The following is a 65,230-nucleotide window of genomic DNA, read 5'->3' as shown; positions in this document are numbered from 1 at the left end:
TACTGTCAAAGCACACAGCACATATATACTATGTGAATATAGTTTATTGGCTGATTCTTTGATATTTGATGACATTGAAGTTCATTAGCTTCATATTTTAGCTGATCACTTCATTCCAAACATCAGTGATGATAGGAAGCACTGACAGGTAGCTGACTTCACCAGCTACAAATTGCCCTGAATTTTACTTTTATTTTAGGAAAACTCTGATGGAGATAATAAACCTCTTCAGTTCAGTTCAGTTGCTCAGTCGTGTCCGACTATTTGCGACCCCATGGACTGCAGCACGTGAGGCTTCCCTGTCCATCACCAACTCCCAGGGCTCACTCAAACTCATGTCCATCAAGTCGGTGCTGCCATCTAACCATCTCATCCTTTGTCGTCCACTTCTCCTCCCGCCTTCAATCTTTCTTTTCATCCGGGTCTTTTCAAAGGAGTCAGCTCTTCGCATCAGGTGGCCAAAGAATTGGAGTTTCAGCTCAAGCATCAGTCCTTCCAATGAATATTCAGGACTGATTTCCTTTGGGATGGACTGGTTGGATCTCCTTGCAGTCCAAGGGACTCTCAAGAGTCCCAACACCACAGTTCAAAAGCATCAATTCTTTGCACTCAGCTTTCTTTATAAACCTCTTGCAAAGGTTATTCCGTTCATATATTCGTAAAGGAGAGGAAGCTGCCTGCATCAGTCATCACTTACTGGTTAACGACTCACCTCAATCGGGGTTTTGTTTCTTTTCAAAGGTGTCCCTTTCTCTCTCAACCATACTGTACAGCTCTACCCAGTGGAAATAAGGAGTAAAAGCCACCTGGTTTCAGTGCATCTGCAGAATTCAGCACTCTTTAAATTACATGACAATCTCAGGGAGATAGTCGCACGCACTCACAGATCAGGCAGAAATTGTATATTCCCAGAATAAACTGCTGGAGGGTGGGAGAAGATTTATTGGGCTTCAAGGAAACAAGGGAAAATTACGTTATCAAGTGAAGGTTCGCAACCCACAAAAAGTTGGAAAACGCAGGACATGGCCAGCCTCCTCCTCAGGGAGCAGCAGGGCTGGCCGACCCTCCAGATCTCCATGGTCACAGGACCTTGAGAAGGCTTCACAAGGAGGAAATTCTGGGGGTACTTTTGGGGCCCAGAACTTGGAAAGAGGTTTACCTAAACTCTCCTCCCTGAGGTCTGTGATCACTCCAAAGTAACAGAAGAAAGTTGTCAAGCCAAGGGAACAATTTCAACAGGCACGTCAGTGTTCAGGGTGGACACCATTCATTGCGAAATCACAGGGACAGATGTGTGGTGGGAAATCCAGAGGACCAAGCCCTGGAAAACTGCGGGAGGCTGCTGGTTAGCTCACTAATTTCACAGACGAGGAACCCGGAGTCAGTGACAGAGCCAGGGCTGGTGGCCAGGTTTGGGATGGACAGTCCTGCGTGCCCCCATCTTGCTGGGCCTGAGGCTCTCAGGCTGATTCAGTGAGTGGATAGACAAGGCTGGCCTAAGGGGAAGCGACAGGACCCTTGTCCGCTCCATCTGCGTCCCTTCCCTGGGCTGCTCAGAGGTCCACCTTTCTAAGGAGCGGTCCTGCAGCTCAACACCTGAGCTGTCTGCTCTTCAGCTGAGTGACAGGCAGGCCACCCAATTTAATCAAGAGCTTCCTAGGCAGGGTTCATGGCTTATAAGGGGTCAATGTGCTATCTGTCCAGACACACGCATAATAACAGCTTTAACTGTCTTAGAGACAGGACTCCTTAGTGAAGGAATCTCACCACATCATTATACCACAGAGGAAGTCAATCGATATAGAAATCAACTGACAAGAGATACAGAATAATAAATACTATAGTATGTACATATGGCTTCCCAGGTGGCTTAGTGGCAAAGAATCTGCCTGCCAGGGCAGAAGACACAGAAGAAACTAGGTTCAACCCCTGGGTCATGAAGATCCCCTGGAGAAGGGAGTGGCTACCCACTCCACTATCCTGGCCTGGAGAATTCCATGGACAGAGGAGCCTGACGGGCTACAGTCCACGGGGTTACAAAGAGTCAGACATGACTGACTATGCACACACACACACACACACACACACACACACATTCACTCATATGCTACTTTCTAATAGACCCATATAATGAATCTATTCTGTCCGTGGGAAATATGAGAGACAATAGTCTATAAATATATAAATATCTTATTAATACATTTATATTTCCTAACCATATGATGATTCAAGTACATTTTTATAAATATTTTTTTCACTTAGCAACGAGTTCTAAATATAAATATGAATTTAGACCCGCAATATCATAGTTTTTCCTTACGCTTGCAAAGTATTGCACTTTGATTCAGCCTCGTTCCTGCAGTTGTACAGTTTGGTTAGGATTTCTCAGGCTTGGCACTGCTGGCATTTTGGGCTGGGCTGTTCTCTGCAGTGGGACTGTCTTGGGTGTGGTGGGACATTGAGCAGATCTCTGGTCTCAGGCCACTAGATGCCAGTAGTGGCCCCTTTTAGTTGTGACAATTAAAACTGTCTTCAGACATGGCCCAAAATCTGTTAGAGGCAGAATCACCCCGGACAGAGAACCAGTGATATATGGAATTTTTTTCCCCCCAACTCTCATTACACAAAGTTGCCTGAACTTCCTTATAGCTGTCTTCCCACCTCTATCCAATTCTATCCAGAGGGTAAATTCCTCAATGCTAAATTACTGTCTCAGAGCAGAAACATCCATCTGAGAACTTTAATATCCTTTTGCCAAATTTCTGTCAAAGTATCATTTTTTTTAAAGTTAAAAACACAGCTCTCAGACAAACACACAATGAACCTGTGTCAAAGATTTCTTTGTCTCATTTAGTGAGACAACCAGCAGGGTGGGGAGGCTGGTTCAGAAGGAAGGGAAGAAACAGCGCCCCAAAGCATCGCAAAAACACTAGAGAGGGAGGTTATTCAATCAGTCACACAAGTGAGCTCTAACCTTGGGCTGTAATCCTTCCCAAGGCTACCAGCATCACTCATTGCTTTGTGTGGGTGCAGACTCTTCCAAGCCTGTGAAATACTGTAATCAACAGATTCATGCCTGCTGGGTCAGTTCAGTTGCGTCCTACTCTTTGCGACCCTCGGGACTGTAGCCCTCCAGGCTCCTCTGTCCGTGGATTCTCCAGGCAAGAATACTGGAGTGCATTGCCATTTCCTCCTCCAGGGGATCTTCCCCACCTGGGGATAGAACCTGTGTCTTCTGCGGCATTGCAGGTGGATTCTTTACCACTGAGCCACAGGGGATGCCCCAATCAACAGGTAATGTAGGCAAACCAAAGGTACTTGTTCCTAATGAATCAGGTGGGTCTTATGTGACTACTGGCCATTTCTGATTTCTGATTGTTCTTCTCTTAACATTGCCCTCCTGCAGTTTTGTAAAGTGTGCTCTCATCTCAGTTGACCCAGCTCCCATAACAATACCCAGCATGAATGGGTAGGTTCTCAATCTTTTTTTTTTTCATATTCAATATATATTCATACGCACAAGTGACATTCATACACACACATACATACACACAAAATATATATATTTTACTATATTCAATACTGTATTCAATTGTATAAATATCTTGTTACTTCCCCCCCTCCCTTTATTTCACTGCCTTTGAAGCCAAATAGTTTCACATACTGGCCATTCATGATCTAATTTGTCTGTTCAGGTCCTTTGTCCATTCTCCTTTTAGAGAGGTCAACTTGTTCTCATTCGTTTGCAATCCATCAATTATGTGTTTCTTTTAAATGTTAGAGATATGTTTCTAAATGTTCCCTTGCCTTTTTGTTTAGTTTTTCTTTATTGCAGAAATGTCTGTAGGGGCTTCCCTGGTGGTTCAGTGGTAAAGAATCCACCTGCCAGTGAAGGAGATGCAAGTTCGATCTCTGGTCCAGGAAGACCCCATAGGCCTCAGAGCAACTAATCCTGTGTGACACAGCTACTGAGCCTGTTCTCTAGAGCCAGGAGCTGAAGCTACTGAAGCCCATGAGCCCTGGAGTCTGTGCTCCACTGCAGTGAAAGCCCACGCCCTGCCACGAGAAAGTAGCCTCTGCTCCATGCAATTAGAGAAAAGCCCTGGCAGGAACCAAGACCCCGCACAGACACAAGCAAAGAAATTAAAAAAAAATTTATAAAGAGATATATGTATAAGTGGATTGATCAGTATTTTTCTTATGATTTAACTCTAGGATTATGTTGAAACAGCCTTTCTTAAATGCAGATAAAATACAGTTACCCTTAGTACCCACTGGCTCTGTGTCTGGATTCAACCAACAGTGAATCAAAAATATTTGGGACAAATAGTCCAGAAAGCTCCTGAAAGCAAAACTTGAATTTGCCACACATGCACTGTAACACTTCACAAGCATTTGGTTGTATTTGCCACGATTTTCATAGAATTTACATGCATTAAGTAACACAAGTAACCTACAAATGATTTAAAGTATAGGGGTGTATATACCTGAGAGAGAAAGTATCAGTCACTCAGTCTTGTTTGACTCTTTGCAACCCCATGAACTGTACCCTGCCAGACTCCCCTGTCCATGGAATTCTCTAGGCAAGAATACTGGAGTGGATTGCCTTTCTCTTCTCTGGGGGATCTTCCCCACCCAGGGTCTCCCACACTGCAGGCACATTCTTTACCTTGTGAGCCACCAGGGCATGTGCCCAGGTTATATACAAATGCTGTGCCAATTTAAATACAAACACTGTGCCGATTTCATATAAAAGACTTGAACATCAGTGAAGTTTACTAGCAAGAAAAAATAGTCCAAGAACACAATTATGGTTCATTTGACTCTGTTTCATAAGGACTGTCATAAGTATCATCATAGATATTCTCACAATTATCCTCAGAAGGATTTGCATGGGATGGGGCGGGGGGTGTCCTGGAACCAGTAACCAAAGGGTGTAGCAGGACAGCTGTATTTATCTGTGCTTTCTTTCAAAACATCTAGCAGTTATTATTTTATATTTAAATTTGTATTCTACTTACGATTAATTTTAAAATAGGATAAGAGTTGGAGATATAAGATTTCTTCCCCAAAGAGTTAGCCAGATTTCTTGACTCCAGTTCAGTTCAGTCACTCAATCATGTCCTACTCTTTGTGACCCCATGGACTGCAGCAGGCCAGTCCTCCCTGTCCGTCACCAACTCCTGGAGTTTACTCAAACTCATGTTCATCGAGTTGGTGATGCCATCCAAACATCTCATCCTCTGCTGTCCCCTTCTTGACTCTAGAAACGTAACAATTCATTTTATTAAAATCCTATTGCTCATATGTGAAGCCCCTGTACAGGAGGGCCTGTTTCTGGACTGTCTGTTCTGGCCTCTAGATCTGCCTGTGTCTTGGCCCCAGACCATAAAACATAAATCACTGTTGATATATAATAGACTTCTTTATCTGGCAGGGTAGGTCTCATTTGAAATATCAAAACGTTTATTTGCAAATGATAGAGTGTCTACTTGTATAGGATTTAAGTAAGTAAAAGAGCATTCTTTAGTTTTTTTTCTAAGGACAGTGATTTTTCATTTTCTTATCAAGCTGTTTTCCTATTAAAAAGATATTTTCACTTCTTAGTGAAAGTTCTTCCTGTGCAATATAAGGCAATGAACCCTGTCTTAAATATTCTTACCAAAGCTCCCTTCCCTATGCCTTATTGTCTGAGAATGTTTAGGTTCAAGGTCATGGTGTGATCACTCAGTCATGTCTGGCTCTTTGCAACCTTATGAACTGTAGCCTGGCCAGACTCCTTCACCCATGAAATTCTCCAGGCAAGGATACTGGGCTGGGTTGCTATGCCCTCCTCCAGAAGATCTTCTCCACCCAGGGACTGAACACAGAACTCCTGAATTGCAGGCAGGTTCTTTACTGTCTGAGCCACCAAGCTTTAAGATCATGGGGGGTTGTCCAAAATCTGGCTAAGTGAAGACCCCTGGGCAAAGGAAGGTGTAGACCTCACACATCCATGATCACACACAGCATGACCTGATTGCATGCAACACAGAGTCTGTGCATCTTGGTGCATTACTTCTTTGCCTTTATTAATCTCTGAACACGTTTTTTTTTCACGCTGGGCTCCTCCCCCCTCCCCCCTAATTTATCTGAGTGGCTGGAGGAAAGGGGTTTCTGGAGCAGAAGGGTTGGAAGGTGCCTGGTTAAATAAATCACGTCGAGCACATTCCTTCATAGCCAGCCTTCTCAGGGCCTTTAATCTGCGAACATGCTGTGACTCTCCGAGAGCATGATGGTCAGCAGCGTTGGCACCTTCTCCAAGCAACAGCCATCAGCACGCCTGTGAACACCAGCTTTCTAAGCTCTGCAGCCCAGGCAAAGCTAGTCTCCCAATACCATAATTTTTCAAGCAAAACTGTAAAAGAAAATGAAATGATATCTCCAAGAGTGAAAATGAAAACAAGTGTAATTAACGATGCTCATTGACAAGAAGGCAACAGGATCCGCTCTATCTTGGAGGCAGTTTCCAGTCTTCCGAGCGAGCTCTGTGCATTCTCTGGGCGGCCCCCTGCTCTCCCCCAAGGGGGCTGGAGGACAGGAGCCGTCATCCTTCTCTGCTGAGCTCGTTGACATCCTGCAGCTGTGCGGTGGGGGCCTGCTCGGGAGTCGGCATCTGAACATCACCCAGCAGATTCCGTCAGTTTTCCTTTGCTGTATAAAGTCACCAAAAGCTGCTGGAAAGAAAGTGAAAATGTGTCATTCAGTCGTGTCCTACTCTGCGACCCCATGGACCGTAGCCCGCCAGGCTCATCTGTCCATGGGATTCTCTGGGTGAGAATACCAGAGTGGGTTGCCATTTCCTATTTCAGGGGATCTTCCCGACCCAGGGATTGAACCCGGATCTCCCACATTGCAGGCAGATTCTTTACTGTGTTAGTTCATAATTTTTTAGGTCAGAGGGCCATTTTCTGCACGGGGTCCCACCTGGGGAAATTGGGCTGTTGGCTGGGCTTCCTTCCTTTCCAGAGGCTCAGGGAAGATTATGATTCCAAGTCCCGCAGGCTGTTGGTGGAAGTCATTTCCTTACAGCTATAGGACTGAGGACTCTGGGTCCCAGAAGCCATCCACACTCCCTGCCATCGGAAATCCCCTTCCACCTTCAAAGCCAGCAGCAGAGGGACCCCCTCATGTGAGTCCCCCTGATGCTTCCAATCTCTTTCTTAAGGAAGAACCTTATCCCTTGTATGGGCTCACCTGATTAGGTCAGGCTCACCCTGGATAATCTTCAGATCTTGAAGTCAATTTATTTTGGACCTGAATTCCATCAACAAGCTCCAATCACAGCAGCACCTAGGTTACTGTTTGAGTAACTGGGAGCCTATGTGTGTCCACCACAGGGTTGGGGGGCTGTGGTGGGAACCTGGGGCTGTTTCAGAGCTACCTCCTTGCTCATTGCCTTTTATTGGGGGTACCAAATGTGATCACTAATCTAGAGCCAGACATCTTGGAATGTGAAGTCAAGTGGGCCTTAGAAAGCATCACTACGAACAAAGCTAGTGGAGGCGATGGAATTCCAGTTGAGCTGTTTCAAATCCTGAAAGATGATGCTGTGAAAGTGCTGCACTCAATATGCCAGTAAGTTTGGAAAACTCAGCAGTGGCCACAGGACTGGAAAAGTCAATTTTCATTCCAGTTCCAAAGAAAGGCAATGCCAAAGAATGCTCTAACTACCGCACAATTGCACTCATCTCACACACTAGTACAGTAATGCTCAAAATTCTCCAAAGCCAGGCTTCAGCAATATGTGAATTGTGAACTCCCTGATGTTCAAGCTGGTTTTAGAAAAGGCAGAGGAACCAGAGATCAAATTGCCAACATCCGCTGGATCATGGAAAAAGCAAGAGAGTTCAGAAAAACATCTATTTCTGTTTTATTGACTATGCCAAAGCCTTTGATTGTGTGGATCACAATAAACTGTGGGAAATTCTGAAAGAGATGGGAATCCCAGACCACCTGACCTGCCTCTTGAGAAATCTGTATGCAGGTCAGGAAGCAACAGTTAGAACTGGACATGGAACAACAGACTGGTTCCAAATAGGAAAAGGAGTGTGTCAAGGCTGTATATTGTCACCCTGCTTATTTAACTTCTATGCAGAGTACATCATGAGAAACATTGGACTGGAAGAAACACAAGCTGGAATCAAGATTTCTGGGAGAAATATCAATTACCTCAGATATGCAGATGATACCACCCTTATGGCACAGAAAGTGAAGAGGAACTAAAGAGCCTCTTGATGAAAGTGAAAGAGGAGAGTGAAAAAGTTGGCTTAAAGCTCAACATTCAGAAAACGAAGATCATGGCATCTAGCCCCATCACCTCACGGGAAACAGACGGGGAAACAGTGGAAACAGTGTCAGACTTTATTTTTGGGGGCTCCAAAATCACTGCAGATGGTGACTGAAGCCATGAAATTAAAAGACGCTAACTCCTTGGAAGAAAAGTTATGACCAGCTAGATAGTATATTCAAAAGCAGAGACATTACTTTGCCGACTAAGGTCCATCTAGTCAAGGCTATGGTTTTTCCAGTAGTCATGTATGGATGTGAGAGTTGGACTGTGAAGAAGGCTAAGCGCCGAAGAATTTTTACGTTTGAACTGTGGTGTTGGAGAAGACTCTTGAGAGTTCCTTGGCCTGCAAGGAGATCCAACCAGTCCATTCTGAAGGAGATCAGCCCTGGGATTTCTTTGGAAGGAATGAGGCTGAAGCTGAAACTCCAGTACTTTGGCCACCTCATGCGAAGAGTTGACTCATTGGAAAAGACTCTGATGCTGGGAGGGATAGGGGGCAGGAGGAGAAAGGGACGACCGAGGATGAAACAGCTGGATGGCATCACGGGCTTGATGGACGTGAGTCTGAGTGAACTCTGGGAGATGGTGATGGACAGGGAGGCCTGGTGTGCTGCGATTCATGGGGTCGCAGAGTCAGACACAACTGAGCGACTGAACTGAACTGAACTGGAAGGCTACAGTCCCTGGGGGTCACAAAGAGCCAGACATAACTGAGCATGCACACACCTGGACTGCACTGGCTTTAGACATTTTTGTGCTACTGAGATGTCACGTGTGTGGCTGGGAAGATAAAAATGAGTCAGGAGAGACTTGGGTGCCCGTGTGTGTGCTGAGTTGCGCCCAACTCTTTGTGACCCCATGGATTGTATCCCACCAGGCTCCTCTGTCCAGGGGATTCTCCAAGCAAGAATACTAGAAGGGGTTGTCATGCCCTCTTCTAGGGGATCTTCCCAACCCAGGGATCGAGTCCATGGCCCCAGCATTGGCAGACAGATTCTTTACCACTGAACCACATGGGAAGCCTTTGCTCTTGGCTAGGGGTAGTAGAATGGACAGGAAACCCAGAGAGCCGCCCAAGAGGCTGATGCTGACATCTTGGCAGGGTTCTGCCCTTTTCTGGCAAGGTCGCATTCCCCACAGCTGTTTGGCCCTGTTGTTCTGAGGATGGAAAGAATCTGTGTGGGGACCCAGAGGTTGCCTTTTCTCTGAATGCTTTAATCAGTCTATTTTAAGCTTCACTGTTATTTGTGGTTGACGAACATGCTCAATATATTGGGGCTGATGTAATAATTAACAGTCATGGACTGATGTCCTTTACGGGGTGCTGACGCAATTCATGTTTTGTTTGCCCTCAGTGACGGTTGGAAAGGAAGCACCCAGACCAACCCCCCAACCAGAAACTTGCTAACCAGAGAAGCATCCCATGCTCCACCCTGCTTTTCTCCCCAGGCTACAACCTGATCTCCTTTATTGAGTTTTGGACCTCAAGTTTGTGAAAGTCACTTGGTAAAGTTTTCACAAAATCTAGCAAGTGTAAGCTTTTAGTCAAACCAGGCTCCGTGGGGTTGGTGATCGGCTGGTGAGAGCTCCCCACTTTCAGCCAGTGTTGGGGGGAGAGTGCTGACCCCGGAGGATGCCACATCACTGTCCCCCCTGCCTTCGCCTTCACACCAAGCTCCTCTCTGCAGGATCCGTCAGCTTCCTCGTCAGCTGGTGGAAGCTGCCGTTTCTCACTTCTGCACGAGACAAGCTGGACTCGTGGGGAAGAGGAGACGAGGCCGGCTTCATGGTGTCCTCTGCTCCAGGGCTCCCCGTCCTGGCCAGCCCCTCCACTCTGATGTCATTGGTACGATGAGACTGGAGACTGGGGTCGGGCTCTTCTGCTCAAGCAGGACTTACTAATGTCATGGAGCTGCCTGGTTTTAATTTTCCACCACTTCCCAACTGTCTGTTTAGGAGTGTTGAAAGCCAAGATCATTCATTGTTTCCGCCATTTACTGGTGACCGAAGCAGTTTCACGATCATCTTATGAGGAGGAGAAAGGAATACAGACAGGGAAGAAATGCAGGGCGATGAGAAAGAGGGATTCTAAGCCTGGAAGAGAAATGCAAGATAATAAAAGTGGAATTGAAAACATCAGCCTATGCAATCACCCTAGTGCTGGGCTTGCTTAAAGGGGGGATCTAAATTTATCTCGTTGCTGAGAGTCCACCGTGAGAAATACAGTTTAGGGAAACCTGGGGGTCATTCCAGGATTTCTCAACAACTTTATCTAGCAGTTTGAAACGTGGGAAGCAGAGTGTGGGGGTGGTTTAAGGGGCTTCAGCCGTCCCCTTGCTGCTAAAGAAACATTCTAGCTGCGGGACAGGCTGTTGGGGTCTGTGCTGAGTGGCCTGTAGGACTGGCCCAGTCTTTGCTGACTGAGAAAGCAGAAGCATTCCTGGACCACCTCTGATGCTGTGCCTTGTCCCGTCCACAGACTTCTTATTCCAGAGGAGAGGGTACTGGCTCTGGAGTCAGTCACTGCAGGCTCTTCCTTGCTTGTTTTACCCTTCACTGCCCACGTGGGTATCCTGGGGGCATCTCATCCAGGCCACCCGAGCACAGCTGGAAACTTGCCCTTCCTGGCTGGCAGCTCCCCTCGCCGCAGACCTGACCCCAGGAGGTGTTCATGGGTCACGTGTGTCCTCAGCTCCAATGACAGGACGGCCTCTCGGCTCCCCTTCTTTTATCCCCTCTTCTGACCAGGCTGCTTCTCCTCCCCGGTCCCCAAGCCCCCGCATCTCTGCTGTCCTTCTTGCCCCCTGAGATCTGGTGCCCTCAGAGGTGCCCAAGGAGGAAGCTTGAAACTTTCAATAATGTCATGTTCCGCCCCTGCTCACAGCCCAGCTGTTTGAAAGGAAACTTGAATATTTCGATGGCAGGAGGGCCTGCGTGCTTGGACGCCTGCTGAGACCACAGGCTCCCTTTCTGTTCACAGGCTGGGCTGGGTCCCACCCCACCTGCGGACGTTTCCAGGCCTCGGCCTCCACCTGCAGCTACTTCCTGCAGATCCCCCCGAGGACGCAGGTGTCTGTTCCAGTGTTTCCTCTCCAGGGAGGCTCCTTCCCACCACTGCCTGTGTGTGGGGGGGAGGCTGCAGGGGCCCCCAGGGAAGGCGGCATCTAGTCTGGTACAGGTGGTCCTGCAGAGGTTCAGTGAGAAAATGGTAAGTACCTTCCCTGATGTGTGTGTCTGTGCTCGCTCAGTTGTGTCCGACTCTTTGAGACCCCATGGACTGTAGCCCAGCAGGCTCCTCTGCCCATGGGATTTCCCAGGCAAGAACACTGGAGTGGGTGGCCATGCCCACCTCCAGGGGGATCTTCCTGACCCAGGGACCAAAGCCATGTGTTCTGCACCGGCAGGCTGAGTCTTGACCACTAGCACCACCTGGGAAGCCTTTCACTTCCCTGATACAGTCAGGAAGTTCAGCCACTCAAGCCTGAACTCAGGTAGGTTTTCATTCCCCAGTACCCATGCACACAAGAATCTGGAGCTGTGCTGCCCGGTGTGGTAGCCGCTGGGCACGTCTGGCTACTGAAACATAAACTTAAATCAATTAACATAAAATATTCCAATCAATTAACATACAATTTCCACTCATCTTCTTGGGCATCTCTGGTGGCTCAGATGGTAAAGAATCCGCCTGCAGTGCAGGAGGAGACCTGGGTTCGATTCCTGGGTTGGGAAGATTCCCTGGAGAAGAAAAAGGCAACCCACTCCAGTATTCTTGTCTGGAGAGTCCCATGGACAGAGGGGACTGGCGGGCTACAGTCCATGGGGTCACAAAGCGAAGTCGGACAGGACTGAGCGACTAACACACACACACACACAGTTAAGTATTCAGTTCCTCCACCACACTGTGCACATTTCAGACACTCTGTCATCACATGTGGCTAGTGGTTGCCTATTGTGGACTAAACGGTTTTGTTCCTCCCTGCACACCGCCCCCAGCCGCCCCATCCCCCCGCCGCCCCCGGTTCACATATTGAAGTCCTAACCCACTGGGATGGTATTTTGAGGTGATTATGTAGAGTTGAGGTCATGAGGGTGGGGCCCCTGTGATGGGATTCAGTTCAGTTCAGTCGCTCAGTCATGTCTGACTCTCTGCAACCCCATGAATCGCAGCACACCAGGCCTCCCTGTCCATCACCAACTCCCAGAGTTCACTCAGACTCACATCCATCGAGTCCGTGATGCCATCCAGCCATCTCATCCTTGGTCGTCCCCTTCTCCTCCTGCCCCCAATCCCTCCCAGCATCAGAGTCTTTTCCAATGAGTCAACTCTTCGCATGAGGTGGCCAAAGTACTGGAGTTTCAGCGTCAGCATCATTCCTTCCAAAGAAATCCCAGGGCTGATCTCCTTCAGAATGGACTGGTTGGATCTCCTTGCAGTCCAAGGGACTCTCAAGAGTCTTCTCCAACACCACAGTTCAAAAGCATCAATTCTTCGGTGCTCAGCCTTCTTCACAGTCCAACTCTCACATCCATACATGACCACTGGAAAAACCACAGCCTTGACTAGATGGACCTTAGTCGGCAAAGTAATGTCTCTGCTTTTGAATATACTATCTAGGTTGGTCATAACTTTTCTTCCAAGGAGTAAGCGTCTTTTAATTTCATGGCTGCAGTCACCATCTGCAGTGATTTTGGAGCCCAAAAAAATAAAGTCTGACACTGTTTCCACTGTTTTCCCATCTATTTCCCATGACGTGATGGGACCGGATGCCATGATCTTCGTTTTCTGAATGTTGAGCTTTAAGCCAACTTTTTCACTCTCCACTTTCACTTTCATCAAGAGGCTTTTTAGTTCCTCTTCACTTTCTGCCATAAGGGTGGTGTCATCTGCATATCTGAAGTGATTGATATTTCTCCCAGCAATCTTGATTCCAGCTTGTGTTTCTTCCAGTCCAATGTTTCTCATGATGTACTCTGCATATAAGTTAAATAAGCAGGGGGACAATATACAGCCTTGACGTACTCCTTTTCCTATTTGGAACCAGTCTGTTGTTCCATGTCCAGTTCTAACTGTTGCTTCCTGACCCGCATACAGATTTCTCAAGAGGTAGGTCAGGTGGTCTGGGATTCCCATCTCTTTCAGAATTTTCCACAGTTTATTGTGATCCACACAATCAAAGTCTTTGGCATAGTCAATAAAGCAGAAATAGATGTTTTTCTGAACTCTCTTGCTTTTTCCATGATCCAGCGGATGTTGGCAATTTGATGATGGGATTAGTGTCCTTGTAAGAGGAGGAAGAGAATTCCTCTTCAAGAAGATCAGAATCTACCAGGGAAGGACAGATCAGTGGATGCCATCTAATTAGCCCTGAGAGATGTTGGCATAGGTGCTGAGGACTTGAGCTGTGCACAAATCCCGAGGACACAAAGGTCACAGAGATCCTGCCCTTGCTGACTCTGAGCCAAGTTTTCAAGAATGAGCAGGAGCTGTCAGGTAAGACTGAGCGTGGAAATGAGAGGCTAATATTACCGAGTGTCCTTGAAGCAAATGTAAACATCCAGGACCTCCGGACGGCGCACAAAGCCCTGAATTCTGTGTTTGCTGCCTCTCATCCTCTCCCTACTTCCTTAAAGGGAAAGAGCAGGATGCTTTGTTCTTTGGCAGGATCGACATATTCAGATGGTTCCTGACTTACGATGGATGGTTTGACTTATGATTTTTTGACTGTATGATGGCACAAAATGTCTCTGTGTTCAGTAGGAACCACACTTTGAACTTGGATCTCTTGCCTGGCTGGTGATACATGTCACAGTACTCTTTTGTGATGCTGGTCAGCGTCTGCGAGTCATAGCTGCGAGTCGGCCTCAAAATCATGACGGTCGACGTGATACACTGACAACCATCCTGTGCCCAGATAACTTCCAGCACAGTGCTCAATAATTACCTGAGACAGTCCACACTTCATTATAAAATAGCCTTTGCATTAGATGATTTTTCACAACCATCTTTTAACCTACGTGATCTGCTCATGTTTAAAGTAGGCTAGGCTAAGCTATGTTTGGTAGAGAGGAGAAGGGGGCGACAGAGGATGAGATGGTTGGATGGCATCACCGATTGTATGGACACGAGTCTGAGCAAGCTCTGGGAGACAGTGAAGGACAGGGGGAAGCCTGGTGCGCTGTAGTCCATGGAGTGGCAAAAAGTCGGACAAGACGGAAACAGCCTAGCACACGTGTGAGTAGGGTGGCAAGGGGGTAGGAGCCATCTGAATGTAGGTGCTCCTTGGAAGCTGCAGAAGAAGGAGGAAGGGGCATGACAGCTCAGAGACGCCGAAGCTGCTCACCCAGAGAACGGGCTCTGTACCCAGCTCCCAGAGGCGTCCGTGCTGCCCACAGGGAAACCAGGGCAGTGCAGCGGGTTTGTGCAGAGCAGAGGGCATCTTGCCCAGTCTGTGCGCAGCTTTCCCAGCCCTGTAGAAGCGGCTCTGCTGCCACTCCTTGTCGGGCTGCAGATGATACGACAGCTGGGCTTCGTGGAGAGGAAATGTTGGCAGTAACACCAACTTTAAATTGATATTAATGTCAGGGTTGCTTTTTATAGTTTCCCTGAAGGATTTAGCAACAATAGACACGAAGGCAAGCTTCGTGGTACCTGAACTCGAATCAAGCTTGCATTTTTCGAACACGTATTTAATTTGGTTTTGGCACAGAGTCCCTGTTTTCTTGGGTTTTACATCATTATGAGGTTGCATGGATACACTCTAACAAAACATCATCTATAATCAAATGAGGCTCACAGAAGAACAAAATGCATGCCAATTCCGACTAATCTTCGCCTTTATGGGAATAGCTATTTGCTATCAATGATTAGCCAAGCATCTGTGTCAACACTTCCTGAGCTGGAGATAGAGACATTGTTAATCACCACATTTACAGTGATATTTCTAGCTCCATAGAGGGAGAAATGCTCATCACAAACAAAGGTCTCAACTAACCTCTTCGGAGTAAAATCTACTCTCCTAATTACTTATGGTAATTAAAAGACACAGACATTTGCATGGGATGCATAGACGTGTGTGTGTGTGTCTCTGTGTTAAGCAAATAGATTTCGTTTTGTTTCACACTAAACTTTCTAAGAAAATGACCTCTAGTCACTCTTACGGGGTCATTTTAGGGGTAAAATATTTTCTTTTCCCCACTGCACAGAGGCAAATGGTCTCAACTACCCCTCTAACCCAGGCTTCATTCAGCATTTTCTGCTTTGAAAAGAGTGCTCTTTGAGGATGGTTTATGGGATTAATGATGACAAAAATTCTAATAATTGAATTCACTGTACAGCAGTCGACATCTGCACTTCATCTCTCCACAGATACGCAGCAGCTCTCAGTGTTTGCTGTGAGGAGTGTGTTTCTTCTGGTGATCACAAACACACAGCTGCCAGACAAAGCTTCCCACCGAAGCTTATGCTTGGGACTGTGAGGGTGGGGGGCACTGTGTGAGCCATAGCTGGGGCAGACTGTCGCTCAGTCGCTAAAGTTGTGTCCGACTCCACGACCCCACAGAGTGCAGCACGCCAGGCTTCCCTGTCCTGCACTGTCTCCTGGAGTTTGCTCAGACTCCTGTCCCTTGAGCTGGTGATGCCATCCAGCCATCTCCTCCTCCTGCCCTCAGTCTTTCCCAGCATCAGGGTCTTTTCCAATGAGTTAGTTCGTCACATCAGGTGGCCAAAGTGTTGGAGCTTCAGCCTCAGCCTCAGTCCTTCCAATGGATATTCAGGGTTGATTTCCTTTAGGATGGACTGGTTTGATCTCCTTGCAGTCCGAGGGACTCTCAAGAGTCTGGGGGCTGCCTTTTGTGCACGGCTTTACCTCTTGCTGAGGCTGTACTCTGCCGGTGATCTATGTGTCCATGTGTGACATCCTCTCCATGTGTGTGATCTGTTCTGTCCACTGTGACGTCCGTTACTGTCGTCCATTCGCAGAGTTGACACTGCAAGAAGGTGTGGCGAGAGATCTGAGCATGTGGGCAGCTGGACAACTTTCTCAGATTTAGAAGCAGTCACAGGTGGAGGTGATGGAAAGGCAGGATGTGCTGCCTGGCTTCGCGGGCGAGCCTGATGTCTCTCCTCTCTGTTTTCCTGCGCCAGAGAATTCCATGCCAAGGGGGGCGATTTCTAAGCCATCTGCATCGACTGAAAGTGCCCACTGATGTGGACTTAGAAGCTCTCTGTTTTGTCAGCTGCACCCTCTGCAGGCCTGGGAGGCCTCCCCAACCCTCCGAGGAGGTCAACGTGAAAACTTTGAGTCATCGGATCAACTCTCTTTAAACCTGGAGACAAATTCCTGGAGTTTAATAAAATGAAGTTTTAAATAAAATGAGTTTTTCCCCTTAAATGTCTGTCCCTATTGAATTTGGCTTCCTCTTAAGACTCTGAACTGTGGTGTGGGGGAGAAGGGCATGGAGAGAGAGGAGCCCTTGCCATTCCAGCCCCCGAGTTCAGTGGGTCTTTTGAATTAACAGTGCCAACGGGACGGAATCCAGTTTCAGATTTGACCTCACTCTGGACAAGCAGTCTTGTTTCTTCAAGTCTGCCTTTTTGTTTGGTAAAAGTTCACCTATGAGGCACTTGTGTGTGTGTGTGTGTGTGTGTCTGATTCTTTTCGACCCCATGGAGCGTAGCCTGCCAGGCTCTTCTGTCCATGGGATTCTCCAGGCAAGAATCCTGGAATAGGTTGCCATTTCTTTCTCCAGGGGATCTTTCCAACCCAGGGGTTGAACCTGGGGCTCCAGCATTGCGGGCGGATTCTTTACCACTGAGCCACCTGTAAACCCCACCAGGTGCATTATCATGCAGCAAAACCAGCGGAAGCCACTCAAATACATCTTGGCTGAGTCTGCCGAAGGCTTGCAAGTCTCTTCCCAAACTGGTTCTTCCTGCCTGGGAATTTCACTTAGGCTGAAATAATCTGATTTCCAACTGGGGTTGCCATCAGCTCCTGCCATCTCAAGGTCAGAGAGCTCTTAGCCCAACTCTCTGGGTTTTCCCCCCTTGGGTTCATTAAAAACGATTAGGTTTTTCTGATTTGTTGCATTTAACCAGGAAAACCATTCCCTTTACTGAAAACTGACAGCAGAGGTGACTGGTTTCTATTTTATTTCAAACTTGGTGAATCTGGAAGCCAGGAGACACGGCTGAGTAACCCCCGGCCTCTTGCCCGGACGACTGTCCTCTGCAGCACGAGCACCGTAAGTGCCTGCATCCCTACCTCGGAATGCAAGTGCGAAGCAGAAGCTCGGTCCAGCATCTCACGGAAGCAGATGTGTGAGTCGGCACCAAAATGACAAGGGGACAGGGGTGTGATGGGACAGGACGCTCAGGTGCTCAAACAGGTTTCCCTGAGACCGATGTACTTGCAGTTTTTCTCAATGATGTTGTCACCCGTCACATCGCCCCGCTGGTGGGACTCCTGCCCCCAGCTGTATCCGTGACTTCACTGGATGCTCACTGGGCAGCAGCCCTCCCCCATCACTCTGCAGGAAGGATGGGGCCCTGTGTCAAAGTGCCCCCCTCATTGACTCATGCCACCTACTTCCGCTTTACTTGGATTCTCATAAGATGAACTGCAGACGCCTACATCTAGCATTCTTTTAGAATACAGACTTGTTATTGCTTTGAAATTCTTTCTTTGGAAAATGCTATTTATTGCTAACAAACTGGTGGGCATAAGAAAACACAGTATTTTTTTAGATTAATTTATTTAATTAGAGGCTAATTACTTTACAATATTTTGGTGGTTTATGCTGTGCATTGACATGAATCAGCCATGGGTGTCCATGTGGCTCCATCCTGAACCCCCCCCCAACTTCCCTCCCCATCCCATCCCTCTGGGTTATCCCAGTGCACCAGCTCTGAGCATCCTGTATCATGCATCAAACCTGGACTGGCGATCTGTTTCACAAATGATAATATACATGTTTCAGTGCTGTTCTCTCAAATCATCCCACCCTCTCCCTCTCCCACAGAGTCCAAAAGTCTGTTATTTACATCTGTGTCTCTTTTGCTGTCTCGCATACAGGGTTATCATTACCATCTTTCTAAATTCCATGTATATGTGTTAGTATACTATACTGGTGTTTTTCTTTCTGGCTTACTTCACTCTGTATAATGGGCTCCAGTTTCATCTACCTCATTAGAACTGATTCAAATGCATTCTTTTTAATAGCTGAGTAATACTCCATTGTGTATACGTACTACAGCTTTCTTATCCATTCATCTGCCAATGGACATCTAGGTTGCTTCCGTGTCCTGACTATTGTAAACAGCACTGCGATGAACATTGGAGTACACGTGTCTCTTTCAATTCTGGTTTCCACAGTATTCTTTCTTGCCAAACATGTGGGTTCATTTCAACTCGCGGCAGGAATGTAAATTACTCCCTTTGAATGAACTGAGATGGCTCTGCCATTTTTAAAGGTGAGGAAATTTTCATTCTGACTCAGTTAGCTATGATAGAAACATAAAATAAGAGTTTATTCACTTGAGTGTCAAATAAGAATTCAGTTACTTTGGGAGATTATATTTAAAACCTTGGGACTTTGGAGAAGCCTGGGGTGAGCTGGTTGAGGGCAGGTGCCTGTCTGGGAGGGGCATGTTGAGCTGATGGCTGAGGAACGAAGGAATGAAGAGGCGGAGGGGGTGAGGTGGGTATCCGAGGGGGATGAAGAGCATTCATTGTGTCTGTGCCCACTGTGCACCGACCCTGATGTCTGTCAGCATCCGCGCAGGAGTCAGCCTGAGGGGCCCTGGCCGCTTCTCCAGTCCCACGTGCGGCCCTGCTGTGGTCCTGCAGGGTCTCCAGGGTCCCAGGGAGATTTAGCTGCTTCTGTCCTGGGCATCCTCAGGCTGCCCAGGTGGCAACGGGGTAAAGAACCTGCCTTCTGATGCAGGAGATGCCAGAGAATGTGGGTTCCATGCCTCGGTTGGGAAGATCCCCTGGAGAAGAAAGTGACAACCCACTCCAGTATTCTTGCCTGGAGAAACTGATGGATGGAGGAGCCTGGCGGGCTACAGTCCATGGAGTCACAAAGAGTCAGACACCACTGACGACGGAGCACACAGCAAACAGCAAACAGCTCCTGGGCATCCTCACCCTGGCGATGCCCGAGGGCCCAGACCCGGCCCGCTCTCTCCCGCATGCTGTGTGCAGCACGCGGCCCGTTCTCTGTGCTCACCACTCCGCATCTCTGCTTCTCCTCCAGGCTGAGCTGTGAAGCCCGTCTCCGGGTGCCCTTGCATCTGCTACAGAGAGTAACACATAGTAGGTGCTTAGCAGACCTCAGCTAAGGGGATGGAAGGAATCCCCACAGGATGCCACCTCGTTGAGTCTCAGGTGCTCACGTGGTAGAGAGATGTGAGCACAAGTATCCCAGAGAAAACCTTGTCAAGATGAGGAACTCGGCATCTCATTAATTCCTTCTTGAAAATAACCGAGTATTTTAAAACTCACTGATTTTCCCAACCATTTCCTTTTATTAGGCTCTTCTTTTGAGACGGCAACATGACTCACTTCTGGACAGAAGCGATCCATCGCTTCCTCTGCTGACTTTTGTCCCCCACCCCCATCAAGGGCCCTGGCTTCTTTTCATCTCGTGTCTTCTTTCCTCCCCAAGTACAGGACCGCTCGCATCTGCTCACTCGGCCTCTCCCTGTGATTTTCCTCCTTCTCTTCCACCCAGTCCTCTCCCTCTCCCCTCCCACACCCACAAACACTCACATCCCTCTCCCTTGCACTTAGGCCGGCTCCACACTCTCAGGCTAGCACTCCCCCGTCGCAGCTGGAGAGAGCCGGCTCATAGTTTGGGAGAGTAGGTCACCGTGGCTTGTCTATACAGCTGGGCTTCTGGCAGGGCCCCGGAACCACTAATCCCACCCCTTATGGTGGAGCCCACAGTTTAGGCTCATATCCATTTTCCAGGCATGCTTACCATCCTAGAAACATGACGCATTCACAATCAAGCCCAAACACAAGTCACCTAGCTCTGTAACCCAGCACCCACTTCCAAATGTCTTCCTGCAGGTTCTGTAACCCTGGTGGGGGCCCTGGACTCATTGAAAAGACCCTTACAGGCGGCGGGAGTGGCTGCCTTGTAACCATGGTAACCAGTGATGATGAGGTCTGGGGACTCAAGCTTGGCTGAGTGCATGGGGCTGTTCTTGGAATGATGGGTAGTGCCTGCCACTTTGGAGCAGAGGAGCCTGGCATGCTGGCCTCTTTCTGGCCATACTTTGTGATGGCACTAGACACACCTAATATGAAATCTGATGGGTGAAACAGGGCCTGGAGATTGGGTCCAAACCCGAAGAATGTCCAAGGCATGCCAGAAGGGAGTTGGGGATTAGGTAATAGGGAGGGGAAGGGGCTAGTCCAGGACTGGACTCTCTGTCCATCTGTGGTCACCAACAGTCATGGTTGGCCGAGGTCGATGTGGAGGCAAGGCCAAGGCCAGAGCTGTCAAAATAACATCTCTGCTTGAACACAGACCACGTAGGCGTGGGGTGTCAGAGCAGAAACTGACTTTCAAGCTAGTGTAGGATTCACAGGGTCAATCAATTGCCCAAGGTCACAGAGAAGGGGACTCGTCTCCAAGCTCCCTTACTTTCAAGCAGCCTTTCTCCTACTTTTAAAAAATATTTATTTATTTGGCCCCACCTGGTTTTATTTGTGGCACTCTGGTTCTATTTTCTTTTTTTTTTTTGGCATGCAGGATATTTAGCTGTGGCACGTGGAATCTAGTTCCCCAAACAGGGACTGAACCCAGGCCCCCTGCACTGGGAGGGCAGAGTCTCAGCCGCTGGACAACCAGGGAAGTCCCACTATTTTTTTTTTTTGTTGTTGTTGTTGTTTTAAGTGCCACAGTGCAGACAGGTGAGCTTGATGCAAGGGCCATGCTGGCTGCTCCTCTACACACTTCACAGCTGCCCCCCATCAGTCTCAGCCGGGGCTGTGACAGCTTTGTGGTTGTTGGAAACTTTACATTCCAGGGTCCCTTAGAAGAAAAGAACAACTCATTTGCAGCACCTGAGCACAGTGAACAGGCAATTAGCCAAACACTCTTGTGTCTGAGCAGATGTGTGCAGGAGGATATGCTTAATGCTCCCTGGACCCCCTCCTTTGCCTCCCCAGTCTGTCAGCTCAGAAGCTGCCCTGTTCTTTTCCGAGTGCATCTGGATGGCCTCTAGGTTAGCCCAGGGGTGGAAACCTGGTCATCTAGGAAATGCTGAGTCTTTCCTGAGGGTTTCTGAGCAGGAATTCCCCAGGCTGGAGGCTGAGCCACAGGAGCCAAGGGCGCTCCAGGTGCCAGGTTTCCTGCCCTTCGGAGGAACAGGCTGGGCTCGCAGTGGCCCAGTGAGAGAAGCAAGGATGAGGTCCAGAAACTGAGGAAGCGGGGCAGCATTTATATCTGGGCCTCAACACCCTCTGGGGTTCAGAACCACCACTCCACTTTCAGAGGCTGACTGTTTGACTCTTGCTTGGATTCCATTGATCAATTAATTGATGTTTTGCTTACGCTCATTCAAGTCAAGCTTTCTGTTTCTTGCCACCAAAGGAGTTCTATTTAATTAAGAGATTTCAATTCTAGACTCTGAGCCCTCACTAAAGAGAGCTCTCCTCACAGCATGGAAATAAACCCAATAGAAGCCAACTTCCTTGTTTTAGGTATAAAAGTGGCAGATCCCAGGCTTGGGTCAGAGAAAGTAGAAGATGAACTTGGAACATATTATTATGTCAGAAAACAAGAAAAATGGTGAAAAAAAATGAGGCAGGTCCTTGGTACAAGGACACAGAACAGATGCCACAGGAAGGAGGTCTTAGCAGAAACGTCTGGGTCAGTTTTCACTCTAACATCACTGAGGATGGTGATGAGTTTTTGCAAAAATCCCTGTGTCCATATCAACAATAATTGTTGTTCTTTAGTTTCTAAGCCTTGTCTGACTCTTTGAAACCCCATGGACTGTAGCATGCCAGGCTCCTCTGTCCATAGAATTCTCCAGGCAAGAGTACTACAGGGCTATGTCCTTCTCCAGGGGCATCTTCTCGACCCAGGAATCAAACCTATGTCTCCTTCTTGGCAGGTAGATTCTTTACCACTGAGCCACCAGGCAAACACCCAACAATAAATCGATACATAAAATAAGTAGAGGGGAAGGATGAGTGCTCACCTGCTGTGGCATGATCGTTCAGCTGATAAAGTAGAGGGAGAGCTGGATTGAAAGGTCTTCACTCGGTGGCCATCACTGTACAGAGTGGCTCAGGCAAGGTCATCAGTGATGCTCAGGACGTCATCAGTGATGCTCAGGACGTCATCAGTGATGCTCAGATCTCAGGGGCGGGGATGGATTTGGATGAGGAGCAGGATGCTGGCATGTCTTAATGTGCCTTCTCACAATTACCTTGTTCAAAATCAGGGAAAAGCTAGTAACTACGGAGTGAGAAATGGGACCACACAATCACTTGCTGAACAAACTGCCTCGGCGTCGAGGGCAGACCACACCCTGTGCTGTGGGTGTGATGCATGATATTCAGCATCCCTCTCAAGGAGAACGGCCCAGCTCTATGTGAGCAATCATTGGCAAACAGTCCCTTCAAGCAAGATGGGTAGGATTCTGAACTGTCTTAGGTGAAAGGGGATTGGAAGATGGGATAACCAGATGCAGGAAATGGCCCTAGAACTGACTCCTTTACTGGAGGGGGGAAATGCCACAAAGGACATTACAGTAAGGCCCCCGCATAAGAACTTCAAGTTGCAAACTTTCAAAGAGGCGAGAGCCCCCTGTGTGCCAGCTGCTGTACTGCTCTACTGTACTTTTCAAGGCACTGTATGTAAGATTAAAATGTTTGCTTCATTTTTTTGTGTTTGTTTTTTATGTATTATTTATGTGAAAAATATTATAAACCTATTACAGTACAATACTATATGGCCTTGTGTTACTTTGTACCTAGGCTAACTTTATTGGACTTACAAACAAACGTACTATCAGAATGGAACTCATTAGTATGTGGGGGACTTACTGTATTGGATTAATTGTCAAAATTAAAATATAGATAGTGGGCTAGATGAAGCAATTGCATCAATATTAAATTTACTGCAGTTGATAATTGTACCACAGTTACACAAAAGCACACCCATTATTAGGGGTAAGAAGCTAGTCTCAGATGGTTCAGAGAATATTATATTAATATGTACACACATATTTCGGAGAAGGTGATGACACCCCACTCCAGTACTCTTGCCTGGAAAGTCCCATGGACGGAGAAGCCTGGTAGGCTGCAGTCCATGGGGTCATGAAGAGTCAGACACAACGGGGTGACTTCACTTTCACTTTTCACTTTCATCCATTGGAGAAGGAAATGGCAACCCACTCCAGTGTTCTTGCCTGGAGAATCCCAGGGACGGCGGAGCCTGGTGGGCTGCCGTCTCTGGGGTCATACAGAGTCGGACACGACTGAAACGACTTAGCAGCACCAGCAGCAACACACACATTTAGACAGAGAGAGAACAAATGCAGAAGCAGATGGGAAAATGGAAATAAAATCTGATTCTGAGGAAAGGGCACACAAGTTTTCTGGTTCAATTTTTAAAACTTTCTCTCTAGTTTCAAAATGATTTCCCAATAAAAACAGCAAAAGTGGTGCAATCTATCCCCCAGGAAGAAAACCCAGATCTGCAGGGGCAGTGAGTCACCCAGACACCCCGGGGCTTCTTCAGTCTCGGGATTTGCTGTTTGAGTTCAGCAAGGTGGCAACAGGCTGGGCCTGAGGGCATGGCTTTTCTGCCTCCTGCTTGGCGATTTTATCTTTGCCAGGGTGTTTCTTTCGATTAACCTCCAGGTAGCAGAGGGCGAAAACAGCCCAGCCGTGTGCCAAGAATAAGGCTTGGCTCTCCTGCAGCCTCAGAAAAACTGCAAATAAACCAAAACACAGGGGACATTATTCGATCTGGAAAAGGGTTACTTAAGTATTCCAGGATGTTGGAAACAAAAGATACTTTAAATACCACAAGGCCTTCAAGAGTGACTTAGAGGATGTAATTCTGCCCAATACTAGCTGAAATCATTTGGAAGGAAACCACAGCTAAGAACTTAAGTCCTGAATGTAAGAGAGAGAGCCAGTGTCTTAGACCCCAAGATTTCAGGGATCTTCAGTTTTAAGTGGATGAAAATGGGATCAGCAAACATCTGAGAAGCCCTGAGCTCCTCCCTGTTACTGAGTCCAAGCTTGCTCTGCTCGCCACAGGCAAGACCAGTGAATCTGAGAGATGAACGAGGTGTTGAGCCAAGGAATTCAACTTCGTTCTGAAAGCTGGCTGACCAAGAAGATGGCAGACTAACCTCTCAAAGTGACCGTCAGGGATCCAGATGCCAGGCTCTCTTATGGATCAGAGGTCCGGGAGGTGAGGAGACACAGTGAAAAGGCCATTCCAGCCTGCAGTACCTCCTAGAATGGCGAGCCTCAGGCAGGGGAGTGCATTAATTTCTTCCTTCCTGCCATCCACAGGAGGACAGACTTCTGAACGAGGACACAACAGTCACGCAGAGGGGCAGGGTGATCTGAGGCAAACCATTCTGTGTGATGAGAATAACAAAAGCAGCCAAAGGCACAGATCTAGCAGGGAAGAGTCAAAACTGGCTCTTCCCTGTTACATCATGGCTGCATCAGCCACTCCTGCGTGCATGCTTCGGTTGCCCCTGGCAGCACAGGAGCTGCAGGGAGCTGCGTCGTTGCCCTGCGGCCAGGCTAAAGGCACGACAACAGGCGTTCCCACGGGGGGGCCCCTCGGTCAGCAGCATCGGCGTCAGCCGGGAACGGGAGAAACGCCAACGTCAGGCCCCACGCAGAGCTGCCAAGTCCGAGCTCTGGGTGTGTTAACAAGCCCTTGGGTGGTTCTGTGTTCACTGCAGAGTGACAGCCGCTGGGCTCCGGCTCCCTTCCAAGCTTTCATTTCCAGCGGAATGTCAGTTGCTCAAGCAGCCAGGTTTTGATTCAGTTCTATCTCTCCCTGTAAACTTGGGGAGAGGAAGTCACATTCCTGTGCCTTTTGGTAAATTTAGGGACCTTCTCATTTTCTGTCTTCTTTTTCTTGTTGTCGGTTTATTCAAAGTTATATCAAACTGGACTTATCTAATTCGAAGGGGTTTGCTCAACCTTGGAACTTGGATGTGGACTTCAGAAAAGGCTTCGCAAGGCCTGGAGGAGCAAAGACCAAAGTCGAGGTCAGAAATCAGAAGCTGTAAGAGAACAAGCCAGTGTTTACCAGTTGGAGGCAGGGGAAGGAGCTAATGGTGGGGGGTTACGACGTACAAGCCACTGTGTGTAGAGGGAGGGGATGTGTGTGTGCCTTTGCTGACGTATGTTGATGTACGGCAGAAACTAACAATACTGTAAGGCAAGCATCTTGCAATAAAAATTTAACAAAGAAGCAATAAAGGTATGTTGTTCAGCAGAGGGAAATATAGCCATTATTTTGTAATAACTTCATTTTTTTAATTTTAATTTTTTATTGGAATATAGTTGATTAACAATGTCACGTTAGTTTCAGGTGTACAGCAAAGTGGTTCACTTATACATATACATGTATCTGATATTACTTTGCCAACAAAAGTCCATATAGTCAAAACTATGGCTTTTTCCAGTAGTCATATATGGATGTGAGAGTTGGACCATAAAGAAAGCTGAGTGCTGAAGAACCGATGCTTTGAACTGTGGTGTTGGAGAAGGCGCTTGAGAGTCCCTTGGACTGCAAGGAGATCCAACCAGTCCATCCTAAAGGAAATCAGTCCTGAATGTTCATTGGAAGGACTGATGCTGAAGCTGAAACTCCAATTCTTTGGCCCTCTGATGTGAAGAACTGACTCACTGGAAAAGACCCTGATGCTGGGAAAGATTGAAGGCAGGAGGAGAAGGGGATGACAGAGAACTAGATGGATGGACGGCATCACCGACTTGATGGACATGAGTCTGAGCAAGCTCTGGGATGTGGTCAAGGACAGGGAAGCCTGGCGTGCTGCAGTCCATGGGGTTGCAAGGAGTCGGACATGACTGAGTGACTGAACAACAACAACAATTCTTTTTAAAATTCTTTTCCCATTTAAGTTATTACAGAGTACCGAGCAGAGTTCCCTGTGTTACACAGTAGGCCCTTGTTGGCTATCCATTTTAAATATAGCAGTTTTTTTCATATCAATTCCAAACTCCTAATGTATCCCTTCCCAAAACCCTTCCTGCTCTGGTAACCATAAATTCATTCTCTACGTCTGTGAGTCTGTTTCTGTTTCATAAATAAGTTAATTTGTGTAATTTTAGCAATACTGTGCATAGAAGCACTATTGTATATATTTCTCTCTGTCTGCATTACATCTCTTAGTACGATAAGCTTTAGGTCCAGCCATGTTGCTGCAGATGGCATTATGTCATTCTTTTTAGTGGCTGAGTAATATTCTGTCACACATATGTACATCTTCTTCATCAATAACTTTAAATAGAGCGTAGTCTATAAAAATATTGAATTACCATATTGCTCACCTAACACTAACATACCATTGTAAATCAACTATATTTCAATAATAAAATACCAACAGAAAGCAAGTAGAAGCTGTGAAAGTCTTCACTCCGTTGGCAGGAGGTGAAGAAGCAGTCTCTCCTTATAACTTGTGTTCCTGCCCCTCGTTTTCACCGAGTTTCTTCCATCCTAAATGTAAGTGGTGTCTCTTTGCGTGGCCTCTGAGCTGGGGTCGAGTAAGATTCTCCGCAGGGAGGGACCAGCCCAGTACTGTCCAGAGAGGAGAGCAGGTGGGTGGGTGAAGAGAATCCTGCTCTCCTGCAAAAAGCATGGCCAGTTGTTCGATCATCTGCAAAAGACGCTACGAAGAGGTGGAAGAACATGTGGAATTTTTTCTCCAACTGGAGTTAATCTCCAGATACAACCCATGTTTCAGCGCTAAAGTGCTTACTGATGGAAAAATCTTAAAAGAGGAAGCAGCAGGGAAATGAGTTACAGGGTTAAGAAAAGAGGATGCTAGGATCTAAAGAGTTCTGAAACAAGTGGGGTTGGAAGGCCATTGTGTGTATGTGTGAGTGTGCATAAACGTGTATACGCATGTGCATGATATATGTATATGCTTGTGTGTATTCAGTGTGTACAAGCACGCATGTGTGAGTACATATGTGTATATGTATGTATTTGTGTGTGTGCATGAGTGTGCATATTGTTGACATGCTCGTGTTTGTTGTGTGTACAAGTGTGCGTGTGTATATGTGTATGTCCGTGTGACTGTGAAAGCATCCATTTGCAGTGAGTGTGTGTGTGCACTCTCCTTGTAGCCTTCAGTCAACAACAGTCCTGGTGGTTACGAGAGAGTGGCAAGAAGGAGAAGGAGAGAGACAGGGAGGGGAGGGGAGAAAGAGATGGTGGGACCTGGGTCTCGGGCGTGGTAGGGATGGCTGGGGAGGCTCGGCCTCTGAAGCAATTGAAGCGCAGGCTGGAATGCTGCCCAGGCAGGTGGCAAATATTTTACTTTATTTACTTTATTTCATTCTGCTTTTGTAAAGAACCAGCACCTTAGTCTGACAGATATGGTCATGGAAGAAAGAAACATTTATGATTGTCAGGAGGGCACTGGAGGCTTGGAGGCAGCTGTGATCCTGAATTATAAACCCAGTGTCTTGCCAGCAGTACACCTGGGATTACGCCTTCACCTCCCTGAGCCAATTCCTTTATCAATCACTGAGGATTTTAATAAGATTATGGCTTCCCTGGTGGCTCAAGTGGTAAAGAATCTGCCTGCAATGTGGGAGAGCTAGCTGGGTCGGGAAGATCCCCTGGAGGAGGGAAAGGCTACCCACTCCAGTATTCTGGCCTGGAGAATTCTGGCAAAGAGTCAGACACAACTGAGCGACGTTCACTTTCACATAACATATATACATTATACATATACTAATATTATAACACATATGCCTAGACAGTGTATTAAAAAGCAGAGACATCACTTTGCTGACAAAGATCTGTATAGTCAAAGCTATCGTTTTTCCAATAGTCATCAACAGATGTGAGTTGGACCATAAAGAAGGCTGAATGTCAAAGTTTTGATGCTTTTGAACTGTGATCCCAGGAAAGACTCTTGAGAGGTCTCTGGACAGCAAGGAGATCAAACCAGTCAATACTAAAGGAAATCAATCCTGAATATTCATTGGAAGGACTGATGCTAAGGCTGAAGCTCCAATACTTTGGCCACCTATGTGAAGAACCGACTCGTTGGAAAAGACCCTGAAGATTGAAGGGTGCCTGAAAGATTGAAGGCAGGAGGAGAAGAGGGTGACAGAGGATGAGATGGTTGGATGGGATCATTGACCCGATGGACATGAGTTTGAGTAGTCTCCGGGAGTTGGTGAAGGACAGGGAGGCCTGGCGTGCTGCAGTCCATGGGGTCACAAACACTCCGGCACAACTTACTGACCGAACAATAGCAACAACAGCAAAGTGTGCGTCACATGCCTGCCTGCCTGCCAAGTGGCTGCAGCCGTGTCTGGCTCTGTGACCCCGTGGACTGCAGCCCAGCAGGCTCCGCAGGCCATGGGGTTCTCCAGGCGAGAGTACTGGAGTGGGCTGCCATGTCCTTCACCAGGGGTCTCCCTTCCCAGGTCTCGATCCTGCACCTCTTACGTCCGGCATTGGCAGGTGGGTTCTTTACCTCGAGCGCCATCATCTTGCTATGTGCATGTATTATACATGAGGTATGTATATAAGGCGGGAGGAGAAGGGGACGACAGAGGATGAGATGGCTGGTTGGCATCACCGACTCAATGGACACGAGTCTGAGTGAACTCCAGGAGTTGGTGATGGACAGGGAGGCCTGGCGTGCTGCGATTCATGGGGTCGCAGAGAGTCGGATATGACTGAATGACTGAACTGAACGGAACTGATATATTATGCTACTGAGTTGCATTCTTGAAAATAATTACTATGGTGAATGTTATGTGAGTTTTATCAAAATAAAAATTAAATAACATAACATAAACCTCAAGAAATAGCCCCCAGGTGAACCAGGCTCCTCACGATTTGGGAGAGGAAGACCCCGTCTTTGGGGGCATGTTGGAAATTTCCTCACAGGCACCTGCTTCTTCTTCCAGGGACCCTCCACTGTTGCCTGAACAAAAATTTTCTTTTCAAGCTGACTTGGGTCCACAGAATGTTCTCTGCTTTTGGAAAACTGATTTCTGCCTCTTTTTTTCAAATCATTCCCTCAGTATGGATCATTCTTTTCCAGCCCCTTGGTGGCTCAGATGGCAAAGTGTCTGCCTGCAATGCAGGAGACCCAGGTTCTATCCCTGGGTCGGGATGATCCCCTGGAGAAGGAAATGGCAACCCACTCCAGTACTCTTGCCCAGAAAATTTCCATGGACTGAGGAGCCTGGTAGGGTACAGTCCATGGTGTCGCAAAGAGTCGGACATGACTGAGCGACTTCACTTTCCAGCCCCAGGGTCTATGCCCAGGAGTCTTCCACATGGTGTTTCAGAAGAGAATGCAGGCACTGGGGTCCGTTTCCTGGAACCCTAGTTCAGCAGTCCTGAGCAGGCCTGGCCTGAAGCCCATCATAGGCTTCTTCTCCCAGGCTCCCTGCAGCTGCCTGGGTCTCCTTGAAGGCTCTTCTTTGAGCTAATGTAGAGAAACTGTAACCTCAGCTTTGCTATATTTAAAATGGATAACCATCAAGGCCAACACAGGAGATGCAAAAGAGACATAGGTTCAATCCCTGGGTCAGGAAGATCCCCTGAAGTAACAAATGGCAACCCACTCCAGTATTCTTGCCTGGAGAATCCCATGGACAGAGGAGCCTGGTGGGCTACAGTCCACAGGGTCACAAAGAGCCAGACACAACAGAGCACACAGCAGAGAGAGAAGAGAAACTGTAAACACAGCTTTGCTACATTTAAAATGGATAATCAGCAAGCACCAGTTGCCGTACTGCACAGGGGACTCTGCTCAACGTCATGTGGCAGCCTGGAAGGGAGGGGAGTCTGGGGGAGAATGGATACGTGTGTACGTATGGCTGAGTCCCTTTGCTGTCCACCTGAAACTATCGCAGCATTGCTGATTGGCTATACTCCAATACAAAATAAAAAGTTGAAAAAATAATAAAATGGCACATCCCTGGAAAAAAAAAAAAAAACTGCTGCTTTTACAGCAAAATTGTGTCCCTGGAGATGAGCCGCCAAACCTATCCATGTGACACAGCATGTGGGTGCTGGGCTGCTCAAGATAAAGGGGAGGCCTCTTGACCCCCACCCTCTGTGTGTGGCTCTGTGTCTGCGGCCCATCTGGGGGCATCTCCTGCTCCTGGCTGGAGGCACGGGTCACTCCTGCCCAGAAGCTCCCCCTTTCCCGTCCTCTGGGCTGGGACACCGTCTGCCCTCCTGTCCATCTGGGCCATCGTTTCTTCCTACTTCCCGGAACCGGTTACTTATCTCTGCCGGAGAGAACTCCCCTAACTCATGAGAAGCTGGCACAGCTGTCACTGCTCCCCACGTGGCAATGACCCCTCTTCCTCCTGCAGGAATCCCCTTGATAAAGCCCCTCTTCAATCAGTCCGCACTAGGTATTTATTAGGTGCTGGGCTGAAGCGGCCTCAGCGGACCATGAAGGAGCTCAGGAAATGGCCACACCGTGGCTTCCTGAAGCCTGTCACCGCCCAGCAGTCGGCCCCTGGAAGGACAGGGGTGCCCTGCAGGTGGGCCCTGTGGCCCAGAGCTGCCCGACACCAGAGGAACCTCAAGGGCCGTGGCTATGGGGATGGGATGTAGTCACCGGATGTAGTCACGCAGTCACTCTGTAGGACAGAGGTCCTGAGTCACCCTCTGGGGCGGACAGGGCTGGCATCGAGCCCAGGCATCCTGGCAAGGAGAGTGTGCCCAGGATGCAAGCTGCTTTCAGAGGGGTCACAGACCTTCAGGCTCACCTCTGTCCCTGGGGCCGAAGCCCGAGGTTGGGGATAACCCCAGTGAAGAGCTGACCCTCTGGGAGACCTTACAGTCTAGACAAGAAGCAGAAAAGATTAGAGGGGCACACTTAGGTCAGTTTGAGCTGAAAGAGATCCCAGAGAAGCAGGAAATCCCTTCATTTTCCCTATGGAACAAGGGAGGCCTCAGTTCCTGGTGTCGCAGAAGTTAAAGAGAATGAGATCAGCGTCCCAACCTCAGCTCTGAAACAGAGCCCTGTTGCCACCCAGCCACATCACCTTGGGAAAGAGAAGAGTTCTCAAGCAAGATTTCAAGAGAATATCCGGAAGACCTGAAAGAAAACGTGACTATTGAAGACACTATTCAGGAATGTTCTCCTTAAACATAAAGTGTCTGGTAAAACAGTTTCTTTCGTTTGCAGTGGGCAAAACCCTGACTCAAATTCACGTCTGCCAAAAGTGGGGAATAATTTCACGAGGGAAAAGAGTTGCAAAGCCTTTGTTTTCTCCAAGAACAAAGCAGTTACTGAATCTATGAACCCGTTTTGCGAATGAAATGTCAATGAGCTTGTTATTACTGTTCGTTAGTTGTTCAGTAGTGTCTGACTCTTCTGACATCATGGACTATAGCCGCCAGGCTCCTCTGTCCATGGGATTCTCCAGATAAGAACACTGGAACGGCTTGCCATTCCCTTCTCCAGGGGATCTCCTCGACCCAGGAACTGAACCCAAGTCTTCTGCATTAGAAGGTGGATACTTTACCACTGAGCCACCGGGGAAGTCTTCAGTGAGCTAGAGGACATTAATTTATTATAAATTATAATTATACACAACATAATTATTGTTATTAATTATTATAAATTTATTATTATAAGTCACTGAAAAGATTTAAAAGTTCGGAAAAATAAAGGCAGAAACAAAAGTCCCAAGTCTGTGTCTAGATTCTGATCAGTACAGTTCAGTTCAGTTCAGTCGCTCAGTCGTGTCTGACTCTTTGTGACTCCATGGACTGCAGTCCGCCAGGGCTCCCTGTCCATCACCAATGCCCGGAGTTTACTCAAACTCATGTCTATTGAGTCGGTGACGCCATTCAACCATCTCATCCTCTGTCATCCCCTTCTCCTCCTGCCCTCAATCTTTCCCAGCATCAGGGTCTTTTCAAATGAGTCACTTCTTCACATCAGGTGGTCAAAGTATTGGAGTTTCAGCTTCAACATCAGTCCTTCCAATGAATATTCAGGACTGATTTCTTTTACGATGGACTGGTTGGATCTACTTGCAGTCCAAAGGACTTTCAAGAGTCTTCTCCAACACCACAGTTTAAAAGCATCAATTTTTCAGTGCTCAGCTTTCTTTATAGTCCAACTCTCACATCCATACATGACTACTGGAAAAACCATAGCCTTGACTAGATGGACCTTAGTTGGCAAAGTAATGTCCCTGCTCTTCAATACGCTGTCTATGTTGGTCATAACTTTTCCTCCAAGGAGTAAGCGTCTTTTAATTTCATGGCTGCAGTCACCATCTCCTGTGATTTTGGAGCCCCCCAAAATAAAGTCTGACACTGTTTCCACTGTTTCCCCATCTATTTCCCATGAAGTGATGGGACCGGATGCCATGATCTTCGTTTTCTGAATGTTGAGCTTTAAGCCAACTTTTTCACTCTCCACTTTCTCTTTCATCAAGAAGCTCTTTAGTTCTTCTTCGCTTTCTGCTATAAGTGTGGTGTCATCTGCATCTGAGGTTATTGATATTTCTTCCAGCAATCTTGATTCTAGCTTGTGCTTCATCCAGCCCAGCGTTTCTCATGATGTACTCTGCATATGAATTAAATAAGCAGGGTGCCAATATACAGCCTTGATGTACTCCTTTTCCTATTTGGAACCAGTCTGTTGTTCCATGTCTAGTTCTAACTGTTGCTTCTTGACCTGCATACAGATTTCTCAGGAGACAGATAAGGTGGTCTGGTAGTCCCATCTCTTTAAGAATTTTCCAGTTTTTTTGTGATCCACACAGTTCTATTTATAAACATCTCTAAAAAAATCATTTGCTTTGTTTGTAGAGTGAACGTAAATTATACATCAGGTAAAACCTAACTAGTCTCAATATTACACGTATATATAGCAAACTACGATAAAATAGTCATTTTAATCTTTTTTTAATTTAAAGGAGATTTTAAGATTTTTTTTTTTACTAATGCAAAAGACTATCATCTGAGACTATTACATAAAACAGTGGCTTCAGAGTCAACCCCAGAACATCAAAAAGAAGGCAGCTCCCCATTTAGCTGGGATGTGGCTATCCATCATTTTTTATGCGAAGTCATGTTACAGGGAAGAACAAAATCTGACCAGATGTTGGATCTGTTTCTTTTCCTTTAACCTTTGCTTCCAGTGGCTTTTGTTCACTCAAAGGACACTATCTATACGTAAAGGCCTGCCTCTGGGGGCTCTGCCCCTCTGCCTGAATATTAAACCGAAGTGCTTTTGCTCAGAGAGATATCCTGATCCTGTCCACCTGTGTATGCCTGCAAGAAAAAGGAAATTAAGACACCCCCTCCCCAAGGCTGATCATTTCAGGAGATATCTGCAAGACTTCTGATTGTTTTCCTTTACTTCCTCACCGCCCCCTCTTCTGTTCTCTGAAAGAAGCTGTGAGCCTGCGTGCTCAGTCATGGGCTGTGGCCCACCAGGCCCCTCTGTCCATGGGATTTCCCAGGCAAGAATACTGGAGTGGGTTGCCATGCTTTCCTCCAGGGGTTCTTCTTCTTGACCCAGGGATCCTCTTAAGTCTCCTGCATTGACAGGCAGGTTCTTTACCACTAGAGCCCCCTGGGAAGCCCAGAGTAGAGTGTTACCCAGTTATAAAAAAAGAATGAAATAATGTTGTTTTCAGCAACATGAATGGATCTGGAGATTATCATAAGTGAAGACAGAGAAAGACAAGTATCGTATGATACCACTTATACGTGAAAGCTAAAAAACATGGTGCAAATGAACTTATGCACAAAGCAAAGATAGACTTGAGACAGGGCAGGAACCTATGGTCCTTGTCCCGCCTTGTCCTTTTCCTGCCTTTTGTCTGTGGAAAGCTTTAGTCAAAGAATAAATTTAACCAGAAAAATGAGAAATGTGGAAACAAGGCAAAACAGTCAAAGGAGACTAAATAATAATAACGTGTCATTAAGCAAGGCCAAGGAGTTTTAGTTCTTTCTCGAGGGCTGTAGATAATATTCTGAGCCATATCCTGTGAGCTGTCTTATAGATACTGAAACACCAGGTGGAGAAGTTAACTGCACGATGGCCAGACTGTGCCCGGGACTTGAGCTGCCACGATTCTGAGAACTGACTGCAGAGAAGTGGAAAAAAATGGACCCTGGAACTGAAGATTAGCTGTACCTAAAACAGCCGAGAGGATGCTGGCCAGGCCATCTATGACAACTGGATTACGACTGTTAGAGATGACTGTGCTGTCGCTGCATGTAGCCCCTCCGCTTCTGTCTATAAAAGCTCTTGCCCACTGGCTGCAACCTTTGGGAAGATGGCCGTCACCCTCCCCCCTCATTTGCCGGCATCTAAAGTAAAGCATCACCGACTCGATGAACGTGAGTCTGAGTTAACTCCGGGAGACGGTAATGGACAGGGAGGCCTGGCGTGCTACGATTCATGGATCGCAAACAGTCGGACACGACTGAGCGACTGAACTGAACTGCAATGCACTGAAAGTAAAGCAAACTTTCCTTTCCACCAACCTGGCCTGTTTATTGGCTTTTAAGTGGCGAGCAGCCGGATCCTACCACACACTTTTGATAACAGACTCACAGACCCAGAGAACAAGCCTATGGTTATCAAACGTGAAAGGCGGGGAGGAATGAATTCGGAGTTTGGGATTAAAAGATACACACTACTGTATATAGACTAGATAAGCAATAAGAGCCAACTGTATTGCACAGGGAATTATAGTCAATATCTTATAATAACCTATAATGGAAAAGAGTCTGAAACAGAGTGTATATATATACATACCTGTATATATATATGTGTGTATATATATATGCATAACTGAATCACTTTTCTGTACACTTGAAACACTGTAAATCAACTATACTTAAAAAAAGAAAAGAACTTGAAAAATAAGTGACCCCATAGAGCTCCCTCAACCCTTCTGCCCTGTGAAGACACAATGAGAAGACAGTCGTCTGTGAACCACGGAGGATTCCAGCTTCTAGAACTACAAAGCATGCATGTCTTTAGTTTATAACCTATGGTGGTCTGTTAGAGCAGCCTCAATGGTCAAGACACATAGGTAACACACTTGTCTCGTTTGCCTTCTGGAAATATAGCTACTCACAGAAGAAGCACATTCATATCAGGAAAGAGAAGAGAGTGTATCTGACAGTCATGTGACCAAGTTTTCTCCCATCTATTATTTTAATGCCTCTCTCTGGCACGACAGGAACCTGCTAGCCATGATTATAAGGACATCAGCCCAGGTGGCCTCTGATCCTACAAAGGGATTTCGCTACTGTAACTGAACTGCAGAGTTAAACCCAAGTTTTTAAGAGGCAGCCCAAAACATCAAAAATCTGAAATACTCATCTCATAGCATTTCCGTCCTTTATTTTCTCCTTGGAACATCAGAGAATGTGGATGGACATTTCTTGATGTGACTTGAAAGGCATTATCGCTTTAGTCAGGATAATCAAAATGTTTTGTATTGACTAGACTTCTTGATTCATTTTTCCAAACTCTCTGTCTTTACATTGACTGGCTGCCTCCCAGGACCCTTCAGCCACAGATTGCCCTAATTGCAGGTTCTGTGGGCTTTGTTCACTTGACTAATTCTTTCATGGCCTGCAGGGAGATAAGAGGTGGCTTAATGCCTCCTTGATTATACTGTGCTTTATGTTTGTGTGTTTGGGGTTGGTTTATTTTCCTTTTCGGTGTGGGACTATTCTCTGTCCAAAAGTGCGCTTTTGTGTCATTACCAGAGGCTGTTTACATTTGAAATAATTTCATGGAGTGGAGTTCACTCCAGGTTTTCAGAAATGCCCTCCTTTTTGTAATATTTATGGCCTCATCCTCAGAAAAAATGATGTTTTCTTTGGTTGGCATTCCCAGGAGATAACAAAGTGAGAGAAATTTGCATCTTTCCGAAGGTAAATATCTCAGATCTGTGGTTTTGATATACAAGACGGATGATTATGTTTTGTTTTCTATAAAGAACTAAATTTTAGATATTATGATCATAAGTTGTTTCTAAGAAGACACACACAAATATATACAAGTATATTCATAATTACCGTTTCCGACTTCATTGTTGAAGAATTGGGTTTTTACTTTAAAAATGCACATCTAATTCAGCAGAGACTTTACAAACAATTGACAAAGCCTGAGTCAGGAATGGTGTATTCTCTGGGATTCAGCAACACTGGACTTTAATTCGTCATTGCAGGAATGATTGTGGAATTTGGTGAAATAATGTTCACAGAAAAGCAAAATATAATTTGGGGCCTCAGGTTTCTGATAATTGAGTAATTTTAGCCCCTGTGACCTTCACTGCCAGATATTTTGGCCATACTAAACAAAATACAGTTGATTCGCCAGCAATATCAAGCTTTGAGGATATAATCGCCCATCCACCGTTCGCTTGCGTATCCATCACTCGTGTGTGTATGTATTTTCGAAATGTTGTGAGCTGGGTTCTCCTTCTGCTGTGGGAAGTAATGCAGAGAATTAGGCAACCTTAGACGTGTCCCCTTTCTCACAGGTCAGCACTGATTTGTTTCTGAGAGTTAAGGGAATATGGTTGTGTCAGTTGCTCAGTCGTGTCCGACTCTTTGGGACCCCGTGGACTGTAGCTCGCCAGGCTCCTCTGTCCACTGAATTCTCCAGGCAAGAATACTGGAGGGCGTTGCCATTCCCTCCTCCAGGGAATCTTCCCCACCCAGGGATCAAACCCGGGTCTCCTGAATGGCAGGCAGATTCTTTCCTGTCTGAGCCGCCAGGGAAGCCACAGAGAGAATATGGAATTAGAAGAATGGTGGGAAGCTTGGAGAGCACCTGCAGTTGAGATTATGTTTGTGGTCAGAAATGGGGGTGCAATGGACTGCATTGCTTGTACCCCATGATTCACGTGTTGAAGCCCCACTTGCCCTGTGACAGCATTTGGGGGTGGGGCCTTTGCGAAGTGATTAGCATCAGATGAGATCACGAGGGCAGGGCCTTCATGAAGGGGTTGGTGCCCTGTAACCTGCCTGTGATGCAGGAGACCAGGGTTCGATCCCTGGGTTGGGAAGTTCCTCTGGAGAAGGGAAGGGCAATCCACTCCAGTATCCTTGCCTGGAGAATCCCATAGACAGAGAAGCCTGGCGGGCCATACTCTGTAGGGTTGCAAAGAGTCAGACAGGACTGAGCGACTAACACACACACACACACAGAAGAGGAAAGAAGCTACTGGCTCCCCCTGTGGGGCGTGAGGATACAGGAAGAGGACCGTGCTCTGTAATTCAGGAAGTGTGCTCTTGCCAGAACCCACCATGCTGGGACCCTAATCCCGCACTTCCAGCTTCCAGAACTGTGAGAAATGCCTGTTTGCTGTTTAAGCCACTAATCTCCAGTGATTTCTTACAGCAGCCCCAGGGACTGAGGCAGGGGTACCGGAGTAGATTATCAGAACAGTGTTCTTTTAAATTAACTTCTATTGGACAGTTGCTTTACATTGTGTGGTCGTTTCTGCTGCACAGTGTAATGAATCAGCCACGTGTATATATCTATAGATCCATATAGATCCATATATATGGATATATCACCTCTTCCTTGGATTTCCTTCCCATTTAGGTCGCTACAGAGCACTGAAGAGAGTTATATTTGGTGCTATACAGTAGATCTTCATTAGTTGTCTGTTTTATACAGATTGTCAATTGTGTATGTATGTTGATCCTAATCTCCCAACTCATCCTATCCCCTTTGGCCCACTCGGAGTCCATGCTTTCGTTCCCTACATCCCTATCTCTATTTCTGCTCTGCAAAAAGTCTCATCTGTACTATTTTTCCAGATCCCGCATGTGTGTGTTAATCTATGGGTTTTGCCTTCCTCCTTCTGACTTCCTTCACTCTGTATGACAGTCTGTAGGTGCGTCCATGTCTGCGAATGAGACAGTTTCATCCCTGTTTACGGCTGATTGCTTTCCATTGCCTCTATGTGCCTGAACAGTGCTTCTTGACAGTTTGACTCTTGCATGATCTGGAAAGAAGGTGTGTGTCTGGCCCAAATCACTGCTGGTTTCTTATTCCGTGTGGGGTGTGGAGGACCACCTCACAGTCATGAGACCTGCAGTGGGTCAGCAGGAGTGGCCGGTGCCGCTGTTCTTTCCAGAGTAGCCACAGAGGAGCCAGTTCTTAGCGACGACGGTGGCCTTTGAGACAGTTACACAGACCTAGATACCCCGGCCGATGGTCACAGTCAGAACAGAGACCTGCTGTATAACAGATGGACCGACCGGCCAAATCAGTGCCACCAACACTGTAACTAAACGACAGCAATCAGATGAAGCAATTTATTTTTTCAAGAAAAAAAGAACTCAGTCTATGGGCTAAGTCCAATGTTAAGTGCACACCTTAATCCAACAAGGTGTAGTATCAGTGATTTGTGACAGGTTATATAGTTCCTGTCAATAAATCAAACATCTAAAATTAAAGGGCACACATATTTCTGGGCTTCACTGGGCAAGCTTTTCTCTTGAGTAATCTAAGAGGAAACAAAATTTTTAAAGGGCTGTGTCCATGATTTTCTTAATAATGAATAAAGCAAGATCACAAACATGCACAATTCCATGACCTTTTAAAGTCAATGGAGTTTCATTGGCCGTCCTATGACTGATGAGACATGTTTGGGACACTCACGTGTCATTCCAGTGGGGGAAACTTGCCAGACTGTGTTTATTTACTGAAAACTTAAAAGAATAAAGACCACTGGGATGGTCACGATTTTACAAAGGATAAGATCACGTGGGAATGGGGCTTTAGCACGCCGTCCAAAACCAATGTTTAGAAGAGGATAAAGGAAACCCAACAATGCAACAAAGCTCAGGCCCCTTGGCTTTTTCATTAAGAGGTTTACACCGGGTGGGATCCCGTTTCCTGTCTTTTGAAGGCAAAGCCTTGGCACTGAAGGCCGGCCCCTTCGATCTGAGGCAATCGGTGCCTTTTCTGTTGGCGGGCCTGGGGGAGGCGGCCCGTGGCTCCTGCCCACCACACCTCCCGCTCGCCCAGACGGCGTGCTGTGTGGATGGAGGAAGGGAGCCCCGTGTCAGTCTTGGGGGCTAGGGGTGGATGCGTTAAATATGCGTCAGCGGGCCCAGCCTTCTTGGCACCAGGGTCTAGTTTCGTGGAAGGCAGTTCCTCCACGGAGCGGGGTGGGAGGGGTAAGCAGGAAGGGTTTTCGGCTGATTCAAGCGCACTTGGTCTCCATCTCGCTGATTGTGACGTAATGCAGGAATGTACACCTCACCATAACGGTAACCAGCGGGAGGCCGGAGCCTGTTTACTCGCATCGACGCGGTCCCATCTGGGGGTGGTGGGAGGCAGGGACGCCCGAGGGTGTTGCTTACGTCCGGGCTACACGTCCGGGCTACACGTCCGGGCTGCACCATCATTTTGTTTCACTGGCTGTCACTGCAGATAACCCAGCATCACAAAGACAGGGTGTTGGAAACAGAAGCAGCGCTTTTCAGGGCTTTTGTGGCTCTCTCAGGATAGCCCACCCTGACTTTAATCCAGGACGTTTGGAGGTTTGAAGTTGTCTCAAACATACTTTTAAGGCCACCGTTTGCAATCCCATGCGGTAATGTGAGGAAAGAGGAGCGGCTGTAAACACAGCTGGAGCTTTGTCACTGGCTGGCCACTCACCTTCCGCTGCGTGGTCTGATGGCTAGCAGGTTGGGGACCCCCGACCTATGTTGAGACTTTGAGTCACGGTCAGCCCCACAGCCAGCTGACCTCAAGATGTGTCCCCAGGTCCCCCTCTCAAAGCCCAGGAAGCTGCCTTAGTCTGGCCGGCTCTCCCCCTCCCCGAGAGGAGGCCTGGATTGGGGGTCAGCGAGACCCCTTCCAGGTGCAACTCTGCCTTTTACTGTTTGAACCATCCTGGGCAAACATACACTCTCTGCCTTGGTTTCCCTGTTGGTCACAGATGGAGGTAATGGATGGCCCCACCCCCTTTGCTCACAGGATGGTTCTGAAGATTAAATAAAGAGGTTCAGGTAAACACTCTGTCCAGGGCTGCGTAGCTATAACATGTAAGAAGAAAAATAAAGGTTTTCAGTAAGCAGTGCTGGAGCCATTGGATATTCTTATGCCAAAAGTCGAACTTCACATCTTATACATAAAACATCTCAGAGTAGATCATAGACCCCAAAAGAACAGCTAACTTGGTAAGATTTCTAGAAGAAATAAAAGAGAAAATACCTGTGACCTTGGAATTGGTAAAGACCTCTCAGATACACCATCAAAAGCACAATCCACAACATGAGAAACTGAACATTTGGACTTCATCAAAATGGCAAAGATGCTAAGACAGTGAAAAGACAGGCCACAGATAAGGAGAAAATATTTGCAAACCCACATCTGATAAAGGACTCCTATGCCAAATAATCAAAACTCAAAAAATAAACAATACAGCAAAAATGTGGGAAAGATATGAAAAAAAGATAAGCCGGTGGCAATTAAGTACACAGAAAAGAGCTCAGCATCATCAGACACCAGGGAGGCACCAAGTAAAACCTTGATGAACGACAATATATTCCTACACGGCTGGCTCTGACCAGGCACCCTCAGGGCAGGGGACCCTTCAGGCAAGTGGGAAGCAGCAGGGACCTCCCAGGTGGAGAGGAGTCCTCGATGCTGGGTAATCACCTTTGAAAGAAAAGACCCTGGCATCCCCTTGTAGAAGAGAATGTTTCGGGCAGAGGCTCCGAACTGTAGCATGACAAACAAATTCATCAGAACGGCAGCAGCGAGAGAAGTCAGTGGTTCACTACCCAAACAAGCTTTCCCTACATCAGCGTATGACAGGCACTTGGAGGATTTCAGCTCAGCCATTGCCAGGAGAAACATCAATAACCTCAGATATGCAGATAACACCACCCTTATGGCAGAAAGTGAAAAGGAACTAAAGAGCCTCTTGATGAAAGTGAAAGAGGAGAGGGAAAAAGCTGGCTTAAAACTCAACAGTCAAAAAACAAAGATCATGGCATCCGGTCCCATCACTTGATGGCAAATAGATGTGAAAACAATGGAAACAGTGATAGACTTTATTTTCTCAGGCTCCAAAATCACTGCAGATGGTAACTGCAGCCATGAAATTAAAAGACACTTGCTCCTTGGAAGAAAAGCTATGACCAACCTAGAGAGCATTAGTAAAATCAGAGATATTACTTTGCTGACAAAGTGTCATCTAGTCAAACCTTTGGTTTTTCCAGTAGTCATGTATGAATATGACAGCTGAACCATAAAGACGGCTGAGCACCGAAGAATTGATGCTTTTGAACTGTGGTATTGGAGAAGACTCTTGAGAATCCCCTGGAGAGCAAGGAGATCAAACCAGTCCATCCAAAAGGAAATCAACCTTGACTATTCAGTGGAAGGACTGATGCTGAAGCTGAAGCTGTAATACTTTGGCACCTAATGAGAAGAGCTGACTCATTAGAAAAGACCATGATGCTGGGAAAGATTAAAGGCAGGAGGAGAAGGGGATGACAGAGGAAGAGATGGTTGGGTGACATCACTGACTTGATGGGCATGAGTTTGAGCAAGCTCTGGGAAGTGGGGAAGGACAGGGAAGCCTGGCGTGCTGCAGTCCACGGGGTTGCAAGGAGTCAGACACGACTGAGTGACTGAGAGCAGCAGTAAGGCCCTCCCCAGATAGATCCCGTGGAAGGAAACACCTTTCTGGAGCTAGTGGCCTCCAGCACTATTTTTTTTTTTTTTAATTTGAAGTATCGTTGATTTATTGGTTACAATGTTGTGTGAATTTCTGCTATAGAGCAAAGGGATTCACTTATACCTTATACACATAATCTTTTGTACCCCTTCACTCTTTCATTGGGAGATTCTGTACACTCAAAACCAACTGTGCAAGCTTACATTTGAGCGGAGCAGGAGTCTCAACTGCACAGAGTTGCAGTCCCAGAATTCTTCTCACAAGATTGGAAGGAAATATACAAAACATTTTAACTGTGATTATTTCCAGCTGGTGGGATCAATGAGGCTATTCCCTCCTTCCTTTTTTTCCCCTCAATTACCTTCTAATTGACACAGTGTGTGTGATAACTTCCTAATCAGGGAGAAAGTGGAGTGAGCTGCTTTTGGGGCACACCGTCTCGGTGTTGGTGACCAGAGGGAGAGCCGCAACCAGCCCAGGCTGGCGCTGATGGGGCGAGGGGACTCTTAGTGGGATGCGGCCGTTACCAATGGTTCAGCGTTGCTCCAAAGAAATGAGAATTTTGTATTGAAGAGTCTCTAAGGAGTCATTTTCCTAACTGGTAACCAATGAAACTGCCTTCAAGGAAAGAAGACATTCGCTCTTGCTTTTCTCTTGAGTGCACTGAGAATTCTGCATCCATGCGTGAGCACTTCACATCTCACTAACACAATTAAGATGCTCTGGTAACAATCGAAGCTCTGCTTGGACTGTGATGGAAGGAGGACCTTGGGTCTCTGGACTCAGGCACTGCTCGGTGGTCCTGAGGAAGACAGAGGGCCCCACACCACACGAAACAGCAGCAGTTCCCGGGCCAGGTCTCCACAGGGCTCTCCCAGGGCTGGAGCGAGGATTTCAAGACAGCACTGAGAGCGGAATGATTCTAAAGATGCCTCAAAACCGCCCCAACGTGGACAGGCACTTCTCAGCCCTCTGGGGCATCTACATTCTCGGAAGGCTCTCCCTTCTGATGACGCTTCGGGGACATGGGTGTTCCTCCAGGAGGAAGGGATGTGAAGGGGCCTCGGAGGACTCCCGTCCCACCCTGCGCTCTTCAGTTACCCGGTGCTGCCGGTGGTACTGGCTTATATGGTACTCTGTGCTCTTGAGAGAAGGTTCTAGAGGGAGAGGAGGGAGCCAGTGCTGGCTTCACTGGACTGGAGACAGCAGGGTGTACTCAGTGGATCCAGAAGTGTTGCCTTCCACTTAAATATGTAAAGTCAGCCCTTCTCTACTGTGTCCAGCGGTCTGGTCTGATGTGCCATTTAAGGCCACTGTCTGGATCGTCTGTCCACTGACATAAGTGGGATATCGAAGTCCACGACCATTACTGTGCTTCTGTCAATTTTCCCTTTATGCCTGCCGTGCGGTGCTCTGCTTAATAACTCACTTGTGTCCGAGTCTTTGTGACTGTGGCGCCTGTACTGCCTGTAGCCCACTAGACACCACGGTCTGTGGGGATTCTCCAGGCAAGAACACTGCAGTGGGTTGTCATGCCCTCCTCCAGAGGGTCTTCCCGGCCCAGGGATGGAACCCATGTCTCCCACGTTTCAGGCAGATTCTTCACTGTCTGAGCCTGTTAGTATTTCCTTTATATATTTGGGTGCTCCTGTATCAGGATCTGACTGTGGTTCAGATCATGAACACCTTATTACCAAATTCAGACTTAAATTGAAGAAAGTAGGGAAAACTGCTAGACCATTCAGGTATGACCTCAATCAAATCCCTTATGATTATACAGTGGAAGTGAGAAATAGATTTAAGGGCCTAGATCTTATAGATAGAGTGCCTGATGAACTATGGAATGAGGTTCCTGACATTGTACAGGAGACAGGGATCAAGACCATCCCCATGGAAAAGAAATGCAAAAAAGCAAAATGGCTGTCTGGGGAAGCCTTACAAATAGCTGTGAAAAGAAGAGAGGCGAAAAGCAAAGGAGAAAAGGAAAGATATAAGCATCTGAATGCAGACTTCCAAAGAATAGCAAGAAGAGATAAGAAAGCCTTCTTCAGCCATCAATGCAAAGAAATAGAGGAAAAGAACAGAATGGGAAAGACTAGAGATCTCTTCAAGAAAATTAGAGATACCAAGGGAACATTTCATGCAAAGATGGGCTCAATAAAGGACAGAAATGGCCTGGACCTAACAGAAGCAGAAGATATTAAGAAGAGGTGGCAAGAATACACAGAAGAACTGTACAAAAAAGATCTTCACGACCTGGATAATCATGATGGTGTGATCACTCATCTAGAGCCAGACATCCTGGAATGTGAAGTCAAGTGGGCCTTGGAAAGCATCACTACGAACAAAGCTAGTGGAAGCGATGGAATTCCAGTTGAGCTGTTTCAAATCCTGAAAGATGATGCTGTGAAAGTGCTGCACTCAATATGCCAGCAAGTTTGGAAAACTCAGCAGTGGCCACAGGACTGGAAAAGGTCAGTTTTCATTCCAATCCCAAAGAAAGGCAATGCCAAAGAATGTTCAAACTACTGCACAATTGCACTCATCTCACACGCTAGTACAGTAATGCTCAAAATTCTCCAAGCCAGGCTTCAGCAATATGTGAACTGTGAACTTCTTGATGTTCAAGCTGGTTTTAGAAAAGGCAGAGGAACCAGAGATCAAATTGCCAACATCCGCTGGATCATGGAAAAAGCAAGAGAGTTCAGAAAAACATCTATTTCTGTTTTATTGACTATGCCAAAGCCTTTGACTGTGCCAAAGCCTTTGACTGTGTGGATCACAATAAACTGTGGGAAATTCTGAAAGAGATGGGAATACCAGACCACCTGACCTACCTCTTGAGAAATCTGTATGCAGGTCAGGAAGCAGCAGTTAGAACTGGACATGGAACAACAGACTGGTTCCAAATAGGTAAAGGAGTACGTCAAGGCTGTATATTGTCACCCTGCTTATTTAACTTATATGCAGAGTACATCATGAGAAATTCTGGACTAGAAGAAACACAAGCTGGAATCAACATTGCTGGGAGAAATATCAATAACCTCAGATATGCAGATGACACCACCCTTATGGCAAAAAGTGAAGAGGAACTAAAAAGCCTCTTGATGAAAGTGAAAGTGGAGAGTGAAAAAGTTGGCTTAAAGCTCAACATTCAGAAAACGAAGATCATGGCATCCGGTCCCATCACTTCATGGGAAATAGATGGGGAAACAGTGGAAACAGTGTCAGACTTTATTTTTTTGGGTTCCAAAATCACAGGAGATGGTGACTGCAGCCATGAAATTAAAAGACGCTTACTCCTTGGAAGAAAAGTTATGACCAACCTAGATAGTATGTTCAAAAGCAGAGACATTACTTTGCCGACTAAGGTCCGTCTACTCAAGGCTATGGTTTTTCCTGTGGTCATGTATGGATGTGAGAGTTGGACTGTGAAGAAAGCTGAGTGCCAAAGAATTGATGCTTTTGAACTGTGGTGTTGGAGAAGACTCTTGAGAGTCCTTTGGACTGCAAGGAGATCCAACCAGTCCATTCTGAAGGAGATCAGCCCTGGGATTTCTTTGGAAGGAATGATGCTAAAGCTGAAACTCCAGTACTTTGGCCACCTGATGAGAAGAGTTGACTCATTGGAAAAGACTCTGATGCTGGGAGGGATTGGGGGCAGGAGGAGAAGGGGACGACCGAGGATGAGATGGCTGGATGGCACCACTGACTCGATGGACATGAGTCTGAGTGAACTCCGGGAGTTGGTGATGGACAGGGAGGCCTGGCGTGCTGCGATTCATGGAGTCGCAGAGAGTTGGACACGACTGAGCGACTGAACTGAACTGAACTGGGTGAATATATCTTAATGAGTGTAATATCCTCTTCTGATATTGATCTCCCAGCAATATATAAAACCCTTCTTTATCCTTTGTTGTAGACTTTGCTTCAAAATCTGCTTTGTCTAATAGGAGCACTGCCACCCCAGGCTTCTTTTCGAGGGCTCACCAGCTCACGTTGGAGAGCTGCAGTCACTGGTGACTGTCACAGCCTTTCTTTACTGATGTGGGCGGAAGTAGCCCATGTCTCACGCCTACCTGGAGACAGCACGCGGTGCTGCCGATTAAGGGCGCTGTCTTAGGAGACTGCCCCCGCCAGCCACATACTTCAGAAGCCAAACACGAGTCCAAGTTTTCAACTGTGATTCTGACTGATGGCTGTAGATTGGAGGTTCCAGTGACCCCTTCTTTGGGTTCAATTTATTTGAGTGGCTCACAGAACTCAGAGGAACAGTTAGATGACTGGTTTGCCAGATTACTATGGAAGGATAGGACTCAGGAAGGGCTGGATAGAAGAGATACAGAGGGCGAGGTATACGGAGGGGCTTGGAGCTCCCAAGCCCTCTCCAGGCACCCCCCCCATCTCCGTGTCACCCCCACCTGGACGCTGTCTGAGCCCTGGCCTTTTAGGTTTATATGGAGCCTTAATTATGTAGGCCAGACTGACTTAATCATTGGCTGTTGGTGACTGATTCAACCTTCAGCCTCTCCCCTTCCTCAGGGACCAGGAAGTGGGGTTGAAAGTTCCAACCTTACAGTCACATTGTTGGGTCCCCTGACAACCAGCCCCCGACCTCAGGCTACTTAGGGGTTTTCCAAAAGTCATCTCACTGACAAAAGGCACATTTATTGCTCTCATCGCTTAGGAAATTCCAAGGGTTTTAGGAGCTCTGTGCCAGAGTCAGGATGAAGACCAAATACATATTTCTTCTTGTAAATCAAAATATCACAGTTTTAGTTAAAATAATGTTATCCAAGTATTTAAAACTTTAGTCTCAGACCAAAAAAAGAGAAGAATTTGAGGAAGTTTTGAAATGATGTTGATTTCTTAGTCCCACCAGTAAGAGACAACGTTAGGTGCAGGGATTACCGTTGGGGTTAATATCACATTGGGCTTCGCCAGCAGCTCAGCGGTAAAGAATCTGCCTGCACTGCAGGAGCTACGGGAGGCGTGCGCTCGGTCCCTGGGTCGGGAAGATCCCCTGGAGGAGGGCATGGCAACCCGCTCCAGGACTCCTGCCTGGAGAGTCCCATGGACAGAGGAGCCTGGCGGGTTACATACAGTCCACAGGGTCACAAAGGGCTGGGCACAAATGAAGCAACTGAGCATAACTTGCAAAATCAGACTGAGGTTCACACCTAGGGTGAGTGCAGAGTGAGAGTCCCTCCATGAGCAAGGACATGAGATAAATGAAATTAAGTTTCAAAGAAAGCTTCATGAGAGTTTATGAGAGTCACTAAGGTGTGTGGGGAGAAGGCAATGGCACCCCACTCAGGTACTGTTGCCTGGAAAATCCCATGGACGGAGGAGCCTGGTGGGCTGCAGTCCATGGCGTTGCTAAGAGTTGGACATGACTGAGCGACTTCACTTTCACTTTCATGCATTGGAGAAGGAAATGGCAACCCACTCCAGTGTTCTTGCCTGGAGAATCCCAGGGACAGGGGAACCTGGTGGGCTGCCGTCTATGCAGTTGCACAGAGTCAGACATGACTGAAGCGACTTAGCTGCGGCAGCAGCAAGGTGTGTTGATTGAGAAAAAAAAATGCACAACTTAAAATTTGAGAATTATGTTTCATCTGGTGGATGTACTGAAGACTTGGGGCTTCCCTGGTGGCTCACAGGTAAAGAATCCACCTGCCAAACAGGAGACGTGGGTTTGATCCCTGGGTGGAAAAGATCCCCTGGAGGAGGAAATGGCAATCCACACCAGTATTCTTCCCTGAAAAATACCATGGACAGAGGAGCCTGGTGGGCTACAGTCCACGGGGTCACAGAGTCGGACATGACTGAGGGACTGAACAGCAACAACTGAGAACTTAAGACCAGGAGACAGCCTTCCAGGAGCACTAAGGGACTGCTCTGAAGAGGCAAGGGGGTGGCCAGGGTGAAGGGAAGTCACCCAGTCACGTGCGACTCTTTGTGACCCCTCCCCGCGCCCATGGACTGCAGCCTGCCAGGCTCCTCCGTCCATGGGATTCTCCAGGCAAGAATACTGGCGTAGATTGCCATTTCCTTCTTCAGGGGATCTCCTCAACCCAGGGATTGAACCTGGGTCTCCCGCCTTGCAGGCAGACTCTTTACTGTCTGAGCCACCAGGGAATTCCAGGATATAGAGGAGCTTTTGCAAAAACAAACAATCAAAAAACAGGTAGTTGATCAAGAGATTACCGATAAAAGGAAATAAGCAGATATCTCAACTTAACGAATTCAGAGCTTTCCTACGTATGGGTAGGTGCAGACTCATTCCTCTGATGGGCACCTTGGCTCTCTAGGGCCAGCGTCCTGCTTTTCTCCATCCTGAATCCCCTCTGGGTGCACAGCTGGGGGCGGCTGCAGTGACTGCCAGCTTGATGGTCCCACATCCTTTGTTTACTGACATGGCAGGTGGCATTCGTCCACCCCAACTGTTAAGGTAATACTGCGGATATGATGGGCTGCTGGCAGGCGGCCAAAGGAGATTTAAAGGCTGCTCACATTTCACATCATGCTTTCTTCCAGAGGAGAGATTTTTGAAGGTGGGACTAAGTTCCACCCACATTTCTGGTGTCTCCCCCGCCTTCAGCGTTCCCTTCCTGCTCCTTCTGTCGGATGAACCCTGGCTTCCTTTGGAGAACTCACCTGTTTCCTTGGTGTGCCATTGTGCTTGGGCAGATCTTCATGGACAAAAACCTCCCTATCATCAGGTCCTGGGTTGTGCCTGGATGAAACTCCTGGGTGCTTAACTCAACGTCTGCCCTTGAAAGGGGCCATCAGGCCTTGTGAGATGGGAATGCCGCTGGTGGGGCGGGAGCACTGGTCCCACAGCAGGCACAGCAAGCAGCCTCTCGACCTTGCTGGGTGGGCTGTTATGACCACAGGAAGAGAGGGAAACTGAGTCACACCTGGGAGCACAATTGAGGCTGATTCTACAGCGACAGATAACTGGTCCGTCACTCCATTTCGGAAGAATGGGAAGAAATGCCATCGACTTAGCATGCACGCATGCAACCCACTCCAGTGTTCTTGCCTGGAGACTCTCACGGACGGAGGAGCCTGGTGGGCTATACAGTCCAAGGGGGCTGCAAAGAGACGGACATGACCGAGTAACTAACACTTTTTCCCTTTTTTGAAAGGAATGCTTTGCAAATGTGCGGCCAGAACGGTGAAGTGAGCCAGACACGGAATTGCAGTTTGACCCCCGAGGGGCTCTGGGGGCTGTCATGATGCCCCCGTGTGGCTGGGGTGGAGAGCACTGCCGCACTGGGGGGGGGAGGTCTGCAAGGCTGAGCTTGAGTCCTGAGGGAACCAAACTGGATATGACGGGCTTTTCAAGTGAAAAGGGCTTGTTCCTGTGGTTCCTTGGACTTTTCTGTGGTCGCAGGAGGTGTGAGCGACGGTGGCCCAGGGCACGGCTCTCACCAGGCCCTCCACCATAGCATCCCTGCCCGCCTGGAGGGTGCAGCTCCGGTGGGCAGCGGCCTCGATGGAAGCGTGGGGGGCGCAGCTGTGGGGAGAAGGTCTTCCCGCTGAGGTCTTGAGAACAGTGTAGGAGTCACCTAGAAGTGCGCGGGCTGGGGTCTTCTTGGCCCAGGTGGGCGGTATCCTGCAGGTGTGTGCTCTCCAGTACACTGGGTGTGAGTCCGTGGGGACCTTTATGTCACTTTCCAGATGTTTGAACTGTTTCACAGCTGTTCAGTTACGAAGTCGTGTTTGACTCTTTGCGACCCCATGGACTGCAGCACGCCAGGTTTCCCTGTCCTTCACCATTTCTTGGGATTTGCTCAAACTCATGTCCATCGAGTCAGTGATGCCATCCAACCATCTCCTCCTCTGTCGCCCCCTTCTCCTCCTGCCTTCAATCTTTCCCAGCATCAGGGTCTTTTTCAATGAGCCAGCTGTTTGCATCAAGTAAACTTTTGAAAAATGAGCTGAGGAGAAAGAAGCAAAAGCAGGAGCAGAGGAAATGGGACTGAGCTCCTCAAACTTTGAGAACCGGCCATGTGTGGGGAGACAAAGACCCCTGGGCCAGGACGGCAGCAGCCAGAACACCGGGAGAGTTCAGCTGAGGACAGAGAGCAGCTGCCCGGGGAAGCGGGAAGCCGCAGAGAGAAAGGGGACACTTTCAAAACACCCGATTCTCCTCTATTTGCAAGGCCTCGTACACAAGGGCTCAAATTTGCACAAAAAGTCATCAATGAGCATTGAGATGATTTCCTTTCCACTTCACTCTATAAGGAGATTTCTGTAGGAGAGACTCTTGTAGGAGCAAAGTGAGCTAGCTCATCTTGGTGCCCACAGTGCGGGTTAGAACCAAAGGGTGCCCACCTGATGAAACTGCAGAGAGAGGCCCGGAGGTCTGTCCACCAGGGGCGGAATCCCCAGGACAGAGCAGCTCCCCAGTCAGGTGGTGGGGTCCTCTGTGTGAGATGAGTCACTGCACATCCCTGGGGGCATCAGGGCAGGGCAAGCAAAGCATCCAGTGGCCCTGGGGGCCCCGATCCCCGCCCAGGCTCAGCCCCGCCAGACTCGGCTCCCGCCCAGAATCAGCAACAGGGAGGAGGATTGGACAAGTGCACCAGGACCCTTTGCCTTACCTAGCGTTGTGAACGAGCCCTAAGGCACTTACAGCCCAGACAGAAGCATTTGGTGCTGATCCACACATTTCTTTCAGTCTGGAAAGTCCACTCGTCACTCATTTGATGTGTGCCCTAGCTTGTCCCCACCCCACTCCAGTGCTCTCGCCTGGAAAATCTCATGGACGGAGCAGCCTGGTGGGCTGCAGTCCATGGGGTCGCGGAGAGTCGGACACGACTGAGCGACTTCACTTTCACTTTTCACATTCATGTATTGGAGAAGGCAATGGCAACCCACTCCAGTGTTCTTGCCTGGAGAATCCCAGGGACGGGGGAGCCTGGTGGGCTGCTGTCTATGGGGTCACACAGAGCTGGACATGACTGAAGCGACTTAGCAGCAGCAGCCGCAGCTAGCTTGTCGCTAGGCTGTCAGAACAAAGCACCTGAGAAGGTGTACAAGGTTGGGAACTGTGGACACCAATAGGAAAAAAATAACTCTGCTTTGCAACAACTGTGGGCGACTCTGACACTGTCACTTGGGGCAGTATGTCCCCCTGGAAATTCAAAAAGCCACCATTAAGCAAAGCTTGAGAAAAAATGAATCACTCCTCTGAGATGCCAGGAAACATCGAAGAATCCTTCTTTCATGGGTGCCCTGAAGCCTGCGGGCATTCCTTCCCACTCGTCTCTCCCCCTCACCCCCAAACTCTAGAGTTCGCGCCGCTGGAGGTGCCCGTGCGTCCAGGAAAGAGCCCATGTCGCAGTGAGGCGTTAGCTCACTCCGCCTTCTGTGTGAGGTTTTCCTTGTATCCTTGGCATGAACTGCAGCTGCCTCCAGTTTGCCTGCAGCATCAGCACAGCCGGAGACGAAAGACCTTCTCAGCAGGGTACACGTGGGACCGGAAAGTGTGAGAGCGAAAGTGTTGCCTCTTACAATGCATTCAAAGGGACAGATTACTGAAAAAAGCCCCAAACCAAAAAAAGAAAAAAAGAACAACGGAACAACTCAGAGTCAGGCATCTGGTTGTGTTCAGATTCTTCTTCCAGGCTTCCCTTGTGGCTCAGCTGGTAAAGAATCCGCCTACAATGTGGGAGACCCCAGTTCGATCCCTGGGTTGGGAAGATCCCCTGGAGAAGGGAAAGCCTACCCACTCCAGTCTTCTGGTCTGGAGAATTCCACGGACTGTATAGTCCATGGGGTCACAAAGAGCTGGACACGACTGAGCGACTTTCACCTCACTTCAGGGCCAACAAAGAGAGAATCCATTTACGGTTTTCTAAGGTTATATTTTTGTTGTGGTGGTCTTGGGGCTTCCCTGGTGCTGGAGTGGTATAGAATCTGCCTGCCGCTGCAGGAGACACTGGTTCGATCCCTGGGTTGGGAAGATCCCCTGGAGCAGGGCATGGCAACCCACCCCAGTGTTCTGGCCTGGAGAAGTCCACGGACAGCCCACGGGGTCGTAAAGGGTCGGACGTGACAGAGTGCCTTTCAGGCCAGTAGAGTTTTCCTCCAGCTCTCAGTTCTTTCAAAAGGAAAATCAGGGGCTCACACGCTCACCAAATTCTCTCCCAACTACAGATAAATGTTTAAGGTCTTAACTGAATCTAGTTTTGTCCATCATTTTGTCCTCCTCGTGCTCACGCTCAGCTGCGTCCAGCTCTCTGCGGCCCCATGGACTGTAGCCCGCCAGACGCCTCTGTCCATGGGATTCTCCAGGTAAGAACACCAGAGTGGGTTGCCATTTGCTTCTCCAGGGATCTTCCTGACCCAGGGGTGGAACCCCGGCCTCCCGCGTCTCCTGCTTTGGCAGGCAGGGTCTTTAGCTCTGAGCCACTGGGGCAACCCCTCTTCATTTTAGATTACTCCATAAACAGAAATTGCCAGATAGAGAACTTTTCAGACAACCTGAAGTTTTTGTTTTCAAGTAAACACCTCTAAACTTTAAAACGAAGCAAAAATAAACCTATGTAGTCCTGGGATTTCTTTGGAAGGAATGCTGCTAAAGCTGAAACTCCAGTACTTTGGCCACCTCATGCAAAGAGTTGACTCATTGGAAAGGACTCTGATGCTGGGAGGGATTGGGGGCAGGAGGAGAAGGGGACGACCGAGGATGAGATGGCTGGATGGCGTCACCAACTCGATGGACGTGAGTCTGAGTGAACTCCAGGAGTTGGTGATGGACAGGGAGGCCTGGCATCCTGCAATTTATGGGGTCGCAAAGAGTTGGACACAACTGAGCGACTGAACTGAATTGAACTGATATCTCTAAGAACAGCTGTCCTGTGCTTAGTCGCTCAGTCGTGTCTGACTCTTTGTGACACCATGGACTGCCAGGCTCCTCTGTCCATGGAATTCTCCAGGCAAGAATACTGGAGGGGGTTGCCATGCCCTCCTCCAGGGCATCTTCCTAACCCAGGGATTGAGCCCCGGTCTCCTGCATTGCAGGCGGATTCTTTACCATCTGAGCCACCGGGGAAGCCCTTAGACTTGGCTGCCTCAGATCAAGTTCAACCATTATGTAAAGGTCACCACAATCAGCAAATCATGGTTTGTTCCAACACGGAGGCTCCTGCAGAGGCAGGTCATAAACTGTGCTTGCATTTATTCTTGCTCCCAGCCTGCTGTAGCAAAAATGGAATCATTCTGGTGTGAACAGACATTGGTGAAACAAGGGCTTCACACTCCAGGCACGTAGGATGCAGGAAGAGCATCATCCCCAGAGTGGAACAGTCAGGAGCTGGAGGGCCTGGCTGATCAGGGCGCGTGGCTTAGAGAAAGGCGCTCACACACGTGTCCTGTCAAGAAGACAAGTGCGGGCCCAACAGAGACTCGGCCCTGGAGCCAGCACTCTGTGATGTCTGAGAGGCAGAAGCAAGCCACTCACGTGATACGTGTGGACACCAACCAGTGAACAGACTTAAGTTTCAATCATCAGCCACTGTGCCACTTTGAAGGGCATATGTGGGAATGGCACCCTTTCACCTCCTATGAGCTAATCAAGGAGAAGACATTCTTTTATTTGGTTTCCCTGGTGGCTCAGATGGTAAAGAATCTGCCTGCAGTGGGGGAGACCCAGGTTCCATCCCTGGGTTGGAAGATCTCCTGGAGAAGGAAATGGCACCCCACTCCAGTATTCTTACCTGGAGAATCCCATGGATGGAGGAGCCTCGTGGGTTACAGTCCGAGGGGTCGCAAAGAGTCGGACACGACTGAGTGACTTCACCTCTCACTTCTTCCTAAACTTGAGATGATGCTTTTCAGCGCTAGGATGCTGCCTTTGAGGGAAATGCTTACAGCGCGGTAGGTACAGACCCCTGCTTGGTCCCAGCTGGCTCCTCTGTGAGGTGTGTGTTAACGCTCTGCTCTCAACTCCAGCAGGGCTCCACGCTGGGCTCTCTGAGCCCCCGCTAAGTATTCCAGTCTCTCTGGGAATGGGCACTTAAGGCAAGCAGCTTGGAGCTCCTCGGGTCATGGGAGGGAGCAACCCAGCACCCCAACTTCATCACCCGCGGAGCCCAGAAACGCAGGAACTGACGGGGCTCCCTGCAGGAGACCACCGGGGAAGCGCCTGGAAAACACCTCTCTTCTGCACAGTGAGGGGGCGCAGGGAAGGGCCTGCTTCTTGGAAAGCAGCCGCTGGGAAAGAGCACATTAAAGAATTGAAGGCCTCTCTGGCACTAAGCTTTCTACCAGGAAACGTTTAGGGTTTCTCCTGCTTCCGCCTCTTGCTTGTGTTCCCTGTCTGTCACGACTCACGCGGATGGATGCTTTAAAACAGGGCATGGTGCCTCCGGCCAGCAGTGCTCAGCCTGCAGTGTTGGGCTCCTGTGTTTTCACGCTGAGACTAGACAGGTCAGGCTGCCAAAGATTCTCAGGAAGTGCCGGCTCATTTGGTTACCTGTCTCTTAGGGGCTGGGAGAAATACCAACAGCCTCAGATAAGCAGATGATACCATTCTAATGGCAGAAAGTGAAGGGGAACCAAAGAACTTCATAATGAGGGTGAAAGAGAAGAGTGAAAAAGCTGGCTTGAAAATCAACTTTCAAAAAATGAAGATTGTGGCATCTTATTCCATCAGTTCATGGGAAATAGAAAAGGGAAAAAGTGGAAGCAGTGACAGATTTATTTTGTTGCACTTCAAAATCTCCTCAGATGGTAGCTGCAGCCATGAAATTAAGAGACACTCGCTCCTTGGGAGGAAAGCTATGACAAAACTAGACAGTGTGTTAAAAAGCAGAGACATCACTTTGCCAACAAAGATCCATATAGTCGAAGCTATGGGTTTTTCTGTAGTCCTGTCTGGATGTGAGAGTTGGACCATGAAGAAGGCTGAGTGCCAAAGAACTGATGCTTTCAAGTTGTGTTGCTAGAGAAGACTCTTTAGAGTCCCTGGGACAGCAAGGAGATCAAACCAGTCAATCCAAAAGGAAATCAACCCTGAATATTCACTGGAAGGACTGATGCTGAAGCTCCAATACTTTGGCCACCTGATGGGAAGAGCTGGCTCATTGGATAAGACTCTGATGCTGGGAAAGACTGAAGGCAAAAGGAGAAGAAAGTAGCAGAGGATGAGACGGTTAGCATCACCGACTCAGTGGACATGAGTTTGAGCAAGCTCTGGGGGATGGTGAGGGACAGGGAAGCCTGGCGTGCTGCAGTCCATGGGGTCGAGAAGAGTCAGAGACGACTTAGTGACCGAACCACACCAGAAGGTATGAAAGCAATGGATTTAAAATGTTCCTCTACCCACTACTTGCAATCTTCTAGGGTCCCTTCCCTTGTTTCAGAAGCCCTGAAAAACGAATAATCTATTTTCTAAAATAAAAGAACTGTCTATTTATATAAGTCTATGTAGATCTGTAAAGACTTTGAAGGTTCTTCAAATGGTAAATACAGGATAACAAAGAACAGCTAAGGGCATCTGGGGAAGAGAACACGGAGCATAGAAAACAGTGAAACCAGGGCTCTGAAATGAGCGGTCTGCAAGACATAGGTTCCCAATTTTATTCGGTAGAAAAAGTAGCAGAACAAACCATGAATGTTTACCAGTTATAGTGCCCATAAAATTAAAAAAAAAAAAAATAGGGCTTCCCAGGTGGCTCAGTGGAAAAGAATTTGCCTGCCAATGCAAGAGACAGAAGAGATGGGGTTCAGTCCCTGGGTCTGGAAGAGCCCCTGGAGGACGAAATGGCAACCTGCTCCAGTGCTCTTGCCTGGGAAGTTCCATGGACAGAGGAGGCTGGAGGGCTACAGTCCACAGCTGAACAAGCACGCATGCTGCACCTGGAGCATGACTGTTCTATTTTAATAAGTTTACTCTTTCTTCAGATATTTTGGAGACTTCTGCCACTTTCTGTTCACGTACTCTGAGTAGACCTCATGATACCATCCACCTTGTAGGATGCTCACCTGGTGCTTTTCACCTGGACTCTACCTGATTCATTGTTATCATATTTCAGAATGTGGAGAGGGTGGAGGAACATGGGGATCGTTTGTGTGGTCTCCAGTCTGCTGGGCAAAGCCAGAGAACGTTGGTCAGAAAGAAACAGCAGGGTCAGATGAAGGGCAGTGGCTAAGGAATGTCTAATTCTTTGATATTAAATGAGCAACTTGAAATATACATCGATTACAAATTAACATGCATTACGATGATAATTTCTGATCCATTGGCTGATATCGGTACCATCCACCTGAGATATTGCTACTGCTGTGGTGTAAGTGTTTGTTTAAAACTAGTTTCTTCTCCTTCCTGTCAAAAGTCAGTTAGTAAAAGGGATGGGAGGAATGGGTGGGTGAAGTGTAAAGGGTGATTGAATGCCAACGTTTGGTTTTAACTGCCAAGGCCCCCAGCTTGGCCTCAGAAAAGCAAATTAAACCCACTCCAGGAATCACTGCATATTAAGGAGAAACTGCAGCCTCCGGCGGCCAACGTGATCCAGTCTGTGACAATGCAGGGCTTTAAGGCTCTTGCGTAGGAAAGAACAAGGCTTGGGGTTTTCCAGGGCAGGATGTGTGGGTTGAATAGCTTTTTATTTGATTTTTTCTTAATTTCCTGACTATGCAGGCCACAGTTGTGAGCCCTGAGGGTCGGGGATGGGAGGAGCAGAGCCGCAGTTGGGTCCCGATGCACTCAGAGAATTACAGAAAGGGGGAGGGGGCGCGTTGAGGGAGGTCGTTTTGTCGCACCGAGCTGGATCTGTGTCTAGGAGCGAGGCATGGAAGGGTCAGTTCCACGCTCAGGGCCAAGGCCACTTGACATGTTATGTCCAGGTGGCTGGAAAATGCTTTCTGTTTTCAGGCAGGGCTGGCTCTCCACTGGGAGGCCTTTGTTCTGCAGTTTGTATTAGTCCTGGGAAGGGAGGACCTTGAGGGGCTCAGGCATGGATGTGGGATGATTTAAGACATTCTCCATCGCTGTATGACCCAGCAATCTCCCTCGTGGACGAGTATTCAGACAAAAGTCTAATTCAGAAAGGTGCATGGACCTTAGTGTGCTTTGCAGCGCTGTTTACAATAGTGAGGGCATGGAAACAACCAAAGTGTCCCTCAGCAGATGACTGGACAGAGAAGGTGTGGTACACAAACATGATGGAATGTTACTCAGCTACACAAAGGGTGACATAATGCCATTAGCAGCAGCATGGACAGACCCAGAGGGTGGCGCACGCCGTGAAGTAAGTCAGACAGAGAAGGAGAAACACATCGTTTCTGTGTGGAATCCAAAGTATGACAGAAACGAATGTGTCTATGAACAGAAGTAGACTCACAGGCACAGAGAACAGCTTCTGAGGGCCAAGGGGGAAGGGCAGAGGAGGAATGGGGTGAGAGGCTGGGATTGGCAGGCGCAGACTAGTACACAAAGGATGGGTAAGAAGCAAGATCCCAGTGAACAGCACAGGGAACTATATAAATATCCTCTGATAAACCATGATGGAAAGGAACATGAAAAACGATGTATCGATAGGTCTAACTGAATCGCTTTGCTGGACTGCAGAAGTTAACACAATGGTGTCAATCATATATTGCAGGTGAGAAAAACAGACAGACTCCGAGAAGGATTAGTCCCTGTGGGAGGTTTCAACTCTAGAGTGACACGTATAGCATACGTTAGTGTGCACTGACCCTGAATCTCACACTGTGTGTCACAGCCCTGCCACAGTCTGGACAAGGCACAGTCATCAAGGTCATCTTGCAGTGAGGCGCCAACAAGTGGCGGTGCTGGAAAAGGCGAGAAGGCGGAAGTTCTCTGCAGAAGAGTGACTGGCAGGAGGTGGGCATCGAAAGGCCTGGAGCTGCCCCTGCCCTTGACCTACAGCCACACTAGACTACATCACGCACACACACACCAGCAGACCCTGAGAGGGGAGGTGCTGCGTAGGGAAGAGACTGGAGGAAGGCGCAGGCGTCTCCTGAAATACACAGCAAGACAGTTTCCATTCTGCCTTCAGTACCGGGCTTCTCCATCACGTCAGGCATCATGGAATGAACTGACTCTTGTTTTCTGTAACGTTTTCCCTCCTTGAGAAGTAGGGATCATCACTGAAGTCATCAGAAGCTAAACTCTTGGAAGAAAACATAAGCATACGTTTTTCATGACCTTGGATTAGGCATTAGTTCCTTAGATATGACATCAAAAGCACAAACAACAAAATTTTTTTAAAAAAACAGATAAATTGAACTTCATCAAAATTAACTTTTTTCTCTTTTTATTTTTTAAATTATGAAAGTATGATAACACATTTATGAGAGACTTGGGAAATATAGAATAAAGTTACATATAGTTCTACTAGATATTACAATTATTTTTATGTGGCTAAATTAAGATTTTTAGTTGGAGTTTAAATATCAAATTCTCAAAAATTAGTAGAATGAATATGCAGGAAAGTAGAAAGATACAGCTGGAGAAGGCAATGGCACCCCACTCCAGTACTCTTGCCTGGAAAATCCCATGGATGGAGGGGCCTGGTGGGCTGCAGTCCATGAGATTTCGAAGAGTCAGACACGACTGAGAGACTTCACTTTCACTTTTCACTTTCATGCATTGGAGAAGGAAATGGCAACCCACTCCAGTGTTCGTGCCTGGAGAATCCCAGGGATGCGGGAGCCTGGTGGGCTGCTGTCTATGGGGTTGCACAGAGTCGGACGTGACTGAAGTGACTTAGCAGCAGCAGCAGCAGCAGAAAGATACAGTAGACCCAAAAAGCGCCAGGAACCAATTCAACACAATTAAGATTTATACAACTTTCACACAACAGTAGATACAAATTCAAGTTCCCATATACTACTAACTAGGAGACATTAGAACATATCCAGGGACATAAAACAAAGTGCAAACATTCATAGTCTAAAGGTATTTAAATCATAAGAGTCTGCTCTCATCAGACATGATTCTCTATGTGGAGTCATGTTAGAAACCAATATCAAACAATATTTTAAGATAACCCATATATTTTCAAGTGCAATGTGACATTTACCAAGAGATGTCTTTGCCTTAGCCACTGAAAGCCTCAGTAAAGTTAGAAGGCTGAAAAATCACTGAGGGTGATTGCAGAGAAGAAAGTATTTAAATGGGAAATTAAGATCAAGGATTAACTTTTGTTCTTTAAAGGACACCATTGAAAAGGTAAAAAAAAAACTCTCATAATAGGAGAAAATATGTGTAAATTATGTATCTGTAAGAGGTTTATATCCTTGTACATAAAGAATTCTTATAATTCAAGAATAAAAAAATAAACAAATAGCCAAGTTAAAAATGGGCAAAGGACTTGTATCCATTTATCCAAATCAAGTACACAAATGTTCCACTGGAGTATTCAAAGATGTAAATATCATTAGTCATCAGAAAATGCAAGTCAAAAGCATATTGAGACGGACTGCACATCCATTAGTATGGCTAATATAAAAAGAAAGAAAATAACCTTGGCTGGTGAGGATGTGATGATGGAACCCTTAAACATTGCTGGTGGGCTTGTTAAAATGGTGCAAGTTCTTTGGACAACCGATTGGCAGTTCCTCAACATATTAGACAGAGGGTCACCCTAGGACCTAGCTCTTCTATTCCTAGCTCCAAACCCGAGAGAAAAGGAAACACACGTCCACACAAAATCTTGTGTGCAATTGTTCATAGTAGCATTATTCACAATAATAAAAATAAAAACAACCCAAACCTCCATCAATTGATGAATGAATAACCATGAGGTGGCATTTCTATTACCTGCAACAAAAGGATAATGCAGTGATGTACGTCACGATGAGGACGAACTGCGAAAACGTGATGCTGAGGGCACTCGGTCAGACACCGTGACCACAGGGCAGGATTCCTCTTACAGGAGGCGGAGTCAAAGTCATAAAGACCGGGAGTAAATGAGGGGCTGCCCGGGGCTGAGGACCCAACTGTGACCAGCATGGGATTCCTTTGATGACAAGAGTGTTCTGGAATTAAACACTGGTGGCGGTTGCACAGCTGTGTGACTCAAACGAAAAACCACTGAACTGTACACTTCAAAAGGATATATTTTATCATATGTAAATTATGTCTTTTTTTTTTTTTTTAAGAGCAAAGAAGAAGAAGGCATATGGCATGCACGAGCTGTTTATAAACAAGACAGTGGGCATATTTAAAAGCCAAAGCTTTGGATTAGCAAACATTTTAGCCCCCAAAGTAAACTTTTCGGGGTGTTATGGGTGATGGGTTGGTGCATACGGCTCAGTCGCACTGGTGGGTGGATGGACGATCCATCCTGTGAGGCAGGGCATGGAGTAGGGGATGGGCCTGGCCCGCCTCTTCGGGGGTCCAAGCCCAAGACCGTGAGAGCGTTACCCAGCTGTGAGCCCAGATCCAGCCCAGTCTTGGACCTACTGCTCAGTCCCAGCCTTTGATGCGTCAAGCAGCAAACAGGCGAGCCTCTCCCCACCCTCTTCTCCTCCTGACCCTTCCCCAGTACAGACCCCACCCATTAGCAGGTCCCTGTGACTGCAGGGGGCTCCTCTTGTATTTTCTTTAATTTCAGTTCAGTTCAGTCACTCAGTCGTGTCCGACTCTGCGACCCCATGGACCACAACATGCAGGCCTCCCTGTCCAGCACCAACTCCCGGAGTTTACTCAAACTCATGTCCATTGAGTCGGTGATGCCATCCAACCATCTCATCTTCTGTCATCCCCTTCTCCTCCCACCTTCAATCTTTCCCAACAACAGGGTCTTTTCAAATGAGTCAGCTCTTCAAATCAAAGGATTGGAGTTTCAGCTTCAGCATCAGTCCTTCCAATGAACATCCAGCACTGATGTCCTTCAGGATGGACTGGTTGGATCTCCTTGCAGTCCAAGGGACTCTCAAGAGTCTTCTCCAACACCACCGTTCAAAAGCATCAATTCTTCGGTGCTCAGCTTTCTTTATAGTCCAACTCTCACATCCATACATGGCCACTGGAGAAACCATAGCCTTAACTTCAATTTGCTTGCTGTTCTTGGCCATGCTGGGCCTTCCTTGCTGCCTGCGGGCTCTCTCTGGTCTGGGCGAGTGGGGCTCCTCTCTGTGGCATCATGGTGGCTTCCCTCCCTGCAGTCCCCCGACTCTAGAGCGCAGGCTCAGCAGTTGTGGTGCCCAGGTTTAGTTGCCCCGTGGCATGTGGAATCTTTTGGGATCAGGCAGGGATCGAACCCGTGCCCCCTGCATTGGCAGGTGGTTTCTTAACCACTGGACCACCAGGGAGTCCTGGCTCCTCTTTGTATACACATGTTGTGGGTGGGTGTCCACACTCCTTTCATTGCAAAGATACTTAGAGTCTCAGGATGACTCTGTGCCCCACAGATTTGTAACCTTGGTCTGGGATATGAACTCCAGTTTCCAGTCCTGCAGAATGGCTAGCATTCCTCGAAATAAATGCTCCAGTCATCGTGAAGGACCGACTGTGCCGATAGAGACGGACGACCTTGTTTCCAAGCATGGCACGGGACCCCCTTGCCGGCATCTGGGCCTCACGAGCCCCCACCCAGGCTGTAGCGAAGATGGAATTCCGTCTGCAATGGATTTTGCAGATGCTTGAAGATAAATCAGTTGGAGTCCATTAGAAGAAAAAGAAAGGCAAGGGTGATCCGCTGGCTGTGTGGGGTTGTGGGGGGGAGCCCCAGGCCGTGTGGACGTTGAATCATAGTGAGATGAGTAATGCTAAGAGGAAACAAATGTATGGCGGGTTCCGTGAGCAGTGGGGAGGCCAGGCCTGCCCCTGGGACAGAAGGGGCTGGGAGGTCTGGGAAAAGCGCGCGTATGTTTAGCATCAGCTTTCCTGGGATTCCCTCAACACTAATTAGAACTGCCTCGCTATGCTGCATCGCAATAAATTTTCCTAAGTGGACTGACTATTTGCCCTTGAGGTCCTGCCCACATCTCTCACCTCCCACGCCAAGAATTTGGTTCTCTGGAGACGCGTGCGTTTTTGTTCTGGCCTCAAGTCCTTCTAGGAGAGAGGAAAGTCCCAGGATGGAGCTGCCAAAGTTAATCCGCTTGACCGCTAATTGTCTCAGTACAGAGGAAGAGGCACCATGAAAGCTGTTTCATGCATTTGGACTGGTTAGACACTCCACATGAACGTTTGGGGATTAATCATGAAACACAGCAATTAACACAAAAAGAGGCCCTGCCCTAGAAACGGTTTAGTATCTTTGAGAAGGAAAGAAACTGATGTGGTAGTATGTTTGCCCTTGAGTTCTCAAGTTTGGGAAGCGGCTTAGAGAAATCTCCCAGGAAAAGTGAAGGGGGAATTTGGACCACTTCCTTTCAGGTCCTGGGGCTTGCCAAATCAAGGAGGGAACACGGGTGCTCAGCCACCTGTGGGGAGAGAGCGTCTCTGGTTACTGAGCGCTCAGCCAGGGGGAGGCAAGGCGCTCAGAAACCCGGAGGCGGCGGGAGGGCAGCTACCGGGCACCACTCGCTGCCTGATGCTGCCTGGGATCCTGATGGAGAGGCTGCAGAAGACAGTTCCGGGCTGGCCCCGGTTCCCACAGTCGCTGGCTTTCTCTGCCTGATGGGCCTGGTTCTTTCTTGACTTCTTATACAAGGCTGATGAGTATTAGGCTATTAAATAGATTTCTCCAGGAGGAGAAAACTAAAACTTCCCCTCATGAAGTCTAGTGTCTTGGTGACCCCCGTCTGGGCTGGGCCATTATGAACAGGGGTGTACATGTTTCTGTGTGAGCACATTTCCTCTTAGGTATACACTTTAGGCATACACTTTAGGAGCAGAGCTGCCGGCATGCACGGTGGTTCTGTGTTCAACATTTTCCGGGAGCCGCCAAAGGAGTTTATCTCATCAGCAAGACCTGAGGGTTCCAATTTATGGTTGGATGGCATCACTGGCTCCATGGACACGAGTGTGAGCAAACGCTGGGGAAATAGTGGAGGCCAGGGAAGCCTGGTGTGCTGCAGCCCCTGGGGTCGCAAAGAGTCAGACAGGACGCGACTGAACGATTCCTCCCCATCCTCACCAACACTGGTTTTTTGGTGAGTCATTCTTTCTTCTCCTTTCTCTCAGAGCCATCCTAGTGAGTAAGATGACCTCTCTCATTGTGGTTTTGCGTCTCCTCTCCCTAAAGACTGCTGTCCCACTGGCAGAGCACACATATTCCCTCTCTCCTGAGTCCCCACCCCCTGCCCCCACCAAACAAACTTGCAAGAAAACTGGAAACTATTTGGAAGACAGTCTTTGTTCTTCCACTCCATACATATTTATTTGTCCATTGATGGTATTTCTGGTCCTTTCATTTTTGGCAAAAAAGAGTCTCTTCTGAGGAAGTCTTCATGAAAAATGCCTTCCTCATGAAAAGTGCCTTCCTCGGTAAGAGGGTGCATGTCTGGATCAGCGTGTATCTTGCATTCACGTTCAGTCGTGTCTGACTCTTTGTGACTGTAACCTGAGAGGCTTCTCTGTCCATGGGATTTCCCAGGCAAGAACACTGCAGTGGGTTGCCATTTCCTTCTCCAAACAGAAGACTGGGACTAACATAAAAACAATGCCCACTGCCACAGGAATGCCCTCCTGTTGTGGAGAGAAGGGCCACAGAAGGAGTGATGCTGAGGCGATCCGCTGTGTTCATTGACTGTAGTTTTAGCTCTTAAAATGGAAGAAAACCTCACTTGTTACAGGCTGCACCCTCAGATAGGAGAATAATGGAAGAATGTATTTGCTTTCAAATTGTTCCTGCAGGCTGCTCCATCCTGATGCAATTCCAGCAATGAACAGTTGTACCAGAACCTTAATGTCTACCTGACCGTGAATCTCTAATAGCACCCTTTTTTTCCTTCCTGTTGTCTTCTTCTTGTTTAAATTTGCCAAGAGTTGATTTGAGGCTAGGTGAGTAAACAGCACTCATTTTAAATTATTTTGTACCTGCTTTTTGAGATTAGGGGAAGAGAATAAAAAATAACTGGGTTGGTGTTTTTTTGTTGTTGTTGTTGCAAATCTTACAGTGTTCTCCCATCTTCCCACCCAGACATGCACAGGTAAGTGTGCGTATGAGAGAGAAGGAGAGAAAGAAAGAGGGAGAGAGAATGGATGAATCTCTGGTGCCTCTTTGTTTTCTGATGAGGACCCCAGACCTGTGGGACCATGGACCCTTCTGTGACCTCATCTAACCTTAATTATCACCTCCCTCAGCCCATCCCTCCATCTCCAAATACAGCCACACTGGGGGTCAGCATATGAATTTGAGGGGGGACACAATTCAGTCCCTGGCCAGCAGGGAGCTGGAGGAGGGGGTTTCAGGGTGTCCTAGGGTCTAGGAGCAACCCTGAAGGGTATGGAGTGTGACAAAGTGCAGCACTCCCCAGGACTACTGTGCTCATTCAGAAATGAGGGGAGAGACTTAAAACTGCACAGATTTGGCCCGTTTCCCCTGCGGCACTGGGTCCCCATGTCACGGTGGGGCACGGAGCTGCTCCCAGCTGCAGAAGACAGACAGACCAGAGGAGCCTGTCTGCGGGTGCAGGAAGCGTCCCCTGGGGTGGATGGCTCTGGGACCTTCCGATCCCTGTTGGAAGGCGTGCTTTGCTGCTTGGAGGTGACCCGTGAGCGAGTGGCATGCCGTGGTACTGAGTGACACCGTGACATGACCCGGAGGAGGAGGTGCTGAGGAGTCACGGACATGAGGGAGGCACACTCATCTCCTGGTGGACCCTGGCTGCCCCCGGGAAGCTTGGCACCCTTCCTCAGCTCCTGAGAAGACAGTGACAGACAGGCGTGTGTGCAAAGCAGCAAAGCACACTCCCCTAACCTTTCATGCTCCTCCCGGCAGGCGCATCGCCCCTCTCAGCCGCAGGGCACACGGGTGCTGCTGAGTCTCTCGCCAGACTATGGATT

At 47.8% G+C, this 65,230-nt stretch overlaps 1 long non-coding RNA gene across 4 annotated transcripts; it reads right to left on the bottom strand.

The window, feature by feature from the left end:
- Positions 1-6,049: 6,049 nt before the first annotated feature.
- Positions 6,050-25,907, bottom strand: LOC120879374. 4 transcript variants are annotated; one of them, XR_005724784.1, is made up of 3 exons: positions 24,720-25,907; positions 22,551-22,781; positions 6,050-6,716 (listed from the first exon to the last, which is right to left on the bottom strand). It is a non-coding gene; the product is annotated as an uncharacterized LOC120879374 (long non-coding RNA). The 4 variants fall into 4 exon arrangements; XR_005724782.1 differs by lacking the exon at positions 6,050-6,716 and adding an exon at positions 10,240-10,426; XR_005724783.1 differs by lacking the exon at positions 6,050-6,716 and adding an exon at positions 19,362-19,628 and having other exon boundaries at positions 23,580-25,907.
- Between the last annotated feature and the right edge of the window lie 39,323 nt (positions 25,908-65,230).

Source organism: Oryx dammah, unplaced genomic scaffold (genome assembly GCF_014754425.2).
Source record: "Oryx dammah isolate SB20612 unplaced genomic scaffold, SCBI_Odam_1.1 HiC_scaffold_20, whole genome shotgun sequence".
NCBI classification, from domain to species: domain Eukaryota; kingdom Metazoa; phylum Chordata; class Mammalia; order Artiodactyla; family Bovidae; genus Oryx; species Oryx dammah.
Note: the sequence above shows the minus strand (reverse complement) of the source record. Positions and strands in the feature narration are given on the sequence as shown.